Source organism: Haemaphysalis longicornis, unplaced genomic scaffold (assembly GCF_048455015.1).
Source record: "Haemaphysalis longicornis isolate Haplotype H1 unplaced genomic scaffold, Haemaphysalis longicornis Haplotype H1 scaffold_5, whole genome shotgun sequence".
NCBI lineage: Eukaryota > Metazoa > Arthropoda > Arachnida > Ixodida > Ixodidae > Haemaphysalis > Haemaphysalis longicornis.
Window position 1 is genome coordinate 156,135,788 of NW_027526385.1, and position 72,089 is coordinate 156,207,876.

A 72,089-nucleotide genomic window follows, 5' to 3' on the forward strand; every position below is an offset into this window, starting at 1 on the left:
ACCCCGGCTCTGATGAACTGAATGTATCCTTACTCGTACCCGCCCGACAAGTTCCAGCTCCGTGGCAGGGAGACTGCAGACCAGGAGCTCACCTTGTGGGACTGTGTCATGAACCCTTAAGAAGCGACGTCAAGAACCATCACTCCACGGCTTGAAGAAGCCACAAGGAGCTACTCCTACGAGAATCAACTGGGGCGTCCAGCAGATGTTGCGGGCGCTCAGCTCAGCGATCGTCGTAGTTGACCATGGAGCAAAAACAGTTGGCGGAGCGACGCCGACGACGCATCGTGCGCATCGGGCCATGTGTCTCAAATTCACGCGTACGGCTAGTCGTGTCACAGTCGCCACGATCAGTCGCATGCGATTCCCATGCACCAATCGTCCATGTGTTTCGCGCTTTATGGCATGTGTTACGCACCTACGGCACGCGAGGTGACGTCACCGCTCCGCAATGCTTTGTGGTGAAACGGACGGATAACACTCACCTTAAATATCTGCTGTTAAACGAAATAATAGATTATATATATATATATATATATATATATATATATATATATATATATATAGATAGAGAGAGAGAGAGAGAGAGAGAGAGAGAGAGAGAGAGAGAGAGAGAGAGAGAGAGAGAGAGAGAGAGAGAGTCCAAACCGTCATTTCAGGTATATCACTTTTATTAAAAATCAAAATGGCTTTAGGAGCAGCCTCTATTATTTACCGGCTCCGCCTACACGCTCCACATTATCTGCGTGTTCATACTGAGGTGGCGCCTTGTAAATATTCAATGTGGAGTCCTGAACCGAGTCCAAGGGCTGTCAGATGGCCCTGCCAGACGAGCAATTTCTGCTACGTCACTCATTCTCAAGGCAGCAAGGGCGCTCTCTGGATAGTTCGTGATGACCCCGTCCAGTCCAAGTCTGCGAAATAAAATATCGAATTATATAATTTGTAGGACCTATGTAAATGATTGCGATGCGAATTTATAATAGCATCCACAAGAAAGCTACCTGGAATGTTATAAATGCACCAAAGACATGGGAAGCGAACGAAATAACAGTAACCTACTGCGACACGATATCTGCCACGTTTTGCGCTTTGTAAACTTGAGTGATCTACTCGAGCAAGCCCGTTTGTGGGCCTTAATCCTATTTTGGCGGCATTACATATTTGCGGGCATTTTGCATTTTACGCCACAATTTGTGCACTTCTTAAGATACGAGTAAATGCTATAAAAAAACACACGGGTCGTAGATACAACATAGGTTTACTTCTAAAAAAATCCATTGATGTAAAACGTTTGCCGAACTATTCGAAACACCCAACTGAAAGAAATGACTGAAAGCAACATAAGTCTTAATTTTCTCGTTTTGCAATATCTGTTTGGAGGAATTACAATAGCCCAAAAACTTATGTTGGTGTATCAAATTTTCAGTATTCGGCACTCATAGATTGCATACAATGTTCTTTCTTTGTTCTTGGGTGGACAAAATAAAAACTCAAAGGCCTTCCCACACGCAGAAGCAGCACGAAAGCGATATTCCGAAAGAAAGCTAAAAGTAAACAAAAAAATCGTTTTGTGCGGCATGTGTTATGATGAAATTGCTGTAGGCGGAAACCGCGTGCAGTTTGTGCCTCAGGACAGTGGCGGATCCATAGGGGGGCCCCTGGGGGCCGCCCCCCCCCCCTCAAGGCACCTGTTCGCCCCCCTTGCTTTCCCCTTTCATACCCATATCCACCCATCCGTTTGATCCGCCAACAACGTACTGTTCCTCCATGTGTGCATGGCTTTGGGCTCATTGCAGGCACAAGTCGACTTCGCGGTTCGCGTCGCCTCACATTTCACCCCCCTCCCCGCCTCCCACCCCGCCGGCTCGTTCAATGTTTCCCATTCGAGCGGTTTTCGCTGCCAAGCGCTGCCCCACAGCAGCCGCCAAGGCCATGAGCAAGGGAGCACGGCTCGGCAGCGCCTATGCAGACGACAAAGATTGAGCAAAAAAAAAAAAGGAAGGCTCCCGAGATTTGTGCAACACCTTTGGTCTCTTTGCCTGTCCAGAGCAGTTTTGAGCAGCTCCTGGGCAGTCCAGAACTGCCCCCGCATAAGGCAAATGAAATATGTGCAAATGGGCAAATGAAGTACGGAGCTGGCTTGGGCAGTTCTGAGCAGTCCAAAATGACAAATAAAGGAGACCTCTTGCTTCGCGGGCGGACGCGGCGGCGCGGAATTCTGCGTATCACTGCGCATGCGCATCTGGAGCTGTAGGCAACTGCGCCTGCGCCGTTTCGGAGCCGGTTGAAGAGACAGACTTGCGCGCGGGTCGTGGCCTTTCTTTCCTCCATGGCCGTAACGAGGCATCGCCGACCTGCCGTGACCTACCGCCGCTTGCCCGCGCGCCGAGAACGTCGGAGTGCAACCATAAAGCAGGCACAACGGACCGGGGCTAGCTCACGACAACCAAGGCAGAGAAGTGGCTGGATTCTGTCGAGGTCCCTCGAGCCAGGAGACGGAGGCGGTTCAGAGAACACACAGTTCGTTTTGTAAAATGGGTGAGTGGTCTGTTTGCTCCGTATACGAAACGATGTACACCGAGCGGAGCGCGAAAACTATTAGCGTGACCCCTTCCACCCAGTGCCTGCGGTCGAGATATTTGAGTACGCATGCGTGTCAATGTATGTGAACGTTTTCAATTCCGTCTGCAGCCGGCGATGCTGCAGCGCTTCGTTTCTCTTGAATGTGGCACCCGGCGTCGCCTTGCGCAAGGTTCTTGGCAGCCGGGCGGCCGGCTGCGTGAGGCATGCGCCGAAGTCGTGTAACGGCCCCGTTCAGCTGCGAGATATGTCATTCGGGCGCTCTTTTAATAGTCATATTATTCACTGTAAAGGAGTATGGTCTTGGAGTACGTCGAGGATATTCTTGCATGATTAAACCATTTCCGGTCGTTATGGGATCAACAGACAGCTTATATCGAGCACTGAAAACAATCGCGTGAAGAAAACAATGAAGAATTCTTACTTGATCTCTCTGGCGATGCTGGATACTTTATCGAGTGTCCATGCGTAGCCTTTGTCAACGAAGTCACAGCCTGGAATGCGACCATCACGGCAGGCTACAATATTTTTCAGTCGAGCGTACCGGCCAGCGATGTAAGCGAACCAGTTGGTGTTGCCGCTGCCTGCCCATCGGTGGTCAGAGATACCAAGTGCCGCAAAAGTTTGGTCTACTTCTTCAAGGGGAGCCATTCCCCCAAAGTCGAAGCCTGTGAAAAAAAATAGCATTGTATTGCTTATTTAAAACCCTACACAAATAGGTGCACTTTACGACCCCACTACGTGTATTCTACTGAAATATGTGGTGGTGGTCGAGGTGCGAGAAGAGTGAGTTCTACCCACTAATGGGGGGACGGGCCAGGAAAGGGCCTCTAACGCAGGAAAGCAATTATTAGTATTCAAAGAAATATATTTATAATGCATTTAAAGTAACTGTTTAGGATAAACCATGAAAATAGAAACCGAAATAAAAGCTGATCATTACTATACTCTCCCTAAGGCGAAATTTGTGCGCAGCGCGAACTGCAGTCTTCTCGATCACGGCGCATATCTGCTGCGTCTCACGAAGTGATCACGTGATCAGCGAAGGCACGGCTGCGCGCGCTACTCTGCCGTTATCTGTGAGCGCGTCGCCGGCGCCGAGCATGTTATTGTAAATCTTGCTTTAACCTCCCGCACAAATGTCACGTGGTTCAGGTGAGCAAAGCTACAAGGAGGAGAGAGGGGGAGTTGTTTTACTGAACGAGAAAGGTGCAACGATGAGGAAGCCGGAGGACCTATGTGCGTGCATCACGCAGCGTGTGCTGCCTGCTGCTGTGGCGCCGCCTCAGCATACCGCCCTCTCCATCACGCTTTCACCGCACTTTCCTCCTCCGTTTTTCTTCTCTCTTGGGTGTTTCCTTCGTTCGCTTGGTTACGAGGCCGACAAAGACGCCAAACCACAGTAACGGAGGTGTAAGTGCTGCGTACCAAGAAATAAATATTGCCCGAACTTGATACATGGATAGAAAAATTATTAAAACGATTATAAGGTCGAAACTAATAGGAGGCAGTGAAGAAGGCACTGAGGAAAATGCTGGCAGAATATGGAGGGAAACCCAGCATGGCCATCTGCACGGGAGACAGTCAGATACCGAAATGAGTAAGTGCGTGGCTGATCAAAGATACCCGCGGCAAAAAGGTGTACGCTGCACTCCATCCTCATTGTCATCATCATCACTATTAAAGTCCACAGCCTGACAATGGCATTTACAATGGACTTTCGCCCACTGCAATCGTAGGCTCTTAAAATTTAATGCCTTCGCGTCCGACGCTTATTTATGTTGGCCTAATTGAAGGTGACTTTTATTAGGCTTTTATTAGTGACTGCCGTCCACTGTTGCCCAGCCGACCCCTTATGGCGCAAAACCCGACGCTGAGGAAGACTGACGTACGGCGAACCCCCGACCACCGCTCTGCTACCACAGCGTAGAAACCGGCCGCATTTTCCGTTCCGGCACCTACAAGCAACTCGGCCTTCAAAGTTTCTCCGTCGACGAATGGCGCCCTCCCCCGCCAACCACCACGTGAGATCGACGAGTATCTATCTTAGAACACCCGCGGCCCTGCCCGTTTCAACCGGTCGCCGTTGCCCTACCCATACCTATGGCCGATCCGCCGCAGCAACGCTTACTTCGCGCGTGGAAGGTCCCCCAGCCCACGAAGGGGAAACTGAAAGCAGCAGCTTCTAGAGGTGAAGTTGCACCACCGCGCAAAGTCAAAAACCCTCCAACGATGCAACGACGCAGCGAATAATACCAAGACTTACGACGCGACCACAGCTAGGTGTATGGACTTAACTCTGACGGGACCTTGCAACACGAAAACAGCCACACGGCGCGCCGCCTCCCCGACGTCACCAATCTCGCAATCAGCAAGACAACAACTACGACGCGTAGCCATTGACCATCAATGCGAACCAGCCGTGATACGACGCCCCGACGAACCAGGAACTCGAAGACTACTTCCGACGTACGGCTTTCCATGATGCCCTTGAAGTGGAGGCTGTGATAGACACGGCAGCAGGCTACTCAGTGATGAGAGCATCACTCGCGACCAATCGGAAAAAAGTTACGACCCGCTGGAATAATCCGCATATCCCCACAGAAGGAAGCCAGCTCGTGACGCCGAGTGGACCGTGACATCGCGCGCCGCCATAAATGGCACCACGTACCCTGCTGTTGTCATTCTTCCACACTGCCCGCGATGTAATTCTTGGACAGAACTTTCTGTCGCACAAAGGGACCATTACTGATCTTCAGGCAAAGTCAGTCCATTTCTCCGCTGATCATGCCGACCCGCTGAAGCGAGGATTCCTCGTGCAAGGATTCCTCCGACTCTGCGCGTACTATCAGCGCTTCGTCTCAAACTTTGCACGCATTGCAGAGCCACTCACGCGCTGGAGAAAAGAAATAACCCCTTTCTGCTGGGAGAAGCCCAAGAGGAAGCATTCCAAGAACTTAAACGACGCCTACAAAGCCCGCCAGTACTCGCTCATTTCGACAGACACCGAAACAGAAGTGCACACACACGCCGATATAGGCCTGGGTAAAGTCGTCGTCCAAAAGCAAAGCGGCTGCGAAAAAGTAATCGTGTGTGCCACCCGTGGCCTTTCTAAGCAAGACAAAAAAACTGCTCAGCCTCTGAGAAAGAGCATCCTACCACCATGTGGGCATTTCTAAATTCTGCCTCTACGTGTATGGCAGGCCATTTAATGTGGTGACCGACCATCATGCGCTGAGTTTGCTCGCCAATTTGCAGAACCTTTTTGGCTGTCTCGTGCGCGGGACCCTGCGCGTCTAAGAATTCGACGTGACGATAGTCTACAAATTGGGCAGGAAACACTCGGACGCCCACTGCCTTTCACGCGCCCCTGTCGACCTACCGCCAGCGGACTACGTCGAAGACGCCGCTTTGCTCGGAATGGTGACGAAATACGCCCTAGCCGCCCTGCAGCGGGCCGTTCACGAGCTGCGCGTCATGATCTACCATCTGGAAGGACGCGACATGGCCGTGCCAAGGGCTCTGAAGCGTAACGCCGCTGCATTCTGCTTGAAACATTCGGCACCAGTAAAGAACTTCGACCCTACAAACGGGAACGAGGCACATTGTCGTCATTCCCGACGGCATACGTGACCAATTCTTGGAAGTATCATCAGACGATGATGATGGTTGGATTTTTATGACGCAAGGCCAACTAGGGCAAAGAGCGCCAAATCAGTCATTATGTATGAGGGGTGAAGATGTAAACACTAAAATCGCTCAGTAAGGCCTAGAGTAAAAACAGTTGAAGACAATCGTGGTAGCCGGTGTGCAGTGCCCCCATCTGCTGCCACGGGTCATTATGCAGAAGCACTAGAGCAGGAAATTACGAAAATGGACCCCGTCATCCATGAACGCCGCTGGGGATGACATAGAGAAAGTAGGCATTCGCAGCGACCCCTCGGTCGTGACTGTGTCTGCCGAGAAGCTCCTCAGCGACAGCAGCCACCAGTTTAGACACTCACCGGCCGCCTTGGCCTTCTCCATGCGCATGATGATGCCTGTGACGCAAGCCGGGCATTATAGGGACATCAATGATTGATTTTGATTGTTGGATTCCTTTTTTGGCGCAAGGCCAGCTAGGGTAAACAGCGCCAAACAAAAGTGATCACCACAGAAAGTTAGGTATTAAAACGTGTAAGTCAGATAAGTATGAAATCAATTAAAGGCGATGGTGGTGGCTGGTGTATAGGGCCAGTTTTTATTACACATGATGGGAATTGAGGTTTAAAAATGCTATATCTGACAAATACTTAACAAATACCTCACAGATCAATAATGACCTCAAAAATATCGTCGATTGGTGCGAAGAAGACAATTATGCATTATTCCACAGAAAACGCATTATATGATATTCAGCTCCCCTAACAGAGTGCGGTGTACCATTTCTCCGGTTTACGTTAACACACGTGTCATCTACCCATAACGACACTGCAGCTTTTTAGGTGTTGAATTAGACCCGTTCCTCAAATTCACTTTTGACATTAACTCACTAAAAACAAGACTGCATATAGTATCAGTGTCCTAATAAAAGCCCGCCATTACTTTTCACCACAAACTCTAAGCACGCTGGACTACGCCTTCATCCACAGTCACTTCAATTACAGTATGGGGTATTGGGGATTAACTTAACCGCTCTCATGTAACTCCTCTGCAGCATGTACAAAATCAGGCTGTCCGAATAATCACCCACAGTTCCTACAATGTTCGCTTTACACCCCTTTTCTTGCAGCTAAATCTTTTACGCATAGACGAACTCATCAAGTACAACTTGGGAATCACCGCATATAATTTGGTTAGAACTCCTAGTTTCTTAATGTGATTGGCATCGATCATTTAACTAACCCAAATGTTACGCGGTTTTTACTACACAATAACTTCTTGCTGCCAAAAGTACTCACAAATTACGGCTTACAGACTCTGCGATTCACTATCATAAAATTTTGTACCACTTTGCCCCTCACTGTAAAAACTGCACTATCGCTTACCCATTTCAAAACATTACTGCGACCATACATATCCTAACAATCATCCGCCATTTAACTTCCTGTATGTACATTTTGAAGTGTTAGAATCTTAGACATTCATCTACATCGGGTGTACTAGTATGTTTTGTATTGAAATGCCTTCCCACCTTATTCTTAATGTTTTGCCGTTTTTATGTGAGTTAAATGTAACTTTGCCGCTAACTATTGTATACAATATTTTACTGTGACTTTGTCTGTTATTTTTTTGTATAATTTCTGTTGTATTACTTCACTGCGTTCTCAGAATAACGCTGTTCTCAGAATAACGCGTTCTCAGAATAACGCAGAATAACGCTCAGAATAACGTTTTTAGAATAACGCTCAGCAGTAGCTTTCGCCACTGCTGAGAATTTTTTTCTTTTCTACTCGTTAAGTAACAATGGGTCCCATTACAGTGCTAAACTCTGGGACCCCTTTCTGTATAATATTTTTTCACACATTGCATATTTTCTTACGAATAATAAACTAAAACTGAATGCGTTACACGTTTGGGGCTGTGGGGGTATACTGGGAAAATAATGCATTTGTACCACGTATATTGTTTTCAGCCCTTGTGAGAATATCACCGTTCAGTCCCGTGTTTACATCGTGATTCATGGGGACCTTCACTGAAGACATGCACTTCATGCTGCATCAGACACCCACCACATACCGATGCAGTCCCTCCAAGATTGTGAGTCAGGATGCGCCGAGAATGTGTCTAAAGCTCCCTTGAAAACATCCCGGGCGTCGAGGCTTTTCACGTACAAGAGAACGTTGAGTGCGTTCGAGGGCGAAACTGCAGGATAGTGTTTAAAAATGTTTAAGCTGGGAAGGCAAAAGTTTTGAATGCAGGAATTTTACGCTCAGCCATGATTTCCGAAAAAAAGTCTGAGGACACCTGGTAGTTTATATGGGTTGTGAATTCGCAAACGTGAATTTCCATTTAAACGCGAGAGACGCCTTGCTTCCTCCTAGCATTTTACAAGTGCTTTGTAACCTTGCCATTTGGGACACTAGGCTGTGTGATCCGCCTTAACACTTTCATTGGCTCCGATCTGTCTCGTGCTCGTGGCGCTGCTGCGCGTTTGCCCCTCAGCGTGCATAGTGATAGCGTTGACAACGAGGATGACGTTTTCTTCTTGTATATCAAACGCTGTGTGTTTATCATTGCCTATCGCATCAACTGATAATTGCGGAACAGCCACGTTGTCGTTGCAGATGACTCAGAAAAAAGATCCTTTATAAATCCGTGACCCCTTGTAGCACAACGTGGAATACCTGCTGTACTAGGGCCAGCCCAACGCCACCTCCAATCCCTAAACACCTCTAAAAATTTGATGATATAGCTTGTGCTCTGTTCTAGGCGCACATATAACCATCTCTGTTATTGTTTCTTCAATCGCTAAGCGAACTAAGACCAGCCTTGCTCCTGCTAACAAATATATTCGCAAAAAGATCAGCCATCGTCTTCGCGAAGTGCGAAAGCTAATGAAAATGTTCTCATATAAACGAAGAACCACAACATTTTTTTCAATCGCGAAATAAAGTAATTATATTCTGTAGAATGATAGATTTCGTTTACCTGAAACTAAAATGTTATCAACTGCACATGCTCCTACTGAAAGTAGAAAACCGCGATAGATAGGTAACCTTTTCCCGTTGCAGTACATCATCACATCATCTAACATTGAAACCTATACTGCGGTTCCAAACCGATGTTACAATTCTATCCTCGATGTTTAGCGACGTGAAGGTTACTGAACAAATAATAACAACCCTGTTTGCACGTAATTACACAGCAAAAGCAGTCTGTGACCTGTCGCCGCCCGTGTGCAGTTCGTTCCCCTCAAAAGAAAAAAACTGTGGGATGACAGCCAAGGCGCCGCCTAAACAAAGCTGGTTTTCGATATCGTATGCGAGCTAAAACCTTTGTAAATTGTGGCCTGTCTTTTAACCCATAGTAGCAAGAATTCTTGCCTCAGGAGCTGGTATTCTGATGCAAAAGTAACTGGCGGCGGTGTACTTCGTTTCAGCTTATACTATAGCAACGCCAGTTCGAAATTGCTTTTATCTTCATAATAAGCCTTGTAAAGACGCTGGTGAAAATTCGCCTGAGAAAATAACACTGCTAAACTGGACGCTACTACCCGCATATTGAGGCTCCTGCGAGCGGCCGCTAGCACCGGTGCGCCCTCTACCGTTTTATCACCTACGTCACGCCCGGAATGGCCGCCTTCTTTTTCAGTTTCAATTCCAAAACCACTAATCGTCCGGAGCAGTTTGCGTCGCGCGCGTCCCGGTTTGAAACGCAGTGTTTTGAAGTTAGCACTCGCTCTGTGTGCTACTACATGACATGATTTTTTACGCTGGCGAAATTTTGAGCGCAGTTGGCCTTTTAGCCCGAAATCTTGCAATCTGCTACGCACTATGTCAATTTCCATCACAGATTTTTGCCCCTGTGCAATTACGCTTGACTGTCGCTTTTCACTGGCCCGATAAAATAGCGAAGATAACTCCCCATAGAGCTCGCTCATCGTTGCAATCATACCTCTTTGCATGATATTGATCTGCGGATCTAGAAACAATACAACAATAATTTTCTTTCTTGAATTAGAGGCCGAAACAGTTCAGATGTGACTGGCGTACTTACGTATTCGGTGGGTATAGCATGATTTTGGTCCCATCCCAATGTCAACGCGCACATCGTTTTGAATATATTGCAAGATGCATTCCATTACCACCACTACATAACATGGCTTTGATTTTACTCACTCAGTACCTGTTGAGTGCCACAAGGCATAAACTGCCACAAATAGAGACACATTGTAAAATATGAGACAATAATTAAATCAGGATTAATAAGCTAGGTGAGCTTCAAGATGTAACCCGGCGCTCTGCGACATCCTGCATCTTCATTGTCACACAACGCTTCAGATTGGCAGAGAGAAGTACGGGAAAAAATTACGCCCACCTCCCCTCGCAGGAACCCTGGTGTGATGCTACGCTGAAGGGGGTTTCATTGTGCGTTTCCGTTGGGTCGATTACTCGAATTGCGTGAACAATCGTCGGGTAATGCGAGAGAGAGAGAGAGAGAGTGAGAGAGAGCAAGCGTAGCGCGGACGACCGTCGACTAAGAGACCTGCCGGAGTGCGGCACTCCGCTTGCGCAGCGCGCCCGAAGGAGAGGAGACCACGGGGAGAGAGGGAGCTGCACATGCGCACAGCGCCCTTGCGCCGCGCGGAGCGCCGCCCACCGGCGGAGTGAGAGAGCGCGCCGTACTGCGCGGGCCACAGATGTTGGCGGAGAGGGCGCGCTATCACGGCGAGAGGAGAGGGGGTGAGCAGAGGAGAGACGCAGCTGTGCGGACGCGGACAACGACGACGCAGGAAGGACAGGGCCGCCGGCAAGAGATGCTCCTTTCAGCGTCGCATCTAAAAAAACATGGTTGGTTCCTCTGTCATAGGAGTCGGTAAAACACGAAAGTGAAATGTGCAGCGAAATCTGCAGCTCAGCATGATTTGCGGATCCGCGGATCTCTTGTGGGTGTGCATGGTGAGCGACGTCCCGCTGGCGGGTCGCTTCGGCAAAGGTGTACTCGCTTCATTTCCGTGACGAATATGACGTCAGTGAAATCTTGGTATATGCTGGCGTAAAAGACTTTCGTGTTGAAATATAAAACCCAAAAGCAAACAACCCTAACTATAAGATACACTTTAGTACTAAAGGTTGCTTCCCCGCAAGAAGACCCTGTGTGCAGGGGTGCACCCTTTACAGCCCGCTTGCTTCGTTCAACTAGCGTCACTTCCGTGACGGATATGACGTCACTCTAATGTTTGTGTATTCGGGAATAAAACACTTTCGTGTTGAAAAGTACATAAGAACGCACAATGGGGACCGAGTAGCGGCGAAACTGAGGTGGTGGTGAGGGAAGAGCGTATACTTGTAGCGTGCTTGCACTGCCGCAAAGGTTCGTCGCTTGGAAGGTGCAAGATCAAACTAAAGCGATTCTCATCATGGTGACCAGACGAAAGCCAGCAGAAAGGGCACGGCGTTCGCACTAAAAATCTCTCGGCATGCGCATTAACATTTCGATTGATTGTAGGGTTAAGTGCGGCGAAGCTTAATTTCAATTTTTGTGAAACACAATTTTGAGCTCAATAAAGAAGTGCATGCGAAGCAGCGTGATATGTTAGGTGACCCCGCTAACTTTCGCCATTACGTTCCTCTCGGGTGTTTAAATGAGTTGCTCGTGATGTTTTCTTTGAGAACATTTTCTCGTTTCAAACCGACTGCAAAAAAGTGCGTATTCACCATCTTTCCAGAGGTGCTTAAACAGAAGATCGGCGATGAGTTGACCGGCCTTGTAGTGGTAGCCCGAAGTTATGCTCGAAGTCTTCAGGTCGAGGAAAAGGAGCCTGAGTTTGCCCCTGAACTTGCCACTGTCTGTATCAAGCAAAAAACAAACAAACAAAAAAGGACAAGGTAAGCCCCATTGAAGAAGGTGAAGGTTACTTGAGAAGCATAATAATGCCAATGTATATGTCTCACAATGACATTTATTTTGCGCCATAAAATTTATATTTTCCCAAACTGACACGCCATCACGCAGAATACTTAGAAACAGAATTTTCAACCTGGGAAGCTGGGCGAGTTTTTGCGCGCTGATCTCTGTAGTTCACAGTTACTAAGTTTTAGTGCCAACGCTGATTTCTGAGAATCGTTTATACATATAATCAAGGTTAATTGTGCACGCGTCGTGAAATCTTCCGCTTGGTATGCGCCATTAATCATAATCATAATAAAAGCACCCTGTCTATAAAGTTATCGTCCCCGCTAAGGGCAGCCAGGGCACAGGTCTTCCTTGCGTCGTTCTTCCGCTGTATTTTTTGCTGCCGAAACCCGGGGAGGATGACCGCACGCGACGAAGGAGACCAACGACGTCCCCTGCGGCTTGAGGTTCCTAGAACCCCACGATTTTGACTGTTTCCGCTATTCAGCCAAGCCCTCAGCCGAAGGTCGGCATGGCTGGCCCAGACCGTCCAGTGACGACTGACAGTAAGTGTCGAATAGATAAGCTGCGCCGGCAGCAACGCATCTTTCGCATCGCCACTGCGAGACTGCTCAAGGCAGCGAATGTGCCATCTTCGCATGATTTGCAAGAGGCCATTGACCTTGCAAGCAAAGATGCCGCACTGTACGAGGTCGAAAGGAGAATCGTAGAACTGCTTGAACGTGACAAACTGGACCAGAACTACTTCGACGCGTTGGCATGCCGAGGGGAGATATGCCGTACCCTCATGTGACTGCGCGATGCTTTGAAGGTCCCAAGTCCCAAAGTCACCCGGAAATGGCAGCCACTACCAACGACACATCAGGCAACTTGCCCTCGCCCATTGACTTCTGTGTTCAACGGCGTTCGGTCGGCAACGCATCGAAGCGACCCCTCTGAAGTGCGCTCACTTACATCGACCTCAAAGGTTACCTTGCCAACGTTCCAGGTCCCCACATTTAAGGTTGAGCCGCGTGAACAGCAGAGGCATGGGAGCATTTTCGAGAGGACTACGCGCGAGCACAGGGACTTGTGCTAGATGTAGAAGTTCACGTTCACGTCTATCATGCTCACGTCTAGCACGCCGACAGAATGAAGTGAGAGTGCATACCGCGTTGTGCACACGACGACGTATGAAACATCGACTCGGGATAGCGTGAGGCCAGTAGGTCCGTCGGAGTACAACTGCTCCCGGATGGTGATGCAGAGACCCGTTTCGTTTAACGCGACGCGCGACGCTAGGAAGCGATTCTTTCCCTCACCAGACAAAGGAAGACGATGGGAACCAATTTTCCCACAAATGACTCCGAATTTTCCGCAAAGAAACAAATTGTCGCTGCAGCCCAGGCTTCAACATGCAAGGCCGAAGACGAGGCTCAACGAAAGGACCTGCAAGTCGGAGCATGCCCCGAGGGAGCATCGAACATCTCAACGGAAGAAGGGTGTGCAGACCCCGAGGCTACACCTGCCGCAGACAAGGACGACTCAGAGGCTGCCGTCCAAACAGACAACGAAAACCCTGGAGATTTCAAGGATGAAAAAGAGAAGGCAGAGCCACCAGCGTGCGAGATCGAGTGTATCTTTCTTTCAGCCAACGTGAATAGCAAACGCTTGCTGGAAGTAATGAAACGCCGACGAACTCTAACCAACGAAGGATTGCTACAGGTTGTACCCAGCCACGAATCTGAGGTGTCCTATCTCAGCGAAGTTGGGAAAGCCGAGAAACCTTGGCGCGTCACGTCTGCCTCATGCGAGGAGGCAGCAAGGCCCGGTGGAGAACCATCCGGACCGTACATTGAGCTGACAAAAAGCAGGAAAACGATCTCGTTAGGAGAGGAAAAACAAACGGAAGGCAAGCACACAGCCGGCATGAGAACACCACTAGACTCCCTGCGCAACAGTTACCGTTCCACCAAAATATTAGGACTTGCAAAACATCGACTTCGCCACAATAACTGCACGGCTAAAGGACTATAACCTTCTGAGACAGCGGGACCCTCAGTCTGGTTGTCGTCAGAATTAAATTGGCGGCCCTTCGCTGTCGTGAGATCTGCGCGACGGCGCAAGCACCGGTGGAGACGAAAGAGGGGATAGCAATCCCCGAACGCGTCGCAAAGATTGACCTTACGGACAGAAAAAAACAACATGTTAGGATTACGGATTTATGGTGCACCCATCGACTATCTCGGGCGCGGGAGGACAAAAAATATAGCGGAAGAACGACGCAAGGAAGACCTGGGCCATGGCGGCACTTAGCGGTGACGATAACTTTAATGACAGGGGTGCTTTTATGATGATCATGATGAATAGCGCATACCCAGCGGGAGATTTAACACACGTTATTAAGGTAGCTGCATGATTCAAATACTTTAATCTTCATATGTATGACGGCCGGCAGCAAGCAAAAATATTCCATTCCCCAACCCCACATTCCAGCCAAACACACACATCTAGATATTGACAGCTAGTTATACTAGGACATTTCCTTTCAATTTTTACGAACCGTAACCTCGGAATCAGGAACGATATTAAATTAAAGACCGCGGACGCGTATGTTTGCAGCTAGAGCGTGACTGTTCCAAGACGTCATCTTGCATCCGACTCCAAACCAAGGTCACCAGGCAACACGACTGCTCTAGACTGTGCAGTGCCTGCCATTATAGATAAAAACCATTCAAACTTTGATGCACCGGGTTGTTGAGCTTTAAAAACGTCGCCTTTAAAATTATTTTTGGGAACTACAAGGCCCAGCGTAAAGATTCCAAGGTGGTTTATGTTACCCACAGGTTTTCACCCACTAGCTGCCCCACACTAAAAATGTAACGTGTGCGTGCAAACCTGACCTTAGAGAATTTTTAAATTCCTTAAAGCGAACAAAATATACACGTTGAAGACCATATTTTGGCCCAAAAGTACGAACGTAGCTCGCGTGAGCCTGTACCTCGTGGGAGTGTTTTACGTTCAACCGCAACAGAAGGTTCCGGTAGATGGCGCCACCAGTGGGATGCGTGAAAATTGGAGTGACCTCAGCAAACCTCTTTCGTGTTTATTGTGTCATGATCGAGAGGGAGGGGAAGAGAAGAGAGGCATTTACGAGGCAGAGTCGGCAGGAGACTATCGTTTTTCGACAACATTTGCAGCAAAGTGAGCTGATACGGGACCCTTTTTTATCTGGTTTTGTCTGATCCGACGATGCTGCACGTGGATAGGGCGTTAAACGTCAATGTCGGTAATACGTTGACGTCTATAATACTTGGTCATAACTACTTTCACCTGCTTTTTTCCAGCTATAAAAGCTTCGTGAATTTCATCGGCAGGCCGAGCGACGCATCCATTAAATTTATCGAGAGCAGCTGACCGTTCTTCGATGTCATTAATAGATTGGGCAGGAGTGTCATGACGAAATTGTGTCCAATCCGTTAAGCGTGCAGTGCCAAGACGAAACTATCCCGGCACGGAACAAGAACTTCTAGAGGAGCTAAGGAAACCATGGCCACGACCAGACGGGGACTCGTCCCTGCCCCATGCTCCTTACACTGGCCCCCCAAACGCTGACCTCGATGCGCCCTTCACCCTTCCAGAAATTGAGGCAGTAGTGCGGAACCTCACCCGCAATACCACACCGGGTAAGGACCGCATCCAGAACAAATACTTGCGCAATCTCGATACAGCCGCCCTTGAAGCTTTATTAGCGTATATCAACAAACAATGGAGTGCGGGAACTCTACCACAACTCTGGCGGCACGCGGATATTACTCTTATCCCAAAGCCTAAGAAACCATTGACTCCAGGAAACCTTCGCCCCATTTCACTGACATCGTGTGCAGGGAAACTACGAATATTTAGTGCATAACCGCTTGGTAGCACACATCGAGGATAATGATCTCTTCCCAATGACCATGTTTGGCTTTAGACCCCATCTGTCCACGCAAGATATTTTAATCCAACTTAAGTCGGACATTATTGATCGCCTCACATCATCCCACAAGCGCTGCATACTCACTCTGGACATCAAGGGTGCATTCGACAATGTTTCACACTCGGCAATACTTGCAGGACTCGCATCTCTCGGATGTGGACAGCGCATGTATGACTATGTCAAGGCCTTCTTAACGGACCGTACTGCGACAATTGGTATTGGATATCTTCGATCGTCCGCTTTCACGATGCAAGCGAAAGGTACTCCGCAAGGGTCAGTCATCTCGCCACTGTTATTTAACATCGCCATGAAGGACCTCCCACCGAAATTGCAGTCAATTCCCCACATTAAACACGCACTATATGCGGATGTCCTTACCGTCTGGACGCCTACTGGCTCCATTGGAGAGCAGCAAGACGCCTTGCAGCAAGCGATTACTCCTACCTTTCACTACCTCCAGACACGAGGCCTCCAGTGCGCACCCGAAAAATCGGCTTTGCTAACGCTCCACTCTCAGCCTTCTCACAAATCTGCTCGAGGTATACCTGAACCTCAACTGGCCATTGAAGGGCAGCCAGTCCCCAACGTCCCGCAACTGCGGGTGTTGGGTCTCACAATACCCAAAAACGGCTCTGGGCTGCACACAATTTCCCATCTGCATAAAACCCGGTCGCAACTGATGCATCTTCTGCAACGCATCTCCCACCGCCGTCGAGGCCTTAAAGAGCACGATACTCTACAGATAGTGCAAGCTTTGCTTATTAGCCGCATTGCCTGCGGGACCCCTTACCTCGCTCTGAAAACAACAGAAAAGGCTCGGCTCAACACAATGATTCGCCAAGCGTACAAAACTGCGCTTGGCCTACCCACTGCTACTGCGACCCACAAACTACTCGCCTTGGGTGTTCACAACACGTGGGAAGAGCTGCAAGAAGCCCATCATTCAGCTCAACTACGGCGCCTGCAATTGCCTCCCACTGGTCGACAGGTCCTTACAGCATTAGGACTCCGTCCGATACCCCCGAGGGAACAAAAACAACGCATTCCTCTAGCCCTGCGAGATGGCATTCGGGTGGCCCCAATTCCTCGCAATATGCACGCCAACTACCACCTTGGCCGCCGGGCTGCCCGTGCTCGAGCCCTGACTGCGCGATACGGCGAAGACCCCAGCACCCTATATACAAATGCTACCCCCTACCCTGGGCGCGCCGGCCACGTAGCCTGCGTAGTTACTCATACTGGCCAATGCGTCACTGCCGCCACTACTACCACAAGCTCAATCGATGTCGCCGAAGAAATAGCCATTGCCCTGGCCGCCATTTCCCGCCCTGACCAAGTAACCATCCTCACCGATTCGCAGACAGCCTGCCGAAATTACCAAAGTGGCCGAATTTCTTCATCAGCACTTCACATCCTCAAAAACTGCTCAACGACCCCTGACATCCGCATCGTCTGGGCTCCTGGACACGCCGCCATCCCCGGCAATGAAGCGGCTCACGCAGCGGCTCGCGATATGATACACCGAGCCATTGCCGAGGGTGGCCAATGTTTACCCCCTCACGATCAACTCCACCCACTCAGTGGCTACACGGAGATTCTCGCGCATTACCGGGAAACTCGCCGTCGTCTCCCACTACCACACTGGCGCCTCTCCAGAGAGGACGCTACAACTTGGCGGCGGCTCCAAACGAATACCTATCCACATCCCACCCGCCTCCACCTCATCTTCCCCACCCAACAACCTTCCCTCTGCGCTTACTGTCCCCAGCCTGGCACCCTCTACCACATCATATGGGAGTGGCAACGAACTCCAGACTTGCCCCCCTTTCCAACCCAACCTTCTAGCAGTGGAGGGCTTCCCTGGCCAGCCCGGACCCGGATATCCAGCTTAAATTGGTGACCCGAGCACGGACGGCCAGCCGAAGTCAAGGCATCCTGGACTAGGGACGCCTTCCACGGGGCGACCCCCACGCATCAGCCTCTGATGGAGAAATAAAAAAATTTCTCTCTCTCTCTCTCTCTCTCTCTCTATCGAGAGCACAGTTTTCATTTAAAATTGAAACAAAATTGTAACAATTCATAGTGTTATAAGCACTGCTTGTGATGTTGTGAATGTCAAAGCAATAGCGGCTTAGTCCGAAATTCCGGATACACAGGTGTTGTTGGAACTGCCAAAGCGCGAGATCTAAGTGGTGAGTGCTTTTCTGCTAAGTGCGGCAGAAGCTTGAGTTTTTAAACTCGAAGAGGCGCGTGCTGGCAAAGTTTTCCTGATACGTCACTCACAGCGAAACTGTATTCGCCAAGTTCTGGCCAAAACTGCGCGCGTCCATCGGGTCGCGTCGACAAGAACCACTTGCACTCGTTCCAGAGACTCGTTCCAACCTCTTGTTTTATCCAAGCTCCCGTGACAAATTATACGGTTATTAATTCAGCATTAATTCCAGGGAAGTTAATGGTATATGTCTTCAGTCGACCGCTGTAGTAAGTCACCGTATACATAGCTCAATATTATCCACCAACATGGTTCCGCTGCTGCTTCATCTTCAAAGTAGTGTTACGGCTCCAAATTTTCTCTTCTCTCCGTTACCTTTACTGCGAGCCGTTACCAACAGCCTAAGTTCTCGGTCTAGGTTAACGTTCAGTAGGTGGTATCTTGAGCCTTACGACGTGGAAAACAAAGCCGCACTCATTGTACTCAAAGATACGGGCACCGACCACCACATTAGAATTCAAAGCGTAACGTTATGCGTTCCCTCAGACTAGCACAGGCCTGCATTTCAGTCACAAAGCAATGATCCCATAAATTTATTGAAAACAGGCTTGAGTTCTCGCCTAATTTCTACTTCTGTAATCAACGCGCTTATAGCACACATGTAGGCCTCTGTAGGTTCCCGAAAGAAAAGTTTCTAATTTCAGGGTCCCAAAGCATTCAATAGGCCCACATTTCGTTTGCTGTGTCCATCGGCCAGTCCCAGCTATGGGGCTGCGTGCTACTAGTGTATTTTGAATGCTCTGGGCGCTATTCCAAACCAAGCCCAAATTTACCAAAGTTTTAAAGAAAAACAGTGTTTCTTCGGCTGCTTACAAGAGAACATTTTGGACTGTCTGTATGTCTGCCCCTCGATTCAGCCGCCCGGCCAATAGTTAAATAAGTTAGCAGGAACCGAACATCGCCAAAATCGCCTATGATGAAACAGATACAGTGGTAGGTCGACAGTGATTGCCATAAGAAAGAGATATACTTGGATATGTGAAAGCTTGTCCGATTAACCTGTCGACGGGCTCCCCTCCTGCCGAGTAAAGGTGTTTCTAAACTTAAATTAAAGCACTTCTGCTTTCCGCAGAACAAGTCAACGCCAAAACTTCCAACTTTGGTTGCCTAGTCTTTCAACTGCCTGCTTACCCTACTCCCGTTTCCCAGGGCTGGTACTATCATGTCGCTGTCATGTGGCCGGTGTACCTCATCTAATTCCCTGCACAACTTTCATCTCACCGTTAGCTCCAAGCTGCAGGTTCAGTTATACACCCCAGCTCTGTGTCAAGTGAAATGTAGTTAAATATACTGCGGATATGCTCCGCCTTGCCTCAAACTTGAGTACTCAAGGTTTGACTCGGATGCTTACCCACGTGCGTGACGTTTCGCAAGTAGTCCAAATATTCGGGGATCTCCGCGTACCTCCTGCCCTCACGGTTACAGTCGCAAGGACAGCCGTGGTAAACCCAAGTGGGCGTTCCAGTGGCGTCAAACTGTATGTCTGCCTCCAGGGCGTTGGCACCGCTGTTCACAAAGACGTCGACATCGTACAGCGAGTTCACCATGTGGCCGATGATGAAAAAGGGCCGCTTTTCCATCCACTCACTCTGCGAGAAAGAAGCAAAGATTCTTATTGCGTATGTTTTGCAACCATGCGGGCAGTAAGGGCTACACACAATGGAGGTAGCGTAACGTTTTACGCTATGCGCAAAGATTGCTGTTAAAAATGAGCTATCAACCTGTATGTCCCCCCCAGAAGCCATAGGCAGATAGAAAATTGTCTAGGCGGTGTGCGAGCCAGCTATTGACGGACAGTTTCCCGACTATAACGAAATAATCGCGGCAAAGTGGAAATTAAATTACCCCCTGGTTTAGTCGCATTGAAACGTTTCCTTGCAGATATAGAGCAAACTCGACCTTCCCGTCTTTTCTTTAAACGTTCACAAAAAAAATCAAGGTACTTGGACCCTTCAGAGCAATTTAAATAAACAGGGAAAAGTAAAGACAGAGGACCGCCGCTAACGGAGCAGTGGGCCGACCACAATAATTATTTTGGTGCTCAGGGTGGTGCTAATAGGGCTGATACTGGGGCGAAGCATTACAAATATAATTCCCGTTCCCTCGTCGTAGCGCGGTTGGAACAGCGCCTTGCAGGAGTTGCCTCCATTTCGACGAGGCAGAGGCAAAGGCAAAAGTTAGCTTGTTTAATGCGTGTAGCTAGAAGAGAAAAGCGATGCTACAAGAAGATTGACGTGACTAAATCGTGACAACTCCAACGAACAGAGAAACTTCTCCGCGGAGCCCAAAGACGCACTCACTGGCTGGTCAAAAAGCGAGTCTATATTCTCCATTGCAACGGCCAAAACGAGCGCGGGCACATTCGAATCAGTTAAACACACGCAAGCAAAACCTGTCCCCGCGTCTGCTTTCTTTGGTCAAAACCTCGTATAAAACGACAGTCCGTCTGCCGGCTCTGTCACGTAAATCCATTCAATTTTACCGCGCTCCATTGCTCTACCTTATGGCCCTTCTCCGTGCGCGTTCCACGCGCCCCTAGCGCACAATGTAGGTACTAATGCACAAATAAATTCAATAAGAGTTCAATACGAGTACAATAGAAACGCAAAACGCACCTTAAAAAACTGGCTGCTTACTGCGTGAGCCACCTCGCGCTTCCGTGGGAAACACATGATCCTATGTTTCCACATGACCCTGGGCCACTGCTACGTGACGCTAGCGGTACTGCAGCGGCGTGGTCGGTGTTGCGGTTTTTCCATTAGCAAATCCACGGGAATTTTTTATGCAGTGGCTGAAGTGTTCTATTTGCTAACGCATACATCTGGCATCAGTGTATTGTGTCATAAAGAACTGGAAATGTCTCTTATGCATCGATGTTTTGCCTCAGATATGCGTAATGTTTTGCTTTCGCTCAACAATGGTGACAAGAATGAACAGTGCCACTGGGTTTACATGTTTACAAATGGCTGCGGCTAAATTAACGTATCCTTCAGCCTCTGCACTTACTTTGGCCGGGTGGCTGAATCGAGGGACAGACAGACACACAATACAGACATAAAGACAGACCAAACCTTGTGCGTCAAAGTAGCCCAAGCAAGACTATCGTCTTTAAAAGCAGTCCCACGAAGTCGGAGATCCGATGACTCAGACGCGGCGAACAGCGCCGCATTCTAGGTGTTACACTAGCGCCACGGCATGTACCGGCTTGCGCGGTTCAGTTCTGTTAATCGACCAGATTTAGTGGAAATCCCCAAGGTGGAGTAAGTTTCTGTAAAGGAAAGTTTGACATCCACCTAAATGCAGCCATACGGCTACAAAGGAAAGCTATACAGCTTTCTCGGAAACTTCGCAGTTGAAGAAAAAGTCGTCCTGGTCCAGGATTCGAACCCGGGACCACTGCTTAACCGGAGCAGTCGCTCTACCAACTGAGCTAACCAGGAGGCTAGTCGTTAGTAGCGCGAAAGCGAATTGATCAACAACTTTCCTTTACGGTTCAGTTCTGTGTTTGGTCTTTGCCTGACATCAATGAGCTAGACTTTGAGAGAAAGTATGATGGCGCGTCGTCGCTTTCTGCACTGTTGAAGCTTACGCGCCGCGTCAATAAACGCCCGCACGCGCACACGCAAGCAGGCACACCAAAGTCGATTCGTTAACCGGCAAAGCGCAATGTTTGTGGCCTGACTATACAGTGCGATTGTAATATGCCAGGACTTGCAATGTGCGTGAACTTGTTAAAATAACTCGTAGAAATACTTCGGAGAGACCTCAACTGTTCCACAAAGTTTGACGACTTTCTGAGAGAGAAAACAACACGACACCGCCGACAAGCTATAAAACCATAATAGACGCTTTCTATGTGTTCCTGCGTGTTCTCGCTGCTTCAAATGCGTCGGCCCCACCGTCTTTCCTGAGAAAAAGCTAGCAACTACCCAAGAAGTCACTCCGGCAGTCAGTGGAAATTATTGCTTCTGTATGAGCTCATAAGTGGTACAATGGAGTTAGAAACGCAGTAATCAGCAGTAGAAGGAAGCGTCCATTTCAACGCACCGTAAGCATAGCCATCCAGTCTTGGCAAATACGTCAAAGGAGGCCGCCACAACACACGCAACTCTTCGCAGTGCTATCGCAAACCCAACCAGATAACCCCAGAAACAAAGAACTGATTTGAAGCAGCAGAACAGAGATATCAGCTGAGCCCACGTCTTTCGAGTGCGAAGTCACCGCCCTGCCACGTGACCAACGTATTGAGAAAGGCTGCAAGCGTTTAGAGGAATGACAAACTTTAATTATCATGCCGTAAATGGTAGAGTGCACAAGACGATGCTGGTGGTGATTGGACTTCATGCGATAAAAGAGAGAGGAGGACCTTCGTGTTTGTCAAAATAAAGCTCTTGATGATTCGCCCAGAGGTTCGTGCGATAAGAGAGAGACAGAGAGAGAGAGAGAGAGAGAGGCCTTTATTCGCCCAGAAGTAAGGCTTAAGTTCCTCGCTTACGATTTGATCTTCCGGCAGATTTTGGTTCCTGCAGCTGTTTCGTCCAATTAGAAAAGACAGTCGAATCAGGATTTCGGAGGTGCGTAGCTGCGCGCCTTGTGAACGGAAAGCGCTATAAAAATACAAATGGGTGTTAAGACCGCTTAGAATGCGAAACCTTTACGTTCGATTTTGCGCTCTGCAAACCATTATCTCTAATGCAGAGTCTGTTGGGATTATGTCAGCTACTGTTGGGACAATGCCTTCGTCCCCAGAGTTACGTACATCTGCCGTGTAATCTTCGCGCCGTAAGGGTTGAGATGGTGGTTCTGACGGCAGCGAGCGCTACCTCTGAAAGACCATACGACGGTGTTTGATTCCCTTGAATATTATTCTTAGGTGTACTTCCTTGTGCAACCACGTCTCAGAGCTGCCGCTGAGGAAGAGGCTTCAGAGTCCATCGTATTAGACACAGAACAGAAATACAGAAACGTCTCCAGTGTATCTAGTGTCCTCTTATTACAATACTAATAATTGCTTCCCGAGGGTGTCTTTTTTTCCCATTACTAGAGGCTTGGCTTTCCGCCATTGTTAGCATTGCACTTATTCTTATAGCGTCAACTTGCTCTGCTACTTCTGTAATCAGCCAGCAAGTTGGTTTCAAACGAAAGTCCTACCTTCCCAAAGCCATGCAGACGTTGATTCGGTGCCGAAATATGCTTTAATTGCCGAGAAATTACTAATAGAGCTCTGATCAACCGTCACACAAATAGCGGCTGTGCGTCACGATAAATCCGAAGCAAGCCAGGCAGCGGTTATGAACAGCGGTATAGGAGCAACCGAATACAAGTGTACCGCACACCGAGCTGTTTGGTCAGCTTCGGTCAAATCAGTCGTGCTTTCCCGAACTCCCGCTTCCTTTGCAGCTCTCCACCACTAAGCAAGATGTTTCGTGATGAAACCTGTGATCCTCATTGACGCTTTGTGGAAGAAAAAATTGGCCGCGTATCTGCTCCTTTCGTTGCAAATGTCGCCAAAAGACGATAGTCTTTATCGACTTTTGCCGAGTAAATGCCTCCCTTCGCTTTCCCGCTCACCTCTCATGTTGTTCCTCTTGCGTCGCGCTCCTCCCAAGGTAAAAACACCAAAGGTTTGCTGAAATCATTTTAAATTTCCCGCGTTCCACTGCTCCAAACCAGGTGTCTTGATGCCAACGGTGCCGTACGGCAAAGACGCGCGTGAATCGAGGCGCTCTACTTCAACGTTTATAGAACCGCGTTTCCCTAGTCCACGTGCGTTCCAAGCAGAACGTGGAACCTATCTAGTGGAACCTTTCGTAACTGTTGCAACTTGATTTCTTCAAATGCCGCCAGAAGCTATATGGCGCGGGCGACAGCAGGCGACGGCAGAGTGATATTTTTTTTCTGTAGTTGATGAAGTATTTAATCTCGCAAAAATCAAACATGTACGATTTTTTATAAAGGAACGCTGCAAATATCACTTCTCTATTAATTTTTTGGCTTATATGTGCGTAATGTCTTGTTGTTCTTCAACAATATTGACAAGTATGAACATTACACCGGACTTAAACGGGCACATTTAGCTGTGACGATATAAGACTATTGCGCAAACATTGTTTTACTTTGGCCGGGTGGCTGAATCGAGTCACAGACAGACAGACAGACGGACAGACAGACATACAGACAGACCAAAATTTCTGGGTTGAAGTAGCTCAAGAAAGACTATCGTCTTTAAAACATATCCTCGTGAGGCCCCCCGGATGTTGGCGTTGAACCAACCACTCGAGCGTAGCTCGCACGCTCCCTTCAGCGAAAAGTGGTACCGCTGCTCCAAGTATGGCCTAGCAGGGCCATCTAGCGGCAGCCAGGAAAGATGTTGCTCATGCCAGACGATTTAAGCACTTTCGGTGAAAGTTGCGCTGTATAGCCACAGGAAGCGGTACCTGTCTTCATGTTTTAGCTATTTTCTGCATTGCATTTTTTTAAACCTCTCCATAAGACTGCCACATTTCTTTTCCCGGGGAGCTAATCAGTCAATATAGGGCACCTTGTATTTTGAGTTCAGTGTTTCTTTACATCGTTGTGATGGGAACCGCAAGCTAAGGGCGGGGACAAAAGAACAAAACAAAAATCACGCCATATTCACGGAATGAATGATGATAAGTGGAGAGAAGCTCGAGAGGGGGAGATCATCGGTAACCGTAACTCTCCCGTGAAAGTTCGCCCATTACATCATTAAGAAAGACGTAAGACTGTGTGCGTACATTGTACAAATCAACTTTTATTTTCGGAGTCAATGCTCCCAGGCCCAGACCTGGTGAAAGACCCCGCGCCATCGAGGACTACCCCGCACCTCCACCACTATTTTTCACGTAGGATGGGACACAACGGTAAAGAAAGAACTTCTATTTAGGGCGAACTTGTGCCCGAACAAGACGAGAGGAAACGAGCAAAGGTCCTTGCGTCTCGTTCGATCTCCGAGAACGACTGCCTGCGTTCGTGGCGTGATCTCTTGCGTGATCACCCCTCGCAGTGCACGTGCGCTCGCGCCTCCGTTGGCGAACACAGACAAGCTCGCGCTCCCGGTGCCGAGTTTGCGCTGCCGGTTGCAGCCGGTTCTTGCGCGTGCAACCGGCCCACTTTGCGACATCTCCGAAAGCATGCGGCGGTCACGTACCACGAGACACAAGGGATGGACATACCCATGACTTAAGGAGCTTCGCCCCTAAAACGACATGAAGCGGTCATACTATCATGGTGCCTACCATGCTTGCCTACCTGGTCTACCATCATGGTACCATGCTTCATTGTTCGGTTCAGCGGGACATGTAAGTGTCGTCTTCGTTCTCGTTGCCTTCCCTTGTGCCAGTCGTTAGTTTGCGCTTCTAACCAGTCCGATTACCGCCTGGCCTAAGCTTCGGCTTTTGCGAATCCCTTACAAATCAGTCTTCCCCACGTGCACGCCTGATACAAACAATCACGTAACTGCTAGGTTTATATGCGGACATCTTGAGCACCACGCCTGTCAGCAAAAATACGCTATGTCACCCGCACAAGCAAGACCTTTACCTTTATAAGAAGATAAAGACAGACCTCGCACTCCTTCACCTGTGTGTTAGTTAAGCTAGATGCTAGATCCACTGCTAACACGGCTGTAAGAGGCAGTCTTTTGTAATATACTACTTGATCGCAACCTGCTTCGAAAGAACGCGGTTGGCAAAAGTGTACAGTAGCAATGTTTGTAGCAAGCTGAACGCCTCGAAAAAAAAACGGTGAACCTATTGAATACGTCGAGGCTTTCGGTGGTGCAGTTGAGTCCAATTCTTACCGTCCTCATTAATTTTTTTCTCGTTACGCCGTTTTCGCCTCCCTTCGTATTTTTATCGTCGCTCTTGCAAGCTGTACGTATTTACTATAGGCGTAAGCGTGCTTCGGTGCTTCTGTAATTACCATACTCGTATTACTCATGTAGACCTCAATTCATGTCTTTAACACACGTCTCTAATTAGAAGGCTGCAATGCCAAACTTCTTATTATCTTTGAGCCTGGTTTCAACAGGTGAAGTGGATAGGATGCCTCCATGAGGTTTTCTCAAAACGGTTGTGGACACTTTTATCTTTCTTACTGCGCGGGTATCATCGAAATATCTGCCGAGTCCTTCAAGGAATTCTGTGACGAACACCACAACTGAGACTCTACTCCATGCTTTTTATCGCCAGCCTTTCTTAGACGACTGTAAGAGCAGTGTTCAAAATCCCGTCATGCCAAAGTGCGTTGGGCCCAATACGAAACTAATTTCTTAAGGTTAATGAATGAAAACTTCAGGCTGAAACACAGCTTCGCAATAAAGAATTCCATTTTTGGCGTTCGATCATTGTCGCTTATGCAACGAATTCGATTGGTTGATTGTAGGGTTTAACGCGCCGACGCAACGCAGGCGATGAGGCGCGCCGTAGTGGAGGGCTCCGGATTAATTTTGACCACCTGGGGATCTTTAACGTGCGCCGAAATCTCGAACACACGGGCGTTTTTGCTTTTCGCCTCCATCAGAAAAGCGGCCGCCGCGGCCGGGAATCGAACCCGCGACCTCGTGCTCAGCAGCGCAACGCCTTAGCCACTGAGCCACCGCGGCGTGTTTATGCAACGAACTCATTACCTTTGATTACCTTTGGGGCTGTGCCGTGACCCGGTAATTTTAAATGTAGCTTTTTTGGGGGGCCTCTTTGGACGCGAAAATTTCCATGGCCTCTATGTCTGTCTTCTGTCTGTGGTTCCCTCGATTCAGCCGTCCGGCCAAAGTTTAGGCAAAAGCTGAATGAGATGTTTACGTAGTTAAAGCCATTTTTAAATGTTTACATCTGGTGCAAATATTCATACTGGTCAACATTGTTCAGCAAAACCAAGCCATTGCGCATATTTAACACGTGATATTTGCAGCGTTTTTTTTTTTTTTGTTAGAAGAACACGTGGTTACTCGATTTTTGCGATATAAAATAAGGAATATGCAGCCGCTGGGCTAAGCACAACGCCTAGACAGTGGTGGCGCCACCTGGCAATGGCCCTGGGTGCGGACGTCCGTGTATTTCCCAGGGCCACTGCCCGCTGACGCCACCTGTGTAACCAGAAGCATCTTCGCCGCTGCGTTCTGCGGAAAGTATGCATACGTTGCGTGCAGAGTGCACAAAGCTCTCGAAAGCACGACGACAGATCATGCGGTTTTCCACCCTTGAGCGACCATTGTAGTTGTCATGAAGCGCCAGGTCTACATGGGAAAACATAACCGCGAAACTCGAGGAAAATGCCTAAGAGGACGTCGCGGCGGAGAAGCGCCGGCGTGCCGACCCCCGTCATCTCACGCGTGCCCAGACGACGTTCGATCAATGTGCCGAGCGGCTACTGAAAGACCGTGAGTCGAGGCGTCCCCGGAGGCAACACGACGCACACCAGGCGCGCGAAACGCAAATCGTCGGTTTTCAACTTTCAGCGAACATGCCAGTCGTCAAAGGTGCCAAGTCTACACGCGAACACATGCCCAAAAAACTCGGGGGAAATTTTGGTCTCTCCGCATGTATGTGTCTGTCTGACATTTGAAGCGAAGCAAGCTGATACGCGGCAAATTTCTCTCTGCGACGTTTCGCAACGCACTCTTACAAAGACGCGTACTCAAGCACAATTGTGTTCTTGCCTTTTTCAAGATGTTATTCGGGTGCCCTAGGATCCCTTTTTGTGTCAAGGCTGTAAAGCTTGTGGAAATTCCGCATGAATGGCAGGCGTGCAGGATTTCCGGCGGAACCCCGTCAGCTAGTAATTGCGGTATTGAGAAACTCAGAAAGCGTACGTGAGTAGCGTTTTCCGCACCCGGCTGTTTGTTTGCAGTAGCACTGCGATGCATTACCACCGCGCTGTTTTTTTGTTGTTTTTTTGTCCGGACTTTGCCATAATCACAAACATCAGCACGGGACAACACGGGACAACAGGAGATAATACAATGCCACAATACAATGCCACAAAAGATTTCAGAGCAGTCAATGCTTCGACGCGTGCCAACCCGCTAGTCCTAGGCTCTTAGACTTCGCTAGGCGTAGGCTCTTAGAATTTGAGCCCTTCAACATAAAGCAACGCAGTCTCACAAAAAAAACTGCCGCGCCGGCCGACCACACACATCACCATGGAGACATTCCTTGCGTACTCTTCAAATACTGTGGAGACCGAGAACCATTAGCAGATCGCACTGCAGATGGAGGCGAAAAGCAAACACGACCCTGTGCACGAGATTTTGGCGCACGTTAAAGATCCCCAGGTGGCCAAATTATTCCGGAGCCCTCCACTACGGCGCGCCTCATCACCTCCGTTGCGTCGGGGCGTTAAACCCTACAATCAATCAATCAAATGAGATCGCACTGTACGCCCTCCTCGTTTTCTATAGGGAGGTACCGAATGCCATGCTGATCGAACGGAAAAAAATTAGACAAGATGCACTCACGCGCTAGACTTGAACGGCGAAGCTGTTGTCGGTGATCATGGACGCACACAAAGTTGAGTTTAGTATCGTTGTGTCGTGGTTGCCGTCGGCGGCATGGCATTTCAATGACCTTATGTTGAACAAGGCTGGTGTTCGTCGTTTTGGTCAACGTTTTCGTACATCACTCTGCAAGCGCGGCCTATCGTCTCTAGCAAATGCTTTGATCGCTGAGCCTCTCTAAGCGCGGCCTATTACTGCCGCACTATGAGGATTCAATGGTCACCTTCAGCAGCTTCTACATTCAAGTCACGGCTCTTCTACAGTACAGAGCGCATGCGCACGACGACACGAGCGCGAATGAAGAAGGGGCGTTTACGCTATGGCATCTTTGTCGTTCCGAGCAATTGTTGGCACAATACGATGAACACTGGAGCTTTTTCTGGCCAATGTTGTCCAACCTTTCTAAGTGGGTATGCGTAGCTTGACGAACGTGCGCTCGAGAAAAGCGTGCATGAGCGCTCGGCATTTTCTTTGTGTTCTTGAAACTGCAGACGCCATACAGTAAACGATTGGTTTACCAGCTTCGCTGTTAAAATCCATGTACTGCAACCAACCCGAAACCATAGAACATGTCTTCGTACACTGCCGGAAGAGTGCACTTCTTGGACATCACATTGTGTAATGTTGCCAGCAGCGTTGCCTGCGAACGTTCCCAGCAGTACCAAAGTTATCGCTGCTCTTTTCTTGTGGCACAAACCCACTGAGGCTCGGAGACTCGGAGACTCGGAGGGGCTAATGTTCCCGCTTGACAAAACTCACAAAACAATTAATTGGAAACTTAAAATTTGGAGAATGATGTGCCCCCCGTGACAACCGAATGTAATGGCACATGATTACAGCAGGTGCACACCAGCCATGCATAACCCTGATTCTATAGAAGCTGTAGTTGGTAGCAGTATGCTTGCTGACGTAATTTCCGCCGTAACAGAAAGAAACAAAAGCGAAGAGACACAAACACGGTGTAGCAGAAAAGAAGCCGCTCGAAGTAATTCCCGCCAAAACACTCGCAAATGAAAGCAAAATAAGGCAAATACGATGTATCAGGAAAAGGGCCGCGCGAAACATGCCGCAGCAAGCTAGCAGTGTGGGCGGCAGCGACGAGCGAAAAAACATTTGCGCAGGCCGCCGAAGGCGACAGAGGCAGCGAAGTGCCGTCGTCGTCACTCGATTTTTCCCGGTCAGAAGTGAGCCGCCCAGCGAGCACACCATCCGGGCCACCAGCGAGCGACCCCTACGAGCGACAGCGACGGAGGAAGTTGATGCCAGTGTATTAATTGTTTTCATTTGTTGCTGTCGTCCACACTGTTTGCTGCACCCACTCAGTTACGTTTTTCGTGTCATTCGCTTGTCGCCGTCGCTGCATGAAGTTACCCCTTCGACAAGTTGTTAATGGGTATCACCAGCCCGCTGTCTTCAAGACACATAAGCAGACTTAAGTGCTCTCCAGATTTTTTATGGTAATCGGTAGCGTGGCGGCTACTCCAGAGTAACAGTTTCCTTAACCCCGTGACAAGTCGCGTATACCCTGATCAGCCGTGCTCATTGCACCATGCGTGACAGCGACATTACTTATGTTTCTCTAGAGTTTTCTCACTGATTCTGCCTCAGGGATCCTCAATTACACCTACAGTTAAGTGTTCTCGACAGACACAAACATCGCTGACCTCTGCGGAATACTTGTCACAAAAACTTTTATGTGCAGCTACATCTGCTCACCATGCGATTCTTGATACTGATCCATTGTATGGCAGCTGTGCAAAAAGCGCCCCTTAAGATATAACGGTGAACCGCAAACTTACAATCAAACAAGATACTGACCGGCATCGTTTCCATATTGTAGTGACGGTTGAGCTTTGTCAAATGCGTACTCTGTTTCCGTGCTGCTTTTTCCCGGTTTCTTGTTCAGCAGACTCTCGGGTCGACACCTCGTTCCTTCCGTTTCAGCGCCGGCTTAGCGCTGGTCAAGTTGGTTTCTCGTTTGACTGGCGTTCTTGTTACCTTCACAAAGGAGATTTGTACGACTGCGTTAATTAGTTATGTTTATACAACATGGTTTCAACTGCGCAAAAATAAACAGTGGAATAATGGAAGAACGGTCAGGACACACCGCAGTAGTCCTGCCTTCGCCTTCGTCAAATTCCTGCATAGTTAAAAACTATAATGTCTTATCATCAACCAGCTCAACAACGCACTTTAAGCTACTAGGTTCATTTGCTGCGGTTTCTCAGTGGAGCAACAAAGCGTCGAGGATCTGATCTTACCCCTGAATATCCGGTCGAACTACTCACATTCGACAAACTGCATTTATTTGCAGGCCCACGGGGTTTTATCCTTTCACGGTAGCCCCTCGGAAAGGGTTTCAGAAACCTCGTCAACATATCTTTCCATCTGGGTCAAACGGCACACTTCATTTCGCCATTCCCGATTCCGTGAGTCACAAATACATATACAAAGTATACATGATAAACGTGCTTCACAAGTTTCATTAGCGGTTCTCAGTTCTTAAATACCCTTCCTCAAAGAGATCATCGTTTGAGTCAGTGAGGTGCGTCAAAAAATTTAAAAAGTCAGGTTTAAGATAGCAATATAGCAATAAAACTTGCGATATACAAGTCAGGGTTTTGGTGTGCAAAATCTTAATTGAAAAGCAGAGTAGCTGTTCTGTTTTTGCTTTTATGCTCAATTTGTGTCATGTGATGCTTCGTGGTAACCTCGTGCGTCCAGGGGAGGACGTCCTTTGCACATACAGAAATGTTATGATTCGTACAGCCATTGCTGGATGTCCACTGTAAGCCCGCCAATGTACATCCAAACATAAAACTGTAGCTTGGGCGAGGAGCTCCCGGTCACCTGCAGCCAGGTAGTGGGAGGGTTGGGTAAACGGAGCGGGGGTAAAGAGGGGCGTTCCCAAATGGCGTGTGGCGTGGTATCTCGAGCGCCACATGCCGGGCAGTTTGGGCGGAGATCGCTAACTTAGACGACGCGGCATCGCAACGGGTCAACCGTAGACAATTTCGAAGTTTACATCAAGAAAAAAACCGAATCGGCGATCGAGTTTGCGCGCCGTGTTCAATATTTGTGTCGACAATGCAACTTTGGCTCCGAAGGGGCCTCCTTACCTGTGGATCAAGTCATTTTTGGAGCAGATTCCTCGCAAACCTATAGCTTGGGATTGCTTGGTTATTTCATCTTCTTTGTCTTCTTGAACGCAGCACCTTTTCTTCAGCGTGGTTGCTCATGACAGAGGTACGAGCCAAGTACGCAACCCGGAACAAAAACTTACTTACCCATTCAGCGACGATTTATCCACAACAACGCAATAAAAACTGCAAAAAATGGGAAAGGCCCCCTATCCTTTACCACGCTACATGTGGTTGCCACAACATACGTACGGCCCTCAGCAGACAATTACACTGTAGCGCCACCATCATCATTTTCTGAAGCGCCACCATCATCATCAGCAGATTGGCCAGCTGGCACGGAACGCACTCGGCACCCGGCACACCTCGGGAATGGCACCCGCGTTCTACGCGCCTCGTCGTGTTCATGGCACAGCCAACGCAACCACAATAAACGTGGGCTCGGCCGCACCGCCTCATCGGCCGCCTACAACACCAATCAGTTTGTGCTATGGGAAGCAGCTCTGGCCACCTCCGACCCAGGGATCCAGAGGGGCTGGACCCTTAGGGCGTGGAGAGGGGCGAAGAGGTGTGGAGGTTTGGACGAAGGACCCCAACCATAGTTTGAGCTTAACAACCTTTGGACTACTGAATAAATGTTTCTCCCTTCTTTCCGTTACTCCAGAGTAACGCGACGCTGACACCTGTTCGCTGCGCTTTGGTCCAGAAGCTCTATCACGGAGGCAATAAATGAGACCAAATGAAAATGTGTTTTACGCGTCAAAGGCCGTTCATACTTCAAACAGCGTACTTAATTTAGTAAAGGCGGGAAACAGAGTAGTATTTTATTTTTGTTGGCGGCGTGTCCTAAAGCTTCGACTGATTCGGTGCTTAATTTAAGCAGGCCTAGTGTCTTCTTTTGGTGAATAAAAGATTTCTAACCGCTGTTACACTTCTCATGCAGCTGTGCTCTCAACGAGTGCAACGCTGAGCATCGATATCGTAGAAATTCCTGGCCGGTCCACACCCCAAGGACTCCGGAACAGAAGCGGGTGGGGGCAGGTTTGAGGATGGCCCCTGCCAACATTTTTACAGAGGGGGCAGCCCCCCCCCCCCCCCAACGCACACACAATATCCGACCGTTTACGCTAAACTGAAATCTTTGACAACAGCTGTAGTCAAATTTTAGAACTGGCGGTTATGTGGTCCAATGATTTCCGCACGCCTCTCAACAAACCAGTATTTAAGCTCTTAAATCACAAGTACGCAAACAGATGCACAACGCGATTGACAGAACATTGAATTACACGCGGAGAGCGAACAACACGTCAATAGATAGGTGATATTTCTCTCGTGCCACCGCACTTCCCTACAACGACGCAAGCCCGGCTATCACTGGACACTGTACCAACGAAAACTGACCAAATTATTTGAAATGCGGGAAGCCTGCACAAGAGATTGATTACCAGCTAATAGATTGCTCCATAACAATGAAGAAAGGACTACTCCTTTCAGAAATATTCAAACCTGAAATAATCGAACACCAGGGTACATACCAAGCTGTAGAAGAACTCGTACATTAATATCAGTTAGATAATTGACCAGCCTAACTGTCCCAATGTCGGCTTTATGGCAGCCAGCCTGCGGTCACGCTACTTACAATTTATCAGTCAGGTACAATAGCTCTTGCTCGTTTTTCTTCAACTCTTCTTGCCTATCAGGTATTTTATTCATTGATCTATTTTATTTATTTCACTAACCATTTAGCAAGCACATATGTCCATTTATAGACTGTTTTTTCGAGCGCTGCACTTCTCGGGTAATGATGCGGTGAGCAGAATTTTTCCTTGCCGAACACCCTACTACTACCACTGTGTCGAACGAGGTGAACAGTCGGAGTAAAATCGATGGAAAGGTTCATTGCCAACTATTAAAGGGTGCAGACGGCTTTGCAGGAATTGTTTCGAGCTCGAAGATCCCTGTGGAACCAGTATGACAGCCATAAAAGGTTATGAGAAAGTATATATGTTACATAAGTTCGAAACTTTGCTGAGTGTCAATGTTCCTATAGCTCTGTTTGGCCCATGCGAGAAATCAGAGAGTATGCTTCAACGCCCGGTTTACCGCGCAGCAGGAGCAAAAGAAGCAGCACAGGCTCTTAGTGACCGCTTGGCAATGCTATTGTCAGACACCTCATTTGACGTCCTATGGCAGTTGGCAAACATCAAGAACAAAACAGTTAGGTCTCAAGGAACCACGTGCGTTGAGAGTTCCGCAGCCACCCAGAAGGCTTGGATTCACTGACAAGCCCGATCTGCCTGCAGCGCATGATGGCAAGTCGTCACAAAGAAAGTAGTTTTTTTCGTCAATCGTTCGTGTTACCTGCGATATCCGTCGACGATTTGAACAGCCAGGCATGAAACAGCTGATTAGCCTCGAGCGCAGTTTGGGTGACACTGCTGAAAGTCTAAACTTGCGGCAAACGACCAAAATGAGCTTTTAAATGCACACGCTGGAGACTGGTATCACCAAGCTTTCAGAGCAAATCGCGATTTCCCCAACGCTCCCGCTGACGAGTGTCCGGCCACACGTCAACGCATTTCACAGAGTCTGCAAGGGAAGTCTGCAGATATGCGTAAGGTAAGATGAAGAGGGTGGTCCGGCACTTGCAACTCGTGGTTTTTGTGCATGCGTCAGCTGCTTCAGGAGAGCGATCGTTCAGTGCTCTGAGGCGAGTGACTGAGGTTCAACTTGTTTCTGTGGGTTTTTTTTTATAGGACTCTTGGTTTGTAATTAGAGGCCGACAGTGCTGCGCTACCGTCGACGTGTGTACACGGGGTAGGGTCCTCGTCAAGCCAGCGCCTGTGCTGGCTTTTTGACCACACTTCTTGCAACGTGGCATGTAAACACATAAACAAATACATTTTGAATTTGAATTTGTCCACGTGCACAACAAGAGAGGTACGGAACCGCACTTTGATTCCGTTATGAATGATTTGAAAGACCGAAACACCGAATGAAAGACCGAAAACTAAAACTAAAAGTAGCTCGAATTACTAAAGATGCAGCAGAGTATGCCCTAACGCTGTAAAAGCAAAATTGGAGAACATTTTGTAGTGAATTAGGTGCCACGTTGAGCACTAAAAGAACGTGGAAAATACTACGACATCTACTGGGCTCAAAACCATCCAAGACCACGACGCAACAGCAGATCCAACGCCTGATGCATAACCACCCAAACCCACCGGACCAATTGTTGCAAACTATACAAAACAAACTATTCGGCACAGAACAGCGGCAACAAAATCACCCTCCGTACCAAGGCGAACCGAACGCATGCATGGACGCCCCTTTTACAATGCAAGAGCTACAGGGGGCACTTGCGCGTCTGACCCGTAACACCACGCCAGGCAAGGACAGAATTACCAATAAACTTCTACGAAACCTGAACGAAGACACGCAGGAGTCAATCCTGGCACTTTTCAACAAACCTTGGCTAGCCGGCACCCTACCGCCACAGTAGAGGCACACCGACATAACGCTAATTCCGAAACCTCATAAACGAATCAGCATTGAAAACCTTCGACCAATCTCGCTTACATCGTGCCTTGGAAAGCTCTTCGAACACCTGGTGAACCGTAGACTGACAGAACATCTTGACGATAATAACCTATACCCTCACACAATGTTCCGATTCCACGCCCATCTGTCTACCCAGGACTATTGCTGCAGCTGAAAGAACAAATTATAGACAACCTCAGCAAAACCACCCCCAGTATCATCCTGGCTTTAGACATCCAAGGCGCCTTCAACAACGTCACCCACGAAGCGATCCTCCAAGGACTCCGAGACACCAACTGCGGAGAAGCGACGTACAACTTTGTACGAGCGTTCCTGTCAGGCCGTACCGCTAAAATTCGACTAAGTCCAATACAAACGGGCGCAGTCGAAAGGCACGCCTCAAGGCTCCGTTATTTCTCCCTTACTATTTAATATTGCCCTGCTTCAACGGCCTTCCCAGCTTTCAGAGATCCCAGAACTACATCACGCCTTTTACGCCGATGATCTTACAATCTGGACGAACACGGGATCAGCTGGAGAACAGCAGGACAGTCTTCAACACGCCATAAACTGTGTGACGGAATACTTGAAAAGACGGGGCCTTGCGTGCGCCCCTACCAAGACAGCTTTACTGGTCGTTCGGGCACGCACACGAGGTAGACCACCCTACCCAACGCCCGACCCAACCGTCAGCAAAGTCACATCACTTCGCATTTTGGGAGTACCATTTTATGCAGACCGCTCCGGTACCGACTTACTACCACAACTTAACACCACGGTCATGCAGTTGATGCACTTACTCCGACGGATCTGCACCCAGCAGAGCGGTCTTAAAGAACAGGACACCTGCTGCATCGTTCAGGCACTTCTGACCAGGCGCATCGCCTATGGCACCCCATACGTCCAACTACGCCCCAAGGAGCGCTCTAAAATAGATGCCCTAATTCGAAAATCGTATAAGCTGGCCCTGGGGCTTCCCGCTTTTACGCCTACAGACAACCTTCTCAAGTTTGGACTGCATAACACCTTGAGCGAAATTCTGGAAGCGCAACGAGCAAGCCAACTAAATCGACTAGCTCTAACTCCAACCAGCTGGGTGGTTCTGGACAAACTGGGCTACCCCATCCCTGCACCATCTAACGCGCTTACCCGGATCCCATCAGACATACGAACCAACATCAAAGTAGCCCCCATTCCAAGACACATGCACCCGGAATACAACAAAGGGAGAAGACAGGCAAGAACAGATACTTAAGCAATAAATTCACCGACAACCCCGGATGCCTATTATACAGACGTCGCAAGAACTCCCGACCGCCAGGCCCACGTTGCAGTGGTCGTGGATTCCGAAGGGACATTAATCTCAGCTGCAACAGTCCGAACAACCGACACCGATGTCGCAGAAGAGACAGCCATCGCCCTAGCGGCCACCTCCAGCAAAAAGGAAATTATTACGGTCATCACTGACTATCAACAGGCGTTCCGGCATTACCTATCAGGACGAATATCTCTGCATGCGCTCACACTTCTAAAACACGCCAAAACTCTCCCGACCATTCACATTGTTTGGACGCCTGGTCATGCCTCCCTCCCCGGGAATGAGGCGGCTCACGCCGCTGCCCGTGACATTTTACACCGGGCATTCCCAAGGGAGGCCAACGACACACCTCCAATCGCCTCGTCCAGCCAGTCAGTCCCAAAAACATACACGGACATCTTATATCATTATCGCCGGGAGCGCCTCCTTTACTCTCCTCCTCACCCGTCACTCAATACACAAGACTCTCGAATCTGGCGCAGAATCCAAGCACAAACTTACTACATGACAATTTTGCATCATATTTCACCAACTGATTTTCCATACAACTGCACAACATGCAGTACACCAAACACCACCTATCACCTCGTATGGGAGTGCGTCAAACATCCCAACCCAATTCCATCACCTACATTGGAGCAGTGGGAGGACAGGCTGACCAGCTTCCAGCTCGAGGATCAGGAGTAACTGATCTCCCGGGCGAGGACTGCTGGGGAGCCTGAAAGCGGCCTGGACTGAGGCCACCACCCACTCTTCTTTCCCCCTCATCTTTCATTTAAAAATAAATGTTATTCCTCCTCCCCCTCCTTTTCACGCTGTGTCGCCACTGAGCAGGATGATCATTGAAGGGCATCATGCTAGCTGCAATTAACCTGCTGCGCGCTTGGCTCCCTAATGTAGTATTTAACAAGATTCTCAGTAACAGAGATTCTCAAGACAGAGCATAAAAATTACCACATCTTTCCGCGGGGGGAAACCATGGGGTGATGCGACGCATCTGAGCGGTGCTTGTTACGGTTGCGCCGACCATCGCTGTAGCAGACCTGTTAGTATACATTCAAATCATCGGTGGTCATCGGATGTCATCGGAGCGGCGTCGGTGGAACGACTCAGAGGAGCGGCCTAGTTATCGCGTTTATATGTACCGCGCGTTAAAGGTGAGGGGAATGAGAGAGAGTAGCGCATGCGCATGTGTTAACCGAGCGCTAACGCGCGCTGACGCACAGCTGGCATGGCGAGGGGAGCGAGCGCTAACGCAAGATGGCGCTGCGGTGAGAATGGCGTTACCGCGCAGCTGGCGTGGCGAGGAGAATGGGGGAGAGGCGTGCGGAGCGGACTACGGAAGGATGGAGGGAGGACAAGGCGAGTCAAAGAGATTCGTCGCATCTAAAAGACTCCTCAAAATAAATGACCGACGTCGCTTCTTCATCAAACATTTCCCGTAACAGTAGGACACACTCTCAAACGCTCTGAAAGAACTACGCATGCGCTCAGTTTACTGACAAAGCATCCAGACGGTGCAGCATGCGTCGGAGGTTGTGTGCTCTGTTCGTATTTCTTTTAATCCCCCCTGTACGTCCGTTCTTCACGGGCGAAAAGACATTGAGGCCCGTGCAGATTGGGGCGCTCGAGATCGACACACTATGCGACGAGCATATCCCCATACCGGATCACCAATTTATCAATACGATGCAAAACCGACACTTGAACACACGGGCACTCAAAGCACAGGGATTCGGCGAAACCAAAATATCTATTCTAATTGGTGCGGACCACTCCCGGGATCAAGTAACCAGGAATATAAAATTACTGACCACGACACTCACAGCAGTGAAAACATTGAGAACGTCTTTCTGGGCTATTTCGCGAATAGTTTCCATGATGCGAAGTTTTTTGTTGCGCTTCAAATAATGGCAAGTGAAAACATTCCCAAGCTAGACGGTTGAAGGACCTCTTCCATTAGGAGGCAACAGAAATCAATGTGCAAGCGTTACCACGCTTAGAGCGACGGTGAAACACAACGAGGAGTTTAAAGTTCTGAACCGTGACTCGGACTTAAAAACCTTAAGCATAAATGCGACGACGAACGAAGCTCGGACACCGAACTGGCAAATACACGATTTGAAGAAACACTCCCAAAAATGGAAGAATGACACGAGATTGCACTCCCGCGAAAAGCAGCAGCTGAGCCGGCGGATACCCTTGCGGAAGTAGAGGCTCCACAAGCTAACAAATTATCGAAGCAAAGATTAAAACATGTCTGGAAGACAGAACCACCGCAGTACAGCAGACAGAGAATTATATTGTTGGCGTGGAAGACGGTCACATTGATGTCGAGGAGGACTGTATTGCCAGCAAAAAATATCTCTCGCCCAATGCGATCAAGAAGCTGCAACTCTTCGTCGACGGCGGCGACTCATTGGACCACAGACGTCCATCGAACATACGTCGGACATCCGCTGTCGGACATTTGGACGTCCGTCAGACATCCGCAGAAAGCCGGCGGACGTAGTAAGGACGTCCGTGGGATGGTCCGATGCAAAAAAAAATTGCTCATCCTACGAACGTCCGTAACGCCCCAGCAGAATTTTCCGACATCCGGCGGATGTTCAAAATCGGACATTTCTGGACCGCAATGTACAGGGGACATCCAGGATAACAAAATTCGGATATTGGATGTCCTCCGGGACGTCCGTTTCTAGTTTTGAAGTTTTGAATCAGGGAGAACCTGTACTTGCTGTAAACCTCAGTGCTTTATTGGTAACATGCCTTGAAGCACTACTCCAGCTTCAAGTATAATTGACACAAAAGCACCTTCTGTAGCTTGTTTTGGCACAACCCTAATTATAAATGCTTGCACCATGTAGTCTGTGGATAGACAACTCCACACCATATTCATATTTGTCTTACCAAGAGTGCGAACAGTGATGTTGCTGAATCATAATACAGTGCTACGTTGCAAGCTTACTGTGGGCAGTTGTGTCAACATCAATATGAATTACCACCTTGGTGAACTGGACACTTCAACACAACAGCCCACAGTATACACATGGCTCCGTATTGAAAAGCTGTTACGATAATAAGCTCGCAACTTTCCACTGTATTATGCTACTTCAAACATCACTGCTCCCACTCTTGCCAAGAAAAATATGAATAGGATGTGGAGTTGTCGGTCCACAAGTGCGTGGTATAAGCATTTATAATTAGGGTTGTGCCAAAGCAAGCTACAGAAGGGGCTTTTGTATTGAGTATTCTTCAAACTGGAGTAGTGCTTCAAGACATGTTACCAATAAAGCACTGAAATTTGGAGCAAGTACAGGTTCTCAAGTTTACTAAAAAACTGAACAGTAACATTACCCTGCAGGCTGTGCAGTATGCGCACACGCTCACAGTACAAAATCGGCATTCCTTCTGCGACCAATTAAAGGGCACCCTCAGCATGAAGTGGACTTGGCACATCCTTCGCAAGCTTATCAGAGGCAAGCCTACACGCAGCCCCACCACCCACCAAATTAATCGCCTCATCAGAAACAGCGATCTACCCCCCCGAGAACTCCTCCACTCTCTCCGTGACCACCTCTGTGGGCACCCGACAACCTACCCCATGCCCACTACTGTCCTATATTCAGGTCCCACTAACGCCGCATTGGACAACCCCTTCAGCACCGGGGAGCCACACCAGGCCCGTAGCAAGCTTACTAGAAATACAACTCCTGGCCGCGATTGCATCACCAACAAGCTCCTTCGAAATCTCGACAACGAGGCCCAAGAATCTATACTGGATCTCTTTAGCCACCCCTGGCAACCGGGCACGCTCCCTCCTAAATGGCGCCACGCCGACATTCCTCTAATTCCGAAACCCAATAAGCCGATTTCACCCACTAACCTACGTCCCATATCCCTCACGTCATGTCTCGGGAAACTGCTGGAACATATGGTACACGCAAGACTCACTGCCCACCTGGAAAATAATGACCTTTTTTCGCGCACCATTTTTGGCTTCCGTAACCACCTTTCGACAAAAGACGTTCTTCTTCAGCTAAAAGAACAGGTCATTGACAATCTCAGCAAAATTCATCCCAGCGCAATCTTAGCTTTAGATGTACGTGGTGCCTTTGACAACGTCACCTATGAAGTCATCCTCAATGGGCTGAACACCACAAGCTGTGGTCAACGCACTTTCGACTATGTATGGGCATTTTTAGCCGACAGAAGTGCCACAATCCTACTCGGATCATTGATCTCCCCAGCTTTCTCCACACCCCCCAAGGGAACCCCACAAGGTTCTGTTATCTCCCCCTTATTGTTTAATATCGCCCTTTTAGATCTGCCTAAACGGCTTTCCAGAATCACTAACCTTCACCATGCTCTCTACGCTCACGATCTTACCTTCTGGATCACCAAAGGATCACCCGGCACCCAACAATCCGCTTTACAACAAGGGGTGGACACCTTCCTCAACTACCTAGTACCACGAGGTCTCACCTGTCACCACTCAAAATCAGCCCTTCTCGTCCTTCGTGCTCGTACCCGTGGAAGACCCCCCTAACCGGCACCGGACCCTCAGGTCATGATTCACCAGGAACCTGTCCCGCAAGTGAAGACTCTACGAATCCTGGGTGTAAGCTTCCACGCCGATGGATCTGGAAGAGCACTACTACCCCAACTACACTCCACAATCTCGCAACTCGCCCACCTCATCCGTCGTATATGCATGCACAAACACGGTCTTAAAGAACAAGACACGTGTCAACTTGTGCAAGCATTACTGCACAGAAGGCTTACATATGGCACTCCCTATGTCCAACTCCGACCCCAAGAACACTCTAAATTGGATGCTCTCATCCGTCGATCCTACAAGATAGCCCTGGGACTACCAGCTTGCACTTCCACCAACAAGCTCCTTCAACTTAGCCTACATAATTCTCTCTCCGAAATTATAGAAGCCCAAAGAACCAGCCAACTCTCTCGACTTACGCTCACCCTCACAGGCCGCACAGTCCTCCAGAATTTAGGCCGTCCTACACCAGAACCCCATGAAGTACTACAGCCGATACCACCTCATATACGGGCCGCCATCAAAGTCACCCCAATTCCACGACATATGCATCCCGAGTACAAAAAAGGACGTCGCAACGCTCGTGTTCGCTACCTACATAAGTACTCATCGAACAACGACACCCTTTACAACGACATCCGTCACTCACCTTCCCACTCAACTCCAGCGGTCGCCGACACCAATGGCACCTTATACACTGCGGCCACTTACCGCCACCTATCCCCATCTACAGCGGAAGCTATGGCAATAGCCCTAGCAACGCATACAGCACCGTGCGACTACCTCACGATCATCACGGACCCACAGCAAGCCTGTCGGAGATACCTCCTTGGAAGAATTCCTCTACCTGCCCTCAAGCTTCTACAAGCCATAGTATCACCTCCTAACGTAACCATCGTCTGGACCCCAGGTCACGCCTCCCTCCCCGGGGACGAAGCAGCCCACGCTGCGGCCGCGAACTCCACTACCGGGCACTCCCGACGAGGCCAGGCGACTTAGACACCCTGACTGACACGCTACACCCACTACCAGCCACCTACTCCGATATCTTAGCGCAGTATCGCCACACCCGCCGAAAATACCCTCCCCCACACCCTGCACTGACAAACGAAGAATCCCGCATCTGGCGACGTCTCCATACAAATACATTCCACAACGGCACCATCCTCTCTCATATCTCTACCCAGCCGTTTCACCTATAACTCTCCTGACTGCCACATCCCAGACACACACCCCCCCACCTCGTATTCTTCTGCCCACACCAGCACTCCCCACTCCCCTCACCTACTCCCGAGCAGTGAGAATGCGCGCTGACCATCTCGGACCTGCAGGACCAGCAAAACCTGACCCAGCGGGCCACCCGAGCAGCGACAGCACGCGGCTACCTGGACTAATGTGGCCGCCCATCTGCTCTAAGTATGTAAAATACACGTTTGTTCCTCCTCCTCCTCCTATACCATTAAGCATTATGAATATTTACCGAGTATGTTTGAGATACTTCCATTAAATTGCTAAAGACAAAACTTCAAGCAATGCACGCTAGAGAACAGAGTTAGTTTGAAAAAGTGAAGTATTGAACAGTTAAGCAGGCTGCTGAAACCAAATATACTAAATGAAACAGATCTAGCACATTGAAGCTTACATGTTGCAAAGTATGGCGCACAAAACAGATGAAACGAAGTCGCAAAGTTTGAAACTTCTTTATTTAGCGCTTTATAACCTCACCTCCAATGTTAGTACAACCTGTTGTTGCGAGTTTGGAGAAGGCCATTCAGCAACAACGCGTACGGCACAGTTCCCCACACTTCTACCGAAGGACACGCACTTCGCATGGTTCGTGATCCAGCATGCTCACAGACAGGTTTGACAGAGGAGTACTAGAATACCGGAATTTTCGGCCAGAATTTTCGGATTATATACGCCCGACTACTAGTTAGAAAGAGTATTCAACGAGGTTTTCCTCGCTAATGATTTGATTCGAAGTACCTAGTGCAAGAAGCGCCTTTGCTCTGCAGAGACCGTTCGACTTGCCCACAAGCGTTATCTGTCGGTAGGCGAGAGCTTTAAAACTTCTTGCTTTGCTGCGCGGTTGCAGGCGACGCAGCATCATCAGTATTGTCATCAGCACCTACCGAGTGGTGACACGCTCTCGCACTGCATCCGCAGCCAGTTCCATTAAAGCTCTCATTCCAATTTGACTTGCTCCAATTTCTCACAAAGGCTTGGCAGCCGAAGGACCTCGAGGTTCATCAATCTTCATTTGAAACTTTGCAGTGCTTTGCAACACGAGGTGACGCATTCATGACGGGCAACGCTGATGCTGAGCACGTAGCATTTTTCTAAGCGTTTCGGCGTTTTTGACTTTGTGGTGATTCCGAAAGCTTTCAATTCCATCATAAGTTCCCCTACCGTCATGGCAGCTCGCTTGGAATCGCGAGCTTGTGCTTTGGCCTTCATGTGCGGAACGGGCGCTCTTTTTTGTGGACTCCTCCATTCTACCCTCAAACCAGTAGTCCAAGTCCTGCTTAGCAGAACTCTCGACATTGTGGCTTTCTTGTCTCTTAACAATCCTTAAGGCGTCGGTAGCAGGGTTCCATTTGTTTGTTCTCGCGTGATGGAAGTGTTTGAGGACGTCATTTTTTCTGGGCCCTGCCTGGAAAACCAGCCGCGGCTCTTGAATTCCTCGATCTAAGGTGTCATACGTCTTGATGTAAGGTGTCACTCGTCTTTTCCCGTAACCTCTAGGTGAACCCTTTCCGAGGTCAATAAAGCGTTGGCGGAAGAGACAAGCTTGTTTTTCTGCAGATGCGCCGGTGGTGGTCGGAGTGAAGTGGTATAAAGAGAACGCAGTATCGTCCATGTTTCGGTTATACGTTTGTTTCGGTGTCGCTGTGGAGCTTCCCTGTGAGCTTCTCAGGAAGGTTTTGAAGAAGGAGATCAGCATCGTCACCAGTCAGCGATGTGAAACATCGCGTGTTTTCGTCCTTCCAAACAGAAAACTTCGCTCCGCAGCGTTTGACACACTCGACAAAAACATCACATCGATGTGCTCTTCTTTTGGAGCGCTTGGGTTCTGAACTTGCGCAGAGACGTCGAACTCTTTAAACTTGAGCAGTCTGTTATAAGCTAATCGATCCACCACCCTCAACTTCACGTAAAGCAAGTCTGGAATTACAAAACGGGGTTCTATGTGAAAAAGGGCGCGATGCTGAACTCTATGAGCCATCGTGTCACAGTCGGAAAGTATGTTCTCTTTTGTCCTAACAAATGGAGCTCCATTAAAGTTCTGCGAAGGGATACTTGGTCTGGTCCGTTCGATTTCATTTGCGAAGCAAATTGGGCACGGATTTTTAGGAAGCTGACTGTAAGCCCAAAACTATCAGAAATTTTAAGTCAGCGGCCCGGCAGACCCTTAAAGGGATCTTCACTTCATCCATTATCCCGGATCCCCTCTCAGCCACCGCGTTAATTTCAGCCAGCATGTCATAGAACTTTCCCTTAATGGGCAATAGCTTTCCGGAGCATCATTAATACCAAGAAGCTTGTGAACCTTGTGGTTCTGCATGCGGTCACTTGGTCGACTGACAACACACGAGAGTCGACCACGAAGTTCGACGACTGACTTTGCCGCCATTCCCTTCAAGCGTCACGACGGCTTGTTTTATGCAGAGGTCTGTTGAGCTCTTTTGTTCGGTTTCGCAGACGTCTTCAAAAGATTTAACAAGCTCTGTAGCAAATGACACTTGTGCTCCTCGAAGCTTCCCTGGGGTACGGAAGATTTCAGTGTGGTCATCGAGGTCGCTTCTTAGGCTGTTAACAAGGTGCAATGAATTGATGTTCGGAATGTACTTAAAAAGTTTCTTCCAAAAACTGTCGCTGACTTAGTGATCGTCCACGAGAGCCACTGTGTTCTCCAGAACTTGGCGATCTTCAGGACCCAGGGAACAGGAACATTTCTTTGTCGCCCCAAAAAGCCGTCGTGTGTTTTGTTCCACAAGGACGACATCACGGTCTAAAGTTATCTTCTGAAGGCGACAGTCTGCATCGCTGACAATGACAGAGCTTAACTGCAGTCCATATCTCTGAAGCAGGTTTTCTAGCGAAGAATTCATCGAAGTTCGTTTTTTGGTCTTCCTGCTTCCGTCACTGGTGAGTTTTCGAGCTTGCTTTGTGAATTCAGATATTTTTTGCACTTTTGCTTTCAATTGCGCCACTTCTGCTTCAAGCTGCATGACTTGCTATGATTTTTCTTGGTCGACCTTTTCCGAAGCGGGTGTGCCAAGCTCTTCAGGAGCTGGAACAAAAGTAACTTTTATGGAGCCCACCTTCTTGAATTAATATTGCTTGGTGCTGCCTTGAAGTTTTGAAAAACGGTGCGCCGCAGCAGTGCAGCGACGCCTGAAGCACTCATCCAACTTTGGGAAGCGCTTCATTGCGTTTAGAGTAGTTGGTAGGTATTGTAGGATGATTCAACATAACTCCTTTTCAAAAAACATTTTTCTTCGTGTATGATTATGGACGTGTTATTGTCAAATGACAAAATCAAGAAACCATTACCTTCAGCTGAGCTAATTTCTAGCGAGGTGTACGTGAAAATTTCGTTTCTTGCAGTCCTATGTCGATGAAAACGAGGTGAAACTAATAGCAACGGACTTGCAGCTGGTCATTGGAGCTGTTCCTCTTTCAATTTACTCCTCCATTTTCACGCTGCGTTAATAATTTTGCATGTGGCACACGCCTTATTTGGTGAGCAATTTGGCGGCCTAGCAGCACAGTCCTCGTTCAACGGCCACATCTTGAGGAAAACAAACATGGTCAGAGATTCCGCCGGGCACCCGCCAGGAAACACAGAGCCTTTCTGCATTTGCATAAAGCCCCGAATCCTAACTGAAAACGATATTGACATGATTTCTCCAAACTTGTTTACGGAACGATACCACGCCGGTGGAAGGTCAAGACGATCGAAGATGCAGTAGATGCGTCGTAGTAGGAAGTCTAGTTTTGTTTTGTCGGAGATACTGGGCTTGCAGTACGAGAAGTAAAACGTAAAGCAAGAGAGTACAAAGGAATGAAGAAGTTGCAAGCGTTCAGGTTCGGAAGTGCCGTGACGCAGTGTGGTGATTCTTCCTGGGAAATTGAGGGCTTGAAATACGTGCGATCGGAGTTAAGTTAAGATGGTCACGCTGCCCCGGTTGGCCTAAATGGTGAGACCCAGAACGCTGAGGGAGGAGACATGAGGGACAATGTGGTTGTCGACGTAAACTGTGATGGTGGGTTTCGTGGGGGTTGCTTGCAAAGGGTGCAAGATAAGTAGCTCGCATTTGTGCGAGGAGCAATCCAACTAAGAAGCAGTTGCTTGGACAATATCTGCGCCTTGCTGAAGTGTGTTTTCGACTAGAGCATCGCTGCCTGATTGGACCCATAACGTAATATCGTCTGCATCGATAGAAGTGAGGAAATTTGTGGTGGAGGACAAGGTGGTGGCCATAGGGGTCATAGCCAGATTGAAAAGACGCAAAAATATTACAGAACCCTGAGGTGCGCCTATTGCGGGGAAGGAGAAGTTTGAGGTTTGGAGGGGTCCGAATTGTAGAGTGGCCGTGCGGTCACGAAGATGTAGCAGTATGTGCGCGCCCTAAGTCCAAGCGAGTTTATAGAGTTACGAATGGCTACGTGAGCAACGTTGTCAAATGCTTTGCGGAGATCAAGTGCCAAGATGGCCGAGGTGGCCGCCTTGGAAGGATTAGCTATAATGTCTTGATAGAGACGGAGGTGCGTATCCCGTACGGACAGCCCATGGCGAAATCCAGTGAGAGTGCGTGGGAGCAGGTGATGGGTTTCGAGGTAGGTGGTGAACCGCGTGTTGATGATATGCTCGAGAAGTTTTCCAAGACAAAAAGTGATCGAGGGATATCGGGAGTAGGTGCTCCAATGTAATAGCTTTGTTGGGTTTGGGAGTTAGATGTCAGCATGCCACCACGTTGATAGGAGCGCGCCTCGAAACCAGTGGTGATTGAAGATGGCTGTGAGGGAATCTATTGTATGGTCGGTAAGCTGTCGCAAGATCTTATTGGTGACCTGTCGGTGCCTGCAGTGGTTGGACGACGTAGTTGGGATATAGTGTGCTTCACCTCATCGACAGTGATGTCCTGGTCGAGAGCAACATTCGGAGATCCGGAGTAATGGGAAAGGGAAGGGTGCCGCGATGAGGAAGTAGGAATGTACATGGATCGAAGCTTGTCAAAAAGCTCAGCGGACGTGCCTGGATAATTGTTTATGAACGAGTGCTTGTGATGTTTTTGAACGAAGTAGTGTCGAGAAGGTGGCCGAGGAGGGCCCCGGTCTTTTGTATGGAACGGCATCCGCCATGTCGTTGCAGACCTAGCAAGTTTGCCTTCAAGCGCCCTTGGGCGTTAGCGGGAGCGCCGGCGCTTTGCGATACTGCGGTAGGCTTCCCACAGATGGAGGATGTGGGAATACGCTTATAGGCTGGGAAGCTCTGGGTCAACGGGTTTGTCGTGGCTGTTTTATGTCCAGGATGTCGTGAAGCCACTGCTCGAGCGCGCCTTCATCGAAGTGAGTGAGGGCAAATAGAGCAGCACAGTCACTACGGAACGCGTCCCAATCAGTGATGTGTTGGGGTGGTGGCGTGTGGGAAAATTTATGGTTAGATGGAGCGGGATGAGAAGGCTATTTTTAAGCTCAAGTCTACTAACAACAGTGACTACAAGTCAGCAAAGGCGGCTTTTATGCAAGGGGGTGGCTCAGGGCGCAAGGAAGCTTGGACCAGGAAAACTGCGGGTTCGATCGTTAAGAACGCCAAGGAAGACTTTCCGGCATTACCGATACTTCAACGCGGACTACAGCAGCCGCCCCCTGCTGCATCAGCACTGGCAGAGCGCGCTCCAGAAGCTCAGCATGATTCTACTCCCAGGTTCGCGTAACCACCTGCATCTACAGGGGTGTCTGTGATAGCGCCGGCTACGACTCCATCTACCCGGTCTTCAGCGTCTGCTTGCCGAGCTCCACTGCAACAGCGTGAACCAAAAGATGAGCGAAACACTGGGGGCCTGAGTTCGGTGCTGTCCTCTCTCGTTGAGGTTGTGTGCATTCTCCTCGCTCCCCTTTCATCTCCGATAGCCGCGGCTGTTTGGACGCTCCTGGACTTTGTATCACCCCTCCCCGCATAATGGCGGTAGCAGTCCCTAGAGAGCAGCAAACTCGGGACAACGCAAACCTCTCAACAGCAACTCACCCAGGCATCCTACAGTGGAATTTCCGGGGCTTCGCAAACAAAATCGCAAAACTGAAATTCCGAGTGCAATACAGTAAGCTACGGATATGGGCACTGCTCTTGCAAGAACATAATGGATTGCACCCACTCGCTGGCTTTTTGAGGTATCATTTCCCTGCCATACCAGATGGGCACAAGAATACCACGGATACCCATCCCAGCAAGGATGCTGTGTATGTATCTACTCAATACCCACATACACAGATAGACGTTAATGCTTGGTGTAACACCAACCAGGAAGTAGTTGCTGTTCACGTACGCCTTCCGCGCGGTACGGTGATATACGCCCTGCGCCATCGGCCCGTATACGTCACGGCTGGGTTGCTCATTTACGAACAGCGTACCCGGGCGCCCCAATCCTTGTCGGTGGTGACTTAAATGCACCACACATGGAATGGGGATACGCAATGACCTCCCGACGTGGCACAACGGTTTACGACACCATTTTCGACGTGGCGTGTCAGCTTCTCAACGCTCCTTTCACGCATACCCACATGACTACTACAAATTCTCCCGATCTAACGTGGTGGATGGGAAATCGGACGTTCTACTGGCAGGTCCAGCTAGACGCCTGGGGAAGTGTTCTCCTCCCCATACTTATTGATCTACGCCCGCACATTACCTCCAAAGTCAAGCGGGAGGCCTGCATTACCAACTGGGACAAATTCCGTTCCCTTATTGCAGACGTGCCGCTGTTGGCATCTACATTACAGAGTACACTGACTGAAAAGCTAAAGGAGGCTACTACCGAAACGTGGGTAGAGGAGGCCAAACCGAACCCTGACGTGCACCTCCTATATTTGTGGGCGGCACGGAAAAGAGCAGATATCGCTGCTCGGAGAAATCCGGTCTCCCTCCCGGACAGGATCAGGGTTAACCGTCTTACAGCCAAAGCCCGACGGTACCAAAAGGTTCTTTCACGTGAAAGGTGGCTACGGTGGTGTGACGGTATGAATGGCCGTACATCAAATCGCACACTTTGGAGCACATTCCGAGCAATGGAAAACGGTTGTCGATCACCCGGTCCGGTGGCAAGCTCTCGCCTTGCAGCTCAGGAGACTCCAGAAGAATTTGCCAAACGGGCAGCTCGACAATTCTTCCGTCTACACGGTGTGCCGCACACGCTTCCCCAAGATCTCTCTCCTGTTGCAGCTGAAACGGACGGCCTGGAGACTCTGTTTACGCTTCCGGAACTACCCGCCGCCATTGAATATTTCAAAAAACGTACCACACCAGGCTCGGACGGTATACCGTACGAGGTTTACTAAAACCTGGACGGAGATATCCTGAATACTATTCTGGATATAATTAATGAGACCTTGACAACTTCAACAATGCCGGCCGAATGGAAGCACTCAGTAGTTATCCCATTAGCTAAGCCTGGAAAACCTCCTCACCGATTAGAAAATCTCCGACAAACCTCCTTGACACCCGCCATCTGCAAACTGGCAGAACCAATGCTGGCGACACGTCTTGGTGGCTGAAGAAGCATCGCAAGTATCACCCAGCACAAATGGGGTTTCGTCCTGGCCTTGGCACGGAAGATGGTTTGGCGATGTTGGCCGAAGACATCTTGAATGTCTCCTCTTACAGCCACGCCACTCGTACCATACTGCCAACCGATATTTCAAAGGTGTATGACAATCTATCACACGGCGCTATCATTTGTGCTATGCTTGAGTTTGGCCTGCCACGTCATGTGGTTGATTATGTCGCCACCTTTTTAAAAAACCGTACAATCGCTGTCCGTGTAGAAGGGAAGCCAGTAGTACTGTTTCACTCTGTGCGTGGTGTCCCCCAGGGAGCTGTGCTATCACCCGCATTTTTTAACATTGTATTTATTCACTTAGCGTGGCAGCTCGACACTGTGCAGCACGCACGCTTCCTCATCTACGCGGATGATGTCACAGTATGGTCGACACACAAAAACGTAGAGATACAGTACGCAGCGCTGCAGAAGGCTCTTGAAGTTATCCAGGCATTTGCAGCGAAGGTTGGTCTTACTGTCTCCGCCAAGAAGGCGAAGTATATGACAGTCGCGAACAAAGCTGGCCGCAAGAAGCTCGCCGTGCAACTTCCATCTACACGCACGGGCACTCATCAGCTTGCTGAAGCAGCAGAGCTCCGTATTCTGGGCCTCCACATTCACCATGCTGGTACCGCTACAGCATAGCTGAAAACAGTGAGGCAAACGACGGCAAATACCATTCGGCTAATCCGCCGCATTGCACCAAAAGCGGGTGGTGCAAGAACTGAGGTCGCTCGGAGGCTGGCGTGCGCTGTGCTCCAACCACGATTGGTGTATCAAGCGCGGTTTCAGCGTCTAACCGTATCCCAACATGTTAAACTGGAAGCTATTAATAGAGAGGCCTTTCGAGCCGTCACCGGTCTTCCTCGCATCACCCCGATACTGGTCCTGCAGGAACAAGCTCAGCTCAACACAATTGACGAGCTCATAAATCACCTCCGAGCTGTGCGACTGTCAAAGTATGCATGTCTGCAGAACAGCCATGCACTGTACGACCACTTCAATCCGGGCACCTTGGCTCCTCCGGAAAGCCCGGATGACCTTCCACCCTCGGGTTATACAACTATAATGTCCAACAAAACAAGCCATCTGCAGAAAAGGCGGACGAAGGAGGGTAAAGTACAGCTCTCTCCCCTACCAAATAACCTGGGACCAGCCGATCAATGCCTCCTCTACACCGACACCGCGTGCACAGGAACACATGTAGTCACAGCGTGGACCAGCCCTACTCATCCCAGCATCGAAGGCCATATTCCCAACGCCTCTGCCACATGCATCCCAATCCTGATGGAATTGCAGGATATACACGACGCCCTGCTGTGTGTAGCCGCCTCCAATGAAGACTTGACAACCATCAATCTTCATACCGACTCTACCCAAATGATCCACTATCTGAAACAGGTTGCGAAGACCCCCATCATCTGCCAACGGATTCACCAGCTCCACAGCAAAACGCCATAAAAGGTGATTGTGTCATCAGGTTCCTGGTCACACCAGTATTGCAGGAAATGAATGGGCTGACTTCCTGCCACACAACTGCCCGCCTCCATCATCCCCCGCACAGCTCCCACGTGACCCATGGTCCACACGAATGGCTGCAAAGGAGGATCTTTGACGCCGAACGCGTGCTCTCATACCTCCGTGTTCGGTACTTCTCCCCGTCCACCTTACCAGGATGGAGGAGGGTTGTACTACGAAGGATCCGACTGGGCGTGGCTCTTACTCCTGCCCGCACGAGTGGGTGGAAAGGGGACTACCGAGGGCATGTGAAATGTCGAACCCGCTCTGAGGAAACGGTTCCGGTGGACCTTCACCACCTAATATGGACATGCCTTGGAACAAAGGACATTCGACGAAAATGTTTGATGGCAGCAGGCCTAAATTTGCAGCAAGACACGCACTACCATCGGTGGCTCCACGGTCCTGCCTACCGTTCCTTGCTGCACTATACCTGGGAGGCCAACCTAGTTTCCTGGATATAGATCGGTCTCTGTAATGTCTACTAAGCATTTAGGCTATTAAATAAACGAAACAACAACAAGATAAAGTGTGGTCTAAATGATGTAATGATCGCTACCGAAGGTGTTTGGAAGGGTTTGCCTGGACACTTTTGGCACTCAATGCGAGGTTAGGTCGGGGGTGGTGTCCCGTTGAACACTGCCGCCTATACGCCTCGAGCGCGGCCTGTAGGGGCGCCACTGAAATCCCTCTAGCGGCCCGTTTCCAACGCAGCCGCGGGAGTCCGCGCCCCGCTCCCCAGGGCCGCCGGTGCTTTTGCGGCCCATTCACGACTGAGATTTACCGTTTGCGGGCGTTTTAATTCCATGTTTATGTGGAGCAGTCGCTCTTTTCGCAAATGGGGTGTGTTTACGAGAGCGTAAATGTTTATGAGGCGATCTTAGTGTGGTATATTCGGTCAGTATAAGCGCCAGGTGTGTGTCACAGGCCAGCGTCGCGGAACCGGCGTATGATGGAACCGATTATAGCTACACTGACCTGAATTTACTAGCCGTGTCTCCGTAACCACCGGTTCCTCATATGTTCATGCTACGGCTATACAATACGATTTAAATCGGTTTTGTGCGCTTACATAATCAGCGAAGCACTCATACCTGACAGCACGCCAGTTACGTTTGCCAATATTATACCTCAGATATTGATCACCACCATTTACAACCCAGTCTGTCTTTATTTCGGGAATATTCAAGAGAAGTACGATGGACAATGCATAATTATACTCGGGGATCAGCACACGACAGAGTCGTCTTGCCGTGAGGTGAGCGCCCGCAAACATTCATCTGCTACATATGTCCTCTGCGAGCAGCGCGGAGGCGGGCTTACAACATAATCTGCGTCCGCGACTAAATGCTTCTTCGTAATATCGTCATATGGCACAGGGAGCCTGCAGAAAAAACCAGAAACTGAAATCAGAGGGCCTTATCACATACCACACTCTTCCAACACCTTTTATCGCTTGTTGAACAGCCTACCCTGTATACTTCCAAAAATGCGTCCGCCGTACGATCAGCTGTTCGTTGAAGTAGAAAAAAAAAATGGAAAGTGCACGCGAGATTTGTGTGTAGGATTACTAAAACTTTCATTGCTTGATTCCGCTCTACATTTGTACACAGCGTCCCCCTCCCCCCCCCCCCCCCGATGTCTCGCGAAATAGCAGTGCATTTCGCGTATAGTTGGTCTATTGAACCCTACCTCGCTTAAGTTTCTACGGACGTCTTTAGCATGTTAGAAGCTGCGCTATTTTTTTTTCATTTCCGTTAGAGCTAATATACACTTGCACAGTAATTATTTTTCCGTGGTTTGATTAACTGGCCTTGGTTCTTGTTGATTGTGGGGTTTAACGCGCCAACGCAACGCAGGCGATGAGGCGCGCCGTAGTGGAGGGCTCCGGATTAATTTTGACCACCTGGGGATCTTTAACGTGCGCCGAAATCTCGTACACACGGGCGTTTTTGCTTTTCGCCTGGCCTTGGTTCTTGCTATATGGCGTGTGTGGGCACATATTTAACGACGCACAGGCTTGGAATATACTTAACATTTTCGCATGGCTTATATTCTTATAAAAGGCATAAGTTCTTGTCCGGGATTAGGTAATAACCTCCCCGAAACATATTTTTCTGCGAAGTATATATGCGAAACGAAGCCGCATTCGTTGTCCACGCTGCAAAATGAAGCCAACCTGTCATTGTGCCAGTATCAGGTCTAAACGAGGCGACAGCAGAATTCATTTGTGCCTGATGTTTTGGAGGTGACAAGGGTGGTATGTTGCTGCCGTCGCCGACGCCCGGAAGAGCGGCGACGAAGCGCGCAGAAACGCGTCCCCGGGTAGCTCTTGCCGGCGATCGCGTACTCTACAAAGACGCAGCTGCTTTTTAAGTGACCTAAACGTGCGATTTGCCTATAGACGCCACCATGACCAGCTTTTTAGGGCGTGGAAAGGCGAAAAGAAGCAAAACAGAACCAAAACACTGCACGAGCCCCTATCAGTCACGCAGCGCAAATCCCGTCAACGCCGCGGAGAAGCGGCGGCAGGAGGCGCAGAGATCGCGAAGCTCGAGGCATACGTATACGGGTGGGGTTGTCACATCCCCCTTTGCCCGCTCGCGCAAACAATGCGGAGCGGCAACAGTTCTTTATAATTGCAGGGTGGCCGGCCCGTGCGTGTGCACGTGTGCCGGAGTTTCTGTAGGGACTGAGAGTCCACAGGGGTGCACGAGTACGTTTTAAACAAAATACTTTTACTGCACGCACAAGACGATACTACACGGGGACAGACAATGATAGAAAAAAGAAAAGAGAAAAAAAACCTTTATGCCGACATCGGCTTACATCGGTTTGCAGGAGGCATACATCTTAACCCTAGGCGCGGCTATGGATAACCTCGAGTTCAATGACGGAAATCACCGCGAAGTCGAGTGGACTTCGCCGGGCAGCCGCTTACGTTTTTCGGGGCCTCGGTTGCGCAGACTGGTCGGCCTTGGGACTCGCGACGACGAGGCGCTGGTCGAGCCGCCGCGGGCCTACCGACGGACTTCCGCTATAGCCACTCCATCCCGGAGCAGTCGCTTACGCTATTCGGGGCCCGGGGTGCGGAGTCTGGTCGGCCTTGTGACCTGCGACGACGAGGCGAACTCGATCCCGTAGACGAGGCGCTGGTCGTGCTGCCGCAAGCCTACCAACGGAATTCCGCTAAAGCCGCGTCACCCCCGGACCCTTCCCAGCGACTTCCACGTGCAATCTTCAATCGACTGCCACAAGCTCCTGCTCGCACCCCTTTAAGTACACTTCGCCCGATCGCTCGAATGATTGTCCTGCACATTTGCATCTCCGCCGTCCCCATTGGTTTTTATCCCTGGGCCCCCGCCAACACACCGCACCTGCGAGTGCTGGGCTCCTCCCCCGATTGTGACGTCGCCTTCCCGGAATTGTGGAGGCACCCCGCGCTGGACCCTACAAGTTCCTACTGGCGCATTGTCGTTTCCTACCGAGAAATTTAGACAGCCGCGAGTGAGCCGAACTGCCGCGGCCCCGCCACGTGCCCCCTTCGGAGCAGTGACAGCAAAAGGCAGGAAAAAAAATTCACAGCATATCCACGGGGTAACTGATGATGAGTGGGTGAAGCTGCTGAGGGGAAATCATCGGTAAAACCGCGCGCCGCAACCTCCACGGACACACGGCCACTACAGCCGGTACACCACTAGGATCAACCGAAAACCAGGAAATGGAAATGCACACAGCCCCTACCAATTCCGACGTGTCGCCGAAGCCCAAACGATGCAGATCACTAACATCAGACTCCACAACAGAAATGGCCGACCTCAAACTAGAGTTACAGGTCATAGCGCAAAAGCAAACCGAATTAGAGCAGACTATAGAAAACGCAATACAAAGGAAAATCGAAGCACTCATCCCAGCGATTGTAGAAAAAGTTATCGAAATCCTGACTCCCCTCATAATAACACAAATCCAGACGCATCTACAAGGCCTCACAGTGAACAAGGAAGCCCACCATGCTTAAACAAATTGTAATATGGCAGTGGAACTGCCGAAGTTTCCGGAACAAGAAAGGAGCGTTACACCAGTACATACAAGCCCAAAATGACAAACCGGACATCATTTTACTTCAAGAGCCTGGCAAGCAACCACAACTTACTGGGTATATAACCTATCAAAACAATGACACATTTGCCACCCTTTCCACAAAAGACTTGCATCTCGATGTAATACAAGAAACAGAGCAGGGACACACACTGCTCCTACGCAACAAGCAGTGTGATATAAGCATTACCAACATATATAGTCCACCAAAGGGGAAAGTGCATCATGTCAAACATGCAATCAAAGCAGCAGCTGGGAAAAGAATGTGGCACCTCATAGCTGGTGACTTCAATGCTGTACACACAGCCTGGGGATACAAAAGAGACTCGCCAAAAGGTCGACAGCTGTACAACTCCATGCAGGAAGCGGGATTTACTCTCCTAAATGACATCGCAGAACCGACAAGAACAGGCAACTCGGTCGAAAGGGATACCAACCCAGACCTTACTTTCTGCATGGGACCCCTGCAAGCCAAGTGGACGAATACGCATAACACTTTAACTAGTGACCACGCGATCGTACAAATAAAAGTGGGCATTCGGGTGGCAAAAAGGCAAGCCAAACATGGTATCACAGACTGGCATCAAATACGCATGGAACGGCAAACTGTTCAGGCAAGAAGTGTATCAGAATGGGCACAACAACTAGAAACAGTCAAGAAACAGCACACAAAGTACGTGCAACAACAAGAGGATCAGCCAAGCGCTGACACCCACCTTTTACACCTTTGGGAGGCAAGATTAGGACTCACAAGGCGATGGAAAAAGCACAAAACAAACCGTACGCTCAAGGCGCGCATCAACAGAATAAACAAAGAGATACAAGAGTACTCAGACCAACTCAGCCGAGAACAATGGCATGAGACGTGTGACAAACTGAATGGTACCCTCAATCTCACCCACACCTGGAACCTTGTCAGAGCACTCATAGAGCCCAGCAAAAGCAAGACCATGAACAACCACAAGATCTTGCAGCTCCTGCACACGTACAAGGACAACCACGCACAACTCCTGCAAGATTTACAAAACATATACATCCCAGCACGACAACAACCTGCCTACAAAGAGTATGAAGGACCCACCAAGAATGACATCGATGAACCATTTACGTTGCTTGAACTTCAAAGGGCCATTCACAGAATGAGAAGAAATAAAGCTCCAGGGCCTGATCAACTAACAACAGCCCAAATTAGGAACCTGTCTGAAGCAGATCAGGAATTTCTGCTCGAAACCATCAATGAGGCATGGGTACTAGGCACAGTGCCAACTGAATGGAAGAGTGCGAATGTCACCTTCATCCCAAAACCGGGAAAAGACATCGGCATACAGCAACTTAGGCCCATCTCCCTGACCTCGAATGCTGGAAAGATCATGGAACGAATGGTACTGGACAGGCTACAGCAGCACATAGAACAACAAAACATTCTGCCACATAATATCATTGGATATAGAGCTCACCTATCCACGCAGGATGCCTTACTTGTATTATACGATGAAACATATAAGGAAGTTAGCATAGCTCAGCTCAAAGCAATTCTGGCCATAGACCTGAAGAAGGCTTTTGATAATGTGGCACATGATGCAATGCTAGAAGAATTAGCCAAGACTGGTTGTGGGCAACGCATGTACAATTATGTCAGAAGTTTCCTCGAGGGTCGAATGTACGCATTGCACCTAGGAGAAATCAAATCACAGCAATTGCAACACCCACAACAGGGAATCCCACAGGGCTCCGTACTTTCACCAACACTCTTCAACCTTGCTATGCTCAGGATACACAGAGCCTTACAAATAATTGGAAATATCGGACACATGATATACGCCGATGATATTACATTGTGGGTTAAAACAGGCTCACCAGGCGACATACAGGCTACGTTACAACAGGCAGTCGATAACATCAGTAAGGCAGCAGAAGAAATTGGACTACAGTGCTCACCGGAAAAGTCGGAGCTTCTTCTCATACATAACCCAAGATGGAAGCCTCCACCCATTGTCATTAAAAACGGAAACGTCTCAATTCCTTGCAAAAAGCTAATCAGGGTACTTGGACACTACATTCAAAGCGACGGGGGAGGCCATGCCACAACTCAGCATATACGTCGGCAAGGAGAACAAGTCCTGAACATGATGCGCAGAATCACGAACAGACAAAATGGACTCAGGGAACACGACCTTCTACGACTACGGGATGCACTTCTTATTTCACGAATAAGGTACCATGCAGCATACACCAACTTCACTAAAACCCAGGAAGAAAGAATCAACGCTCTCATTAGGAAGGCGACGAAGATGGCGCTAGGCATTCCGATCAATGCCAGCACCAAGCGACTTCTTGAGACAGGAACGCACAATACGCTGGAGGAGATCGTAGCCGTCCACAGGTACAACCAACACCTCACACTCCAAGCAACGGTTCCAGGGCAACAGATACTTCAGTGTCTAGGGTACACACCCCAGCAGCCTATTTTACGACTGGAACGTCTCAGCCCACGCACGGCCAACCTACTCAAAGTTGCACCCATACCAAGACACATGCATTGCCAACGAAACAAGGTCAGAAGGAGCATTCGAGCCAAATACCTCGATAAACGAGCAGCTGCGGACCAATTCAACAACCACGTATACACAGATGCAGCAGTAACAGACACAGCAGCAAGCATAGCGTATGCTGACCTCAAAGGAAAATTGGAGTACCAGCAGTACATCCCCCTTATGAAACCCATCTGGCCTGAACTCACCGCCATCGCCACCGCCATTGACCACACATCCAGCCCCACGAAGCACACGTACATATACACTGACTCAAAAAGCGCCTGTCACCAACTTCTAAGCATGGAACTGCCACAAGCCATAGCTACGGCCATCAACAACAGCATCAAGGGATCCGTAACAGTGTACTGGATACCTGGGCACGAAGGAATGGCAGGCAACGAAAAAGCTAATCAGCTGGCCCGAGAAGCCGCAGCCCGGGCTCCTGCCAACTTCGAACCAACTCATACGCTCATGGTCCCAACAGTACCTAAATTGAAGGACTACTCCACGGGAAGGAGGGAACTGCCACAGCTCTCTGACACGCTCACAAGACACCAAGCAACCCTAATAAGACAAGCTCAAACGGACACCTTGGACACTCCAGCTAGACTACACAAGATATGGGGAGATCCTGACACACCACCCCCTACTTGCTCTACCTGTAACGTCATACTCGACCAAGATCACATACTCTGGAACTGCACAACCATACACAACACTACAAACACACCCAACAAAGGATGGCTGACCGCAACAAGCACCACCGAAGAGCAAAGGCAACTGGCGGCGTACATCAGGCAGCGGCTTGAAGACGTCACCAGAGGTTCTCTGGAATGTGAGGACTAAACAGGCCTGCGTGCATATTTTCAATAAAAGCTTTTCTCTCTCTCTCTCTCCACGGCCTCCGTGGAGGTTGCGGCGGACGCCGTGGTTTGACGCGCCGCTCAGTTTTCGTCCACCCCAACCTCCATGCAACGTGACCCGGCGAACGCCGCCGATGGAAGACAGGACAGGAAGTACAACGAAGTACGAGGCTGTGATTGGCTGCGGCCTCAAAATGCAGTTTGCCGCTTCCGGTCGCGTTCGCCGCCGCGCGTTCGACATCTAGCTCGCGTAGATCGCCGACGAACAGCCGTATTTTCGACGCCGGCGGCGGAGCGGCCGCCGCCGAGCGACGTTCGCCGCCTTTTCGCCTACATTTCGCTGCATGGAGGTCGGCCTTACCATCGGGCGACTCCGAGCGCGCGCCAACAGCGAACGGATTTTATTAAGTGCGAATGCACTTTATAAGCGACCCTGAATTCCGGCGACCGCCGTCCGTCCACATAGCAACAGCTGCGGGTGCGCGCGCTCCTCGTCTTCCTTGGCAACGGGGGGAGATGGGCGCGCGCTGCCTGGCCGCTGACATGGCACGTACCCACGTGGGGGATTGGCCAGGAATCTCCTCGTCTTCCTTGGCAACGGGGGGAGATGGGCGCGCGCTGCCTGGCCGCTGACATAGCACATACCCACGTGGGGGATTGGCCAGGAATCGGGCGTGAGAAGGGCTAATGCACCCGCTTAAAGGAGTACTGACACGAAATTTCAAAGCTGAGATCCGCTCTAGCAATCAAGTACAACGACAACACAAATAGGTGTCTGTGAATAAATGCATCTTTCTTTCTTTGTAGTTGTGTGTGTGTGTGTGTGTGATCTCTCTTTCGCGAACATTACCGAACCGCGCAAATTCAACTCGTGCATTCGCACTTTCACATTCTTCCCCTCGGGGAAATGCGGGGAAATTTTTACAACGCTCCCCGCCATCTAGTAAACAATCCAAGAACTAAACTAGAGGTAGCCACGCCATCTAGTAAACAATCCAAGCGCATCTTTTCATCATATACAAGTACCGCCATCTAGTAAACAATCCAAGAACTAAACTAGAGGTAGCCACGCCACCTAGTAAACAATACAAGAACTAAACTAGAGGTGGCTACGTACATACGTCGAGGATGGACAGACCCACGCCTTAAGGAGCTTCGCCCCTAAAAATTGAGGGCCTGGCCGGTCGTTTGTGACAGGGGGTCTGTTTCCTGTGAGGCAGAGGTTGTGTGAAATTTCCCAAAGTAGACGGCCTTTGCGCGTGGTACGCGTGTAACCCCAGGCTAAGTGCGGAGAGTTGAAGTCGCCAACAATAATTATTGGGTGCCGGCCGGCAGTACGAACAGCGTGCGTGAGGAGTGTGTGGAAGTTGTGATGTTGTGCGGGTGTACTGTAAATATTTGGGATGTGTATGGAAGGTTGTGAGGATTTGCAGTTGAAGATGTTTACCTAGAGGTGCGGTATGGTGATGACGGGAAATGATGTGACGCCATCCCGCAAGTTTCGTTGTACCAGGGTAGCTACTGTGGGAAATCGGGGGTCTTGGAGGGATTGATACCCGCAGAGTTTGGTGGAGGGTCGAGTTTCCTGCAGTGCGATGACAGCTGGGGATGTAGGAGTAGTGGTGATGTATGCCTGGAAGATAGCGCATTTGGCTTGAAAACCCCTGCCGTTTTACTGCCACAGTAAGAAAGATTTAGAGGCCGGCATGAGGTTCGGGTTTTATGGGTAAAGGTACGCTGGAGGGCGCAGTAGACGGGAGAAACGGAGAGTTGGATGGGAGCAGTTTCTTGATACAAGATAGGAGCTCGTTCTGCACGCTTGTAATGCAGTCCTGCATGGCTGTTTGTGAGGCGATGAGGGAGTTGTGAATGTGTAGGTATTCTTGCCTCTGCGCCTGGAGGGCTTCCCATGGGACAGGAGGTAGGGGTGACGGGCTAGTGAGAGGGTCATCTTGGGGTGCCTTGCGTTTGGTGGGAGGCGGTAGGTGCGCGTTGCTGTCCGTAGATGTCATGTGAGTGTCTGGGAGGAAGGTTTTCCGAGGGTTAGCTCTGGATTTTGTCGTCGGAAAATCTCATTTTCTTGGCGAAGCCTGGGAACTTCCGCGCGATGATTGCGAATTTCAGCTAATAGGGGTGCGTATGTAGGGGGGACGTTCGGTGGGGAGCGGTGTGTTGAAACGGGAGCAGAGGTTGACTGTGGGAGACGGCCCTGGGAGCTCACCTGTACGTTAGATATCGATGACGTAGTGTAGAGGCGGTTGGATGGCCTGGCTGTAGGTCTTTCCGCCAGTAGGAGAAACAGTGGAGGAAATTTCTGGCTCGCAGGTCGGTAGTGCGTGCGGGAGTTTTTGATAGCTGTAGTTGCGCGTCGCGAAGCAGGTAGGGTGGCTTCTGCGAGCGGCACGGTTGAAATCGTTTGGTGCATTCAGCAGCTCGCGTGAGGTGATTCTCGCCGCATAAGACGCACGTGGGGGTGCATGGGTGTTGGTCCGTATAGGGTTCCTCTATATAGCTCCCTGTGGGAGCTACATAGATAAACTGTAGGTCCGTATGAGAGACAGTGGGCGGGGTGTGGGCGGAAGATTCGGACATTCATCCTTGCGATGGCAGGGTGTCCAGCAGTTTAAGCAGGCTTCTGTCTTGCGCTTGAACTGGTAGCAGCAAAGAAGGGCGGCTCGGTATCGAACCCAAAAGCAGACGGTGCCGCCGAAGAGGACAATTGTACTAAGGTGGAGTTTTGGCGACGTTTAGCGTTGACGATTTGGAGGGCTGAGTTGTATTCGATGAGGCTGCGCAGGATGTTGTCGGCGGAGTCCGTGGGAGGGATGTCGAAGATCACCTCAGTGGTGGTGTTATACGAAGGTGGGGTCTGGTTGGCCAGAAGGGATGCGGTGCCATGAAACGCAAGAGGCATCAGCGACAGGTATTGTTGGGCATGGTTTTCGGAGGGAGTGCTTACGATAATAAAGTTGGAGCGGTAGGAAATGCTAATTTGATCCTAGATGGTGGTTGGGATACTCGCCTGAGACTGAATCGCATCCAGAAGCTGGGTATTGGACACGCTGTGGAGCGCTAGGCCACCCTGCGGGCGTAGAATGACCTTGATGTCATCGTCCGGGCAGGGGGTCGTCAGTCGGGTGCGCTTTGCGATTAGGACGCAATTGGGCCTATTGCGCTTGTTGGTCGGTGGTCGGCGAGGGATCTACGCCGGAGGGGGCGGCGTGGTTGGGGAGTTGGTGGACTGCTCGCGATGCTTGCGACGATGCAGACCCCGCCGGGTTCGTCGAGTTCTTCGGGAGTGGCGGAACGGCCTTCTACGGCGCACTCATGTTGGCGAAGGGGGCGTGGGCGCACGTGCCGTTAAGGCGTGTGGCCAGGCGACGCTCTTTGGCGCGTGGCCGAGCCAAGGGGACCCGGCACAGGTAGCGATGTGCCGGCTTTAGGGCTAGCGTCGAGCGGTAGCGTGGTCTTCGGTTGTCTCTCAGGGAAATCTTGATTCCAGCTCACCCTGGGTGGTAACGAAAGAAAGGGGGTGGCGGGCTGAATCGAGACGTGGTAATTCTGGGTGGCTACAGCGTCGCAGAAAGCCCATCAGGCTACAAAAGCCGAATCGAAGCGGTGGCCGAGCCGGATCTGCTCGGCCACCTGGTGGCGAATCACCCATTTTGGACCCGTCACCTCACCGCTACGGACGTCTTTGTTCCCTGTGCTAAGCTCTGTAACGAACGCCTGAAGTCGAAGAAAGCGTGTGCATCACGTCATCGAAAAGTGTTGGCGATGCGTCTAGCACCCGCCTAACATTGGCCATAATGACTCGGGTCACCACCCGACCCATCGTTGACCTGTCCCCTCACCACTTTGGACGTATTTGTACATTGTCTAGGGAAGACCTCACGGCGAAGTCTCCAGTCTAATAACGTGTCGCGTAAGGGTGAATGCCGCTTTGCAGTTAATCACTATAGGGAATGGTGTTCAATCGGCCGTTAATGTGCTTGATGTGTACCAATGGCTGGACCTCACAGGTTTCTCATGAACCATTTTGATTTCATGCTGCAGCTATTTTGTTGATTCACATTGCAATTTATTCGTTCGTTCTTAATCAGGTTACAAACTTATGCATCCTTAAATTATTGAGACAGATTTCTGTCAGCCATATAGGAATTTGCCTGTGTACCCTGATAATAAAATGTGCTGCCATGTGTCGCTGCTTTCTTCAAACTTGCAACTGGTTCTGATAGAACTAATACACTCTGGTAGACCTATCAGACTAATACCGACTGATAGAGCAACAGGCTAATACAGACTGATCGGCCTATTAGTGGCAATAAGCATACGTGTATTATTAGGTTTTGTATCAGAATTTTGGCTAGGGTTACCCATGCTGTGCATCTTCTGATGTACAGCGAATTGTAGTAAAGATAATATCCAGAACTGAAGGATCAGTGCACATATTAATTCATCGTCTTCATGCAAATGTGGTAGCAAACAGGCTGACTTACCTTAAGAAACACAACTTTCTCTTTGATAACACTGAACATTGTTTGCTGAAAAACAGTGACCACAGGCAAGTGCTTGATACTACTAAGTTTATTTGCGAATTTTCTTTCAAGTATACAAAAGAGACGAAGAAAAAAGAACAGTACAGTAGTGTAAATAGTATTCTACAAATGACTGCTTGAGAGTATTGGCACCGTAGTCGCTTCTCTTTTCATGATTTTTATGGCAAGATATAGTATGATGCATGTTCGTTTACTATTTATTGCTGTAGATTCCATTGCTTGCAAGGTTAGTTCTTGCTTCGCTGAGCATCGCATCAATTTAGTTGACACGGTATGCTTACCACAAAAACAACCAGCCGGTTAAACAGAAGCTTTTAATGCTTGAAGATTCTTTGCAGTTGCGCGAAATGCAGAAACCAAAGAAGAAAAACAGGTCAGTTGCTCCACTATATGCAGCCTCTTTCAGCTACCGTATGCTCATAAGTTCTAAATTACAATAAGCCTACAAAATGACTAGTAGTCCGTTAACAGAGCCACCGAAGAACCTGCCTGTACGAGGTTGCCACGGTTTGCGTGCCATACGAGTTAACCTGCAACCAATAGCTGACCATCGAATAACTCAAACGATACCATAGGCAAATTTGTGGGACATCTTACCATCAGAGCTGCAAATACACTGCTAGAAACTACGTAGCTCATTTTCAACCAGTAATGATGGATTTTTCAAACGCAGTAAGAACTGCTGAACTCCATGCAGTGCACACAACAATAAGCCAAATAGAAGCATGCGGATGTTGCAGATACCTGTTCACAGCCTCACATGCCGGACAAAAGCTTTTGTTTCTGGAAACCAGTATCATTACACTTACCAAGAGCTGCAACTTTTCGTTTCCGAGATGAACTAGGCTACCCCAAAGGCAGGTCATCGGAAGCTCATGGCTGTTACTCAGCTTTCTATTTAATTACGGTTAAAGCATTAGGATGAAAATATTTTGTTCTTAAAAGGTACCTTTTTTCTTTCAACAAAAAAAATGAACAAAGCAGTGATTGCTTATCACAGACAGCACCAAAACTAGATTATTAAAAAGACAACAAAATGAAAAATTGCATAAGCACCAACAAGAAACCGCTGAAGAAACGTCACATGGACGTTCCTTCCAAAACAAACATCCATATATAAATACAGGGAGAAGTGGCACGATGGCCGCAGTGCCTTTCCCGAAATCCCCAGAACGGTATCCCGAAAACACAACGCATACAACGTATTCGCAAGTGCAGTTCAGCTGTGCTCGAGGCCTAAGTAATGACTGCCACCGAGAGAATGAGTCGCAGATGTTTCCCTTTCGATGACAGCACCAACAGACATGCGGGAGCTATTAAGCACACAACATACTCTAAATTAATACCAACGTAACACCCTCCTTAACCACATGCTAACTTGCGGCAAATGTTGACGTCTCTACAAGACCACCCGAAACTCCGAGGAACATACGTAGGGCGAAGATTGATACACAGCCGGTATACATTGAAACAGATGATCTTTTGCCAGAGTAAGGCTTGATAATGTTGCTACAAGTAATTTCTCTGCTACATACTTCAGTGCAACACTAGCTTAGTCCGTGAAGTAACACACGCCAGACAACTATGCTGATGTCGTGAGGAGGCTGTGCTTTAGAGTGTTGGTAAGCCTCTTCGCATGGAGCATTCCTCTCCAGAGAACACAGCATTCGAGGTTCTCACGTCGTTTGACAAGGTGTTAACACAAAATTCTCTTCATGAACATGACTTGATTAAACCTTGCAACATGTTGAACCCTGTACCACTAGCTTAGACCCAAACACGTATTTCTACTACGGCCGAAATCATGGCCTACAGTTCCTCCAAAAGGTCACGGCGGCAACCCCGTAGACACGCCACGTTGCCACACGAAACAAGGCTTGCGTCTTCGCAAAACAAAACAATGGCACAGCACTCGGAGCAGCTATCATACGTTGAACGTCTACGTTGCAAAAACAAGGGACATACGCTAACCCTTGCGATAATGCTGGTTGAGGAATAAAGCACTTCAAAACCTCAGCCTCAACTGTCAAGACCTACCGAGCATAAAACTGACAGGCAGGCAGTTCCGGAAAAGCTTGAAAAGCATTTGCAGCCTCACCATACGTTTCAGGTTTGCATAGTTGTGCAGAGTAAGATTGCAGTCTGCAGCTGTCTTTGAAACTTTCACAGAGGGCACAACTTGGTAGGCCGATGAGTCAGGCAAAACGTGTATACCTTTTCAACATGCTTAAACGAAGCATTCATGAACATCTTAATTTGCCCCAAACATTGGACTGTTTAGTCTTTACTTCCTGCAGGAAAGTATCTGATTTGCAAAATCCGCAAATGTGCAAACGGAAAAACGAATACACCGAAATTTTTTGGGTGCAATGAAGTTGTGCCCTCACTTGCTCAAAGACGACTGAGACATACAGAGATGAGCAAACCTTGGTATGTTTGACCTCGCATGGCCCCAACTATCTATGCATGCAGCTTTGCATCAGCTGCAGTGGGGATGGAGGCAACAACAACGCGTCTAGGTATCTTCTTCGATGCACAGAGAACCGATGCACGTGTCCACCGCGCACGCTTTCACCACCCCTGCTGTCGTCTGGCATTTGCAGACACTGTGAGCTGCTGTAGACTACAACAAATGAATCTCAAACCACCTGCCGCAGTTTTGCTGCTTCTGTTGAAATAAAGCCAAAGATTCTTTCCTCCAAGCTTGCAGTACAACCAAACGAGCGTGATGTCAAAAAACTGAAAAGCAAAACTATGCGTGCCAAACTTTCGCCTACTTTTTCACTAAGGTCTAACAAGTAAAGCTACTTTAGCGAGTTTGCTTACGCACTGGGTATGCATTTTTTAAAGCCAATTCGCTAACAAACATATTGGCGGCAAACACGCCAAACCTACAACTACACCTGACACGCGAGTTCCTGTGCTTCAAACGTTTAACGAGTGAGTTTCCAATGCCCGCCTTGGAAGAAATTTTTGGTGCGAGTAACTGCCGTGGACAATTCAATTTGCTGTATTCCAAAACAGCTCGTGTTGTCTATCGACTGCAGTAGGAAACTTACACCTAAAACAGCGTCGTTCACACAATTCACAGCCCCCCCAGAATTTGAAACTTTGCCCTCCCACACCATTTACCATACACACTCTATTTATGGATACTACTTTAATCTACAATCACACTCATTCCCTTCTCAGGGTGCCTTCAAAAAAAATGCTGCAGGCCCTTCAATGCAGGAAAGTCTGCAAATTGGTTTTGTACAGAACTTCAACGTTTGCTTGTTATCTTTGGTTAGGTAGCATGAAAACGTTACTTTTGAACCAAATAATTTGCAATAAAAGCTGTGTCACAAGCAAAACCTGGCATCTTTGGCATAAAGCTGGCATTACAGAATTAGGACACCTAAATGAACATGAAAAAAGAATCAGTTCAACAACCTTTTCTAACATATATCAGATAAACTGCTCACAGCAATGTACAAAAGCACGGCGTCGTCTTCTTGCTACACTACCAGCAAAGCGAAAAAATTGTACCTACATAATGTAGTGAAGTTCTCTAGGTACTGGACAGTGCTTGTTACGAACACTTCTTCAGAGCTACCATACATACCAAGACGATTAGTACTGCTTGCAATTCTTTCAGCACCTGGACACAACTGCTGCCCTTCTATCCATTGAAATGATTTAACCCTACGAGTTCCTAACGTAACTACTCGAGGAAAAACTCCAATCAAACAATGGTAGAGGAAAATTGAAAAAATCTAACTATGGCCACAGCTCACGGCTTACACCTGCTGGTTAATTATGCAAGAGCCATTCCACACATGGAAGAAGCTTCACCAAAGAGTACATGCTCAATCATAGCCGCATGCATGCCAGATTCCTATCCTACAGTGCAGAAAATATGCGATGAACAGTGTTGGACCAAGACGGATACCTTTGTATGCCTCCTCGTTTGGAACGATGACACGAAGAAACTGTGAAACAAAAGCACTTCCTAGAGCAAAACGAAACACGTGAAGGTCGGCAGAAGCAGACGTGGACATCTGGCATTCACTGGAAGACTCCATTCATCTCAGACAATTGTTTGCAAAGTGGCCTCTCTTGAGATGCTTTCAGGAAACAACGCAACAAAAGTGAGCTAGGGCGCTTGCCGCATCCTTTGCACCTTCAACACGGTTCCAAACAAAACTACTGCATTCCACTCTCGGGGCTAGCGACAGAGATGCAAGACCTCCAGGTGTCAACAAGTTCGGAATGCACAAGAAATTTCAGCGCAACACACGACACACACTCTCGGGAAGAGCTAAAAGTGTATCTCGAATAGAACACTGAAGCGCCGAAAAGAGGGGTGGAAACCCAGAGACGGTCGAAGGTCTCCACAACCGCTCCACAAGCCAAATGCTCAAGAGCCGAGTGTACAACGTTGCGAGATCTTTGCCTCCGTAGCTGTAGAACTTACACTGAGATTCCGCCCAGGTGGCAACAGTACTAGACTCCTTCACGAGGCAGGTCCATGCTGTTGTGCGCTTCAAAAGTGGTACGACTGGCCAAGGCCCAACACTGCACCGTTTGACGGTACGGAGTAACGCTCTGAGCACCCATTCCCACGGCACACCCAAGGGAAAGACAAAACTCGGACGCTTATTGGCGTCGCCAAGGCATCCACACTGGTGACAACTGCCCCCGTGGACAACAGAGGGGCCCCACAACTTTCATTTTCATGGCGCACGAATGTTTCCTGATATTGCGTCGGAAAATACAGCCACGACCGCTGAAATAACTACGTTCCACTAGGGGCGCGGGGAAAGGGATCACAATACGAGGTGTGAGCTCTGCATTGTCCGCAGTCCTAGACTGCTCGAGTTCTACCTGCGCAAGTGTGCATTTGAGCACTGTGCCCTATCACGTCACACGTACTTGGAGGAATCGATCCCGACGCTTGCTGTAGCAAACGTTCCCCTAGTCGTCGGGGCCGCGAATTGCATACAGCCGGCCTCCAATATGTGATCTCTGCTGCCTCTATGGCCAGTAATACTGAGGTGGCCGATAGCACTCACAGAGTGGTCAAGAGAATGGCAGCAGGATGTTGTTTGAGTGAGCGAACTCTCCGTGAACACTGTACGCAGCACGGGGCACAAAGAAGTTCGATGCAGAAGAGAGGTTTGGAAAAGTGCCAGGACATGTGTCGTTACATCATTCTTGAATGCAACGGAAGTGACAGCCTGACAGCTACCATATTAGACAGAGTAGTGGTGTTCTTAAGAGGAGGGATGCGAACCATGACCGCATGAGTCAAAATGGCACTTATCAGTTTTCAGCTTAACTCTGACGTGTCTACTAGCATGCTATGGGAGATTTATCAGGGTTTGATGGACAAAAGAAGCATGGTAAAAGTGCGGTTGCAAAATTTCAGCGCTCACAATTCCAGACAATAACAGAAAGAAACAGCACCTATACCAGTGCCTTTTTTTAAAACCGAGGATGAGTACAATCAAGACTCCACAAGGTATCTAGACACATTGACAAACGTACAAGAAAGGAAACACATCAGTCCCCAATTCTCACGTATTGCAGCTCACAATAGTGCATACATCACCCACATGGCATGAGACAGAGTGAACGGGAAACAAGGTGGCATCAAAAGGAAAAAAGGCAAACACACATAAAGGTGGAAAGCAACGGCAAAGAAAGAATGCTTCCCGCACACTACTCCTTTAAAACAAAAGCAAAGATGCACAGAAAAAAATGTGCATCTCCGTGAGTGGCACTTACCTCGGTTAATTCAAAAGCAGGATCGGTCCACAAAAACTCACGGTCATCACACAGAAAACTGTCTTGCGGTACTTCAAAATCCTTGTTTGCTGCCAGTCCTAGTAACGGAAGCGATGCCCTACGAATTGCCGACAGTGAAAAAAAAAGATTTCTATCCCTGCTAAAGGGACTCAGATACATTTAAGAAAGCTTATCCGAAGCATCGCCAGGACTGTGCGACATCCATGGCGAAATAAACCGAGGGACGCCAACAGTGCCCTCCCTGGCCTCAGCTGTCGACTCGACGTTTTTGAAGAGCCGACGGCAGACACTTTTGAAGAGCCGCAAAACAGCTACGGTAGCCCGCAGCCGCTTCGGGGGGAAGCCCGAAAGAAATTCGTCGTCGTGGTGGTGGTCGGGGGACGTGCGTGGCTGCGTCGTCGACGGCCGCTCACTTGCGGTGCTCGAGGCTCGTGTAAGGGAAGTAGTAGAGCTGCTGGGCGAGGTTGAGCTGCCAGCCCGAGGCGTGCAGCTCGATGAGTTCGAGCAGCGTCTTGCGTGCCTGGGCCGACAGGCCCGGCTGCACAAAGGCCTGGCGCAGCCGCCCGACCAGTGTCGCCATCCGCTGGGGGGCGTCCCGCTCCACCGCCCGCCCGGCGATGGTCAGCACTGACCGCAGGCACTCCATCTGCAAAGCGAGTGCAGGCGAACGACACAGTGAGACCCCATGGCTTCTGCCCAAAAATCCCTGACCTCGCGCTATAGTCCTGTATCTTGCTGCTTTGTCGTGGTAACAGTGATGTCCATTTTATTAAACTTCAATCAAATAAGGGACATATTAAAAAATGTGGTTGAACTTGCTTTCATAGAAATCGGTAAAACACGAAAGTGAAATGTGCCTTCACAGGATCAGTTGAATGTTTATTCTGCATCGATATAAACTTGCACATCGTTATTTATATTTCGTCGGTATGACACCATCAGACGCGTCAACATTAGACACTGGATAGCACGCGCCGGTACACTGTGTGAACCCGAATGAAACCACAGGCGCTCGCAAACCATTTGAACGAAACTGCACGGGCTGCCAGCGAATTGGTTGGTGAAATAACGATACGCTGCAGTGGAAGAGCATGATTTGCGGGGCTGTCTTGTCGGTGTGCTTGGCGAGCGACAACCTAATGGCGCGTAACTTTGGAAAAAGTGCTACCACCGCGTTCCTACTCCGTGGAGTGAACGGCAGACGGTTGCGTTGCGACGAGCTCAGCTGGCACCAACTGTCGGCGCTCATTAGCATCGTGATGCACTACTTCACTTCACCTCTCTTAGATGGCAGCCCCATTGAAATAGAGGAGGAGGAAGAAAGACATATGGCGCGTTCATACAACTGTCTGCGTTTCAGCTCATAGCGCAGTGGGTAAAGCGTCTATCACCTCCCGTTGCGGCAACGGAGACCCCGGCTCGAATCCTGGCACCGCTGCATCAATGGAACTTTTCCTGGCGATGTCATTTCCATGACGGATATGACGTCAGTCAGATTTTGTTGGTTCCCGGAATAAAACACTTACGTTTTTCAAAGCAGACGAAGCAGTGGCAACTCCTCGGCCAATTTCCTGGCGGCTTCTCTACGACCTCACAGAATTTCGTTTGTGCAATTGGCGACGGCCGACAAAAACCACCACCTAGAAACATGACTGGGCGATTGTACTATACTCGGGAACAAGTTAAGAACGGAATAGCTCATGTATGGTATCACTCCGCCAAAGCGACGGACCCGGATGTCAACAGGCGCGCGCGTTTTGAAAGGAGATTGCTATGAATGCTTGATACCGCCTGCCTTTTCTCGCGTAGTTTATTTGTCGTCACTGCAGTACATTATAAGCATATAAATCCATAAAGTGAGGGAAACGGCTCGTGCCATGTTCAATATACTCACATTAACGCACTACTTGCACCACGCGGAGTAACATCCGGCTGCGGTGATAAGGCACAGCGGCAACTTCCGTCCAGGAAGCCACTGACCTCGGGTTAAATTTCAGTGCAGAAAAATCAGGAATAATGGTTTTCAATGACGCTACCACCGACGTAGAGTCTGTCCAGCGAAGCGAATTACCTAGAGTGAAGGAATATAAATATTTGGGAGTGTGGATAAACGAAGGGGATAACTACTTATGTACTCACGAATAGCAATTTAAGGTTAAGGGAAAGCGAAACGCAGCTATAATGAAGCATAGAGCTCTGTGGGGGTATAACAAATATTAAGTAGTAAGAGGAATGTGGAAAGGAGTAATGGTTCCGGGTCTCACGTTTGCGAATGCTGTACTCTGCTTAAAATCAGACGTTCTATCAGGCCTTGAAGTAAACCAGAGAACGGTAGGACGTTTGGCCTTAGGCGCGCATGGAAAAACAACTAACGAAGCAGTTCAGGGAGATATGGGCTGGGCGTCATTTGAAGTTAGAGAAGCTCAGAGTAAAATATGCTTTGAGATGAGGTTGAGGGCAAT

At 49.2% G+C, this 72,089-nt stretch overlaps 2 protein-coding genes across 5 annotated transcripts in view; both read right to left on the reverse strand.

Annotated features, from left to right (window-relative positions):
• Positions 1-699: 699 nt before the first annotated feature.
• LOC144138781 (dermonecrotic toxin LspiSicTox-betaIE1ii-like) lies at positions 700-19,954 on the reverse strand. Its single transcript, XM_077671245.1, has 4 exons — positions 19,723-19,954; positions 11,943-12,074; positions 3,008-3,251; positions 700-914 (listed from the first exon to the last, which is right to left on the reverse strand). Exons 1-4 carry the CDS (start codon positions 19,949-19,951, stop codon positions 779-781), a joined length of 741 nt encoding a protein of 246 aa, XP_077527371.1. The 5' UTR covers positions 19,952-19,954; the 3' UTR covers positions 700-778.
• Positions 19,955-63,847: 43,893 nt separating this feature from the next.
• Positions 63,848-72,089, reverse strand: part of LOC144138779 (MIF4G domain-containing protein-like) — a 159,345-nt gene continuing 151,103 nt past the window's right edge. For all 4 annotated transcript variants that reach the window (XM_077671241.1, XM_077671240.1, XM_077671243.1 and 1 more), the window contains one exon: positions 63,848-70,273. In XM_077671241.1, coding sequence (XP_077527367.1) covers positions 70,037-70,273 — 237 coding nt within the window. In that variant the 3' untranslated portion in view covers positions 63,848-70,036. The remainder of the gene's footprint in view (positions 70,274-72,089) is intronic.

Excerpts from the sequence above, each read along its gene's own strand:
- LOC144138781 (XM_077671245.1), bottom strand. The coding sequence starts at position 19,951 with ATGGAAAAGCGGCCCTTTTTCATCATCGGCCACATGGTGAACTCGCTG. Across the intron at positions 3,252-11,942 it reads TAAGCACCTCTGGAAAGATG|GCTTCGACTTTGGGGGAATG; the intron begins GTGAATACGCAC and ends TTTTTTTCACAG. Across the intron at positions 915-3,007 it reads AGCATCGCCAGAGAGATCAA|ACTTGGACTGGACGGGGTCA; the intron begins GTAAGAATTCTT and ends TTTATTTCGCAG.